Below are 72089 nucleotides of genomic sequence, written 5' to 3' on the forward strand. Positions count from 1 at the left end.
AGCAACAGATTTAAGGCCACTGTATCCTGGTGTACCAGATTCTTGGGAAGGCATAATCTGGTATTGCGGCAAAAGACAAAAATTGCCCAAAAATTACCTGCGGATCTTGATGCCAAAATGCATAGCTTCCATCGCTACGTTATTAGGCTGCGCAATGAACATGGCTATGCGCTAAGTAGCATCGGAAATATGGATGAAACTCCAATGAATTTTGATATGATTGCCAACAAAACTGTCCATCAAAAAGGTGAAAAGACAATTTTAATAAAAACAACAGGACATGAGAAGTCCAGTTTCACAGTGGTACTAGCATGCACAGCTGATGGCGCAAAATTGAGACCAATGGTGATTTTCAAAAGAAAAACAATGCCGAAACTCAAGTTTCCTGTTGGTTGTTTTGTGCATGTGAATGAGAAAGGATGGATGGATGAAGAAGGGGTAAAGCTATGGCTTGATAATGTATGGAGCAGGCGACCAGGTGGACTTCTACAAAGACGTAGTCTACTGGTGTGGGATATGTTCAGGGCTCATTTAACTCCAAGCACCAAGCAAAGGCTGGCAAGACTAAAAACAGATGCTGCAGTTATACCTGGAGGATTGACATCGTTGGTGCAGCCACTGGATGTGTGCCTAAACAAGCCATTTAAAGATCGCATCTGAGAACAGTGGAATGAGTGGATGGTTAGCGGTGAAAAAACATTCACAAAAGGAGGAAACATGCGTGCTCCACAGTTGGATGTTTTGTGCACCTTTGTCATAAAGGCCTGGAACGACATTGATGCAGAAACTGTCATAAAGTCTTTCAAGAAGTGTGGCATATCAAATTCATTGGATGGTATGGAGGACGACTACTTGTGGCAAGATGAAGAGGATGCCGAAGCAGAGACCACATCATCTGATACGGAATTGGTACCAGATCCATACGATGACTGCCTTACAGATGTACCACAAGATCTCATTGACTTACTTATGAGATCAGATGACGAAGAGGAGGATTTTGAAGGCTTTTAAAGGGAACGTTGTAAATCCTGTAGAAATCGCTTGGATTTATGAAAAGTTATGGAAAGTTTAATCCACTTGCACTGTTTCATGCACTAATTTATGTTTACCGTACCGTACATGTTTGATGACAAACAGGTATATTCACAAGTGACAGTTTTTCATATGGTTCTAAATAAAAATATTGCGAGTAAAGCAATATTGTTTATACAACCAATTTGTTTGAGTTCAGTCTTTGAGTTTGTAAAATAAACGCTTAACACTGTCCACTGATAAAGCCTTACTGCTCACCCACAGGGAGGAGGATTAGAATCACTAATACGGTAAGTTCAAAATACATTCTCGGAATGGCTATGCAGGACTGCGTTGGACTGCGCTGGAAGTGGGGGTAGTCTTATACGGCGAGTATAGCACAAAACCTAAATTTTATCAAGCAAAGTAGGGGGTCGTCTTATACGCCGGGTCGTCTTATACGCCGGAAAATACGGTATATAAACAACACCACAGTTCTGTTTAGACAGAGGAGTATCTCAATGAATTATCAAAGGTCGCCCCATGCCTGAATTCTAGTCCAGCTGAACTCCAACACCATTCTGAAGAGGATGGCGGCCTGTTCTACACCAAGGCTGGCTGCCGGATGACACCCTCGTAGGTAAATGTGGAGTTATGTATGCATATAATCTAATGCAAAGGCACAATAGGTGAATCACTGATTCTGTTCACCTATCTGTAATGCTGGTAACATTGTTTTGGTCCATTCTATTATTCATTGCAGTGCACATATTTTACAAAAGGGTACAACTGCTTCAATAATTGTTTGAAATGCTAATTGTTGTACTTTTTGTGTCTCCCTTTGGGTATGCCTGAGTTACTAATGAAAGGGTAGAATCTGTTTCCCCGATTTCCTTGGGTGAATTAGGGTTGTCGTATTCGGAGGTTGCAGTAACCACCCGGTGCCTTGTCAGTTAAGGGGCCCAGATGGCACACTGTAAGCAAGCCAGGATTTAAGTCAACATATTCTGATAGTATGAGTTGTCCCACATAGTTTTGAAGTTTATGTTGCCACAGTCTTACTGAGACAGTAGGAATCGTACGACATGGCGCCTAACGTTCTAGTTCAGGTACTTATTTAATGGGTATCCCGAGTAGTTTTCTTAAGGGTGCCCAAATAATCTACTCACCAATTAACCAGATATGTCTGTGATGTTAGGGATAAATCCTCCTCAGCTAAAAATTGGACCGTTTTTTTTGTGTGTAGTTTGTTCAGGCTTGGACCTTTCAAAGGATCACCCCACTATAGTTACCTTCTCTGAATTCCATGCATTAAAATGGCTAATGGTGCTCCAGTGGTTATACTGGTAAACTGCAGACATGTAGTTGCACAGATGATTCAACAACATGGGCTCACCCTTACAGGTGGGGAAGTTACCTTCATGGTAGAGGAACATGAAGCATATAGAACAGAGGTATCTTATTCTTGGGTAACATTTCCAGCAATAAGTCTTGCAACATTTTCACACTTAGACTGTAGCACCAGTAACTAACATTTATGACACCATATGAGGAACTGGAAATACCATTAACATTCCAGGAACATCAAAATTGGTTCCAATGCACCCTACCACATGCAAGAGATTAAGTTGGACTGGGTCCCCTCAGCAATAAAGGAGCAACATGGCCAGTCTTAGCCAGTTACGCACCTTACCCAGACATAGCAAACCTCACAGCACCAGAGCTATGTACACTATGCACAAGTCTAGTTAGGTTATACAGATGTATGAGACAATACATTATGCAAACAATGACAATAACCCCAGTAAGGAATGCTCAAACTGCACAACCACATTCAGCAATGCTAGCAACTAGTCTAGCGACTATTAATTCAATAATGGGAAAAAATTCCCACCAGACAGGAGGAAATTCCATTCTGGATTGCACTCAAAACAAATAGGCTTGAAGCAGTATTTCCCCATATGTGACCGCTAGATTAACAAAGAAATCTCACAACGTGCCTGCTGTTAGGAATGGTTCTCCCAGTAGATGACAGCACCACTAAGGGAGCACTAAGGTCTATCCCATGACACAAGATACACCATCTATTGCTTTTTTGCCAGAGGTGGTAAAACAGATCCAAAATGAACAAGGTCAGCCTGGTCTTCGGCATGAGACTTATTGGCCATTATGCCACAGTCTCCTCAATAAATTTAAGTAATATTAAATGGGAAGCAGCAGCACTAGGAGTACGCCAAATGACTCTCACAAGTACCACTAGTGGATCAGGAGCAAGAACTACCAAAAATGATTGCTGACACCTACATATCCATAGGTCAAGAGAATTTGGGGGTCATACCAAATAAATCACAACTTAAGGGTAACTCTGAAAAGGATAACTCAAAGCAGGCACCCGAGTTTTCTAAAAAAACTTTAGAATAATACGAAAATAGATAAAAAAGTTAAAACACTGGGTGGATCTCCTACACCGGTGTCCCTTGAAAAGCACTATAATTTGTGCAACGATGATACAATTAAACAATCTGATAAATATGAGTATACTGATACACAACCTTCTCTCTCCATTCAGGAGTATTTCAAAAAAATCTTTGATAGGATGATCAGAGCACAAAATGAAGAAATATGTTAAACCGAAGAAGGACTCACACTGCTCTTCTGACTTCATAATAAAAAAGGAATAAAAACTTCCACTGCAAAATCCTCAATTAAAAAAGTAGAAAGTGGCTGGGATGAAAGCTAAACATGCCACACATATTGAGATCTCTCTGAACTTCCATATTATATCCATAAGGTCCAGCCCACAAGTGCAACCACAATATCCCATCAAACCTGATGCTAAACAACAGGTTAGAGAAAATCTAGCACAACTTAGATATCAAGGTGTAGTTCAAACGTGAACATCACCAATGAACATACCTTTATTTCCAGTAGTGAAACTGGACAATTCATATCGGTTGGTATTAGACTATAGGCAATTAAACAGTTACACATGCGCATTTGCAGTACAAAATGTGAACGGCACAGCACTAATGAACACAGTAGGGTGGAATAAATGCAAAGTCACATTAGACATTTCAAATGGGGTTTCCTGCCAAAACATAGCGCCTGAAAGCAGGTATTTTACTTCATTTACCACCCTCAGGTCACAAAAATAATTCTGTTGATTACCCCAAGTGAATAAGAATAGCCCGTGTTTGTTCTCTGTCCGAGTAACAGAACCGTTACAGTACGTTGACAATGAAGCATTGTCTTATGTTGAAGACATATATCTCACATATGATGATTTAGAAATTCATCTTGCCGCAGGAGAGCGCATAATTCTAGGATTTGCTCTCATTGGCTACAAATTTAATTTAAGAAAATCAAGAATTGCCTGTCTTAGTGTCCTTTTTTTTGGGATGCAAGTTGTCAAATGAAGGCAAGAGCTTAGGGATGCACTTCCTAGAGAAGTGTGCACATTTACAACCACCAAACAAATTTAAAAGATGCCAATCATTAATGGGTTTTATAAATTTTGGTAGACCATACATTATGGTCAAAGGGTACAATCATTTTATGACATAATCCTTCCAGACTTTTCATGCACACATTGGACACCAGAACATACACAGATTATAAGTGCAGTACAAACTGACAAGCTAGCTGCAAAACTCTTACACACACGTGTTAACACAAAAATTTGGCAACATGCGTACTTGCGGGTAGCACTAGATATACAAATGTCACATTCAAGGAAGCTAACACTGTACCAATTGCATGTAAATCGCATTTATATTCCAACGCAGAAATGTCTTTTGCACCGACAGAAAAAAATCTGACAACAGTACAAACCACTGTAGTGAGAGATAGACCACTGGCTCAGGGGAAACGCGTAATTGTTGTGACTCCCATTTCAGCCTTAGAGGCTGACCCAAAGGCCAGCATTCCCAACAGGAAAGCCTTATATCCTAGATGGATACAGTGGGACAACTCGATAACAGCAACAGATGAAGACTACACATTTGACTATGAACACAGGCTTATCTTTAATATGAACAAGAATATCCTCTGCTCAGTAAAATAATGCCTCTAGATCAGTACAACTTTATAGTTTATACTGATGGTTATGCCCAGCCTGCAGTTGGAACAAAACACCAATACCCGACCGCTTACACTGCGATAAAGGGTAAAATGAGTGATGGAGAATTCCAACCTCTAAAAACATTCATACCTTCACTAGATGATTACACTGCATAGCAGGCTCAACTGAAAGCCCTATTTCAGGTACTTGAGAATACGGATCCAGAATTCCCCACACTTATAGTGTGTGATTCTTATTATTGTGTCAAGTCATTTAATGAGTACTAGCACTATTGGACTCAGAATAGATTCAGAGATTCGAAAGGTTATACTATCAAGCACAAATTGCTTCGGGGACAAGCATCAAATTTTAAAGAAAGTTTGCCATGGCCTCATGTTATATACACACTGAGTCACCAGCATGTAGGAACGCACAGTGCATGGAGCTTATTGGCTAATGAACCCACAAAGGCAGCTATGCAAACTGCTGTTGCAGCTGCAGTGACTTGTTCCAGTATGAGGATAGATGGAAACATCATGAAGACTGTCATAGCTTTGTGCTTTGGCATCTCCTTACCTAAATGATTTGCAGCAAAATACTCCACCTACTAAGTGCCCAAAACATTTTGTTTGCTCGTCTTCCTGGAGTGGGGATAAAGTAATACAATATTTTGACCATAGGTCAGAATTAATCATAGCGGCTCATTGAGGGGTTAGCTTCTGCACACATTGGTGTGGTGGCTACAGTTTCACTGCTAGAGCAATGATACGATACTAGTAGCCAGGAGTATACAAACAGACCCAAGGTTAAAAGGTTGATTTAGATCTTGGCTTTAATGGTTCCAATGTAGATTTTCCATTGGATTCCACATCTGCCTACTAAGTAGTCCACCCGCTCCGTTTAGATGCTGGCGGGTCGATGAATCTGGTAGGCAACTCTGCCAGGTATGTTCACTCGTGTCGAAGGCACCATAGGCATTATTTGGATAAACTGAAAGCCTGTTTCCTTTGGTTGGGCATTTTATAATGGTAACACTTACTTCAAGTAATAAAAATATATTTCAAATTTAGAAAAATAATATAGGTATTCAGTACTGAAGCAGCTTATCAATATATCATACCTATGGTGTAGAAGAAATATATCTTATCGTTGAAAGTTACTGATCTAAAGTACTCATTTGTCCATGTGAGTGGTCGACATGTTTCAGGCCCATATAAATGCCCAGCCTGGTCGGGCGGCTTTCTTCGGTACCCATAGTGGTGTGGGGTTGTAAGAAACTGGGTCTATATATACTACACCAAAATGATGTATAGTGTATATAGAGTCCAAGTGTCCGCAGAGGTAGGCAGATGTTAAAGTTAGATAGAACCTTACTCTGTGATTGTGGGGGCTTGGTCAAGCAGTAAGGCAGCATCAGAGGACAGTGTTGAGCATTTGATGTACATACTCAGTCAGCAAATGAATTCACACACTCAAGAACTGAACTCTAGGCCAATTGCTTTTGTAAAAAGGTATACTGTTGTTTATTTTTAGAACCAGGTTACGAAAGAGGGCAAATCCGAGTCACTGGGACCTGGGTGCTAGAGAGTATATGATAAAGTGGCCCCAGTGTGTTAGTAACATACAAAAAAGGGGGAAGGAAAAAACCAAAACAACATCCAATATTTAAATAAACAAAACAGCTATTATCCCAATGTTATTTAATCACAATGGAAAAATGTATCTATGCAAAGAATGAATCTTGAGTCAACCTGAAAGGGTTACAGATTTCAAAGTAATGGTGCCCGGAAGGAGGTAGGGGGTGATATAGAAGTGGTAGTGAAAGATACAGTTTGTGGTGGTGACATAAAATCACAAGCAATTCTGGCATATATTCTTCATATGCCGGATAGTCAGGTACACTTTCATCAAAGTACACAAAATATATACACAATCGCCATGTAACACAGAAATTCACAGTATATTCATTACTGTTGAATGGATTGCCAAAAGTTCAAGTGTTGACGTTTCAACCCCATTTGGTGTATAGGTTTTTTGAACCTTACTTGTGGGTTCTTCCTCAGGACAAGTCAAAAGTGGTAAGGGGTCAGGGCACCTGAAGAGAAAGAGGGATGGTGTTTCATAACCTGACTAAAAACGGTAACAATAAAAACAAAGTCCCAACTGAAAGGGCAAGGTTACTTGTCATTACCATAAGTGCTAAGGCGGGGGGTCTCTCACAAATCAATCGTGGAGGAGGGAGGGGCTCCGTAGCTCTCCATGAGGTACTCTTGGGTAGAAGTGAGGCGACACCTGTGTGGAGAAGGTGTCGGTTAGCCACACTAAATGGCATGTAATAAAATGACGATCTGAATTCAAAGGGACACTGCCAACTTACTGAATGTACATAGGTAGCGCAAAATGTCCCATCAAGAAAACAATGTCATCATTGTCGGGCTGTGTAGTCCCAAAATTAATGTTGAGAGTGTTTGAAATCCTGAGTCACTCAAGGTGACATGTGGAATAAATCTGGGGGAGAGGAGAAACCAGCTAATAGGTATGGCGCAGCTGACATAGTTCAGAGACTTATTTGCCCAGGTAGGTACAGGGCAGGGTCCAATGGGTCCCTTCCCTGGGGTGGGTACACACCCTATTCTGCCACTCTCCAGTGGGAGGGGGCAGGAGCCTGTCCCTGGTTAGCTGGGTTCCCCCATCCTCAAGATGGTGGGGACTTTAGGTTTTGCTTCACCTCGCCTCCCACACCTGAGCGGTGGGGTTGGTAGAGGTGTGCACACCTCTCTTTCTCACTTGTTTTTCCCACTGGTTCTCCTGCCCAAATTGAGGGGTAGAACCAGGGGGGACCAGTTGCTGAAAGCAGCAAATGGTCTGGAGAGGCTCACAAAGGCGGCATGCCTTTCAAGCTTCTCCTTTGTGAACCGTGCTCATCCTGGGGGAGGAGGCTTGGCACTTCGTCCCAGGATGTGCATTGTTTCAAGCCCCCAAGAGCAGCAGCTCTCGACCCAGGGGTCCAGAAACATATCTGGTGCTGGCAGCCTAGGCAGCCACTCAGGCAGGTCACTAGAAGTTGGTCGAGTTTCAGGGGGCATCTCTAAGATGCCCTCTGTTGTGCATTTTACATTAAATCCCACACTGACATCAGTGTGGGTTTAATGTGCAGAGAAGTTTGATACCAAACTTCCCAGTCTTCAATGTAGCCATTATGGTGTTGAGGAGTTCGTAATGGCAAATTCCCAGCACCATATACTCTTAATGGCAGCACTGCACTTGCAGTGCCCAGAAATGGACTTGGGCACTGTAGGGGTACAGGGCTCATACACCTGTACCCTCACTACTGGCATAGGGCACCCAGCTAGAGGGGTAGCTGATGTATCCCAGGGCAGTGGTTTGTGGGCATTGCACACAGGGATGTGTGCCATGTCAACTCTTCACTTTGTTCTGCACCAAGTGTCAGGGTACAGGGCCTCTAAGGTTGGCACAATAAGTGCTGCAGCCCTTAAAGGCCTTCTCTGGTCACAGTGCCCTGGGTACCTGTGGTATCATTTATCAGGGGGTGACATTTGGCCAGAGATGCCCATTGTGTTTAGGCTTTAATGCAGTTTTAGGGAAGGAACATAGGCTCTGGGTACCTGATTAGCAGGAGCACAGGGAACACTCAGTCAAAGAACATCAGCAATTCAGCAAAAAGTCGGGGCATACCATGCAAGAAAGAGGGTACTTTCTCACAGGGGTTGCTAACTTTAGCAGCCTGGATAGGTAGGTCAATGACTTACCAATCTTCTATGTTCGTTATTGGTCAGCTAGTACTTATAACTTCAATTCCCTAATTTCGAGTTCTCTCGATCCTAAGAGAGCTTTCGACTCCCTGGAGTGGAGCTATCTCTTTGCAGTGCTGCCAAAGTTGGGCATAGGTCCCTATTTCCTCATCATGGTGCGGCTATTATATAAGCGCCCAATGATTCACATAAAAATGAGGCCCTTCATATTGGAATCCATCCAAGTGGACATGGGCATCCCTTTTGGTGGCGGCATACATACAATCTCCCTATATGCAGACAACCTATTACTAAGCGCAAGAGATCTTCGCGCTATCCCCCATGCACTAGACTCAGCACTGTCGCAAGAACAGGGCTTAAGGTTAACACAACCAAGTCCACTCTCTTCCCATTCTTGTTGTCCTTTCCAGATCTGGGGTACACACTGGGGGGGACTGGTAGCCTGATGTACAGGTACATTCCGATACTTGGGTATCCACATATATCGAACTAAAACTGACCTATTTGACGGAAACATCACAAGAGCCACTTACTCTATTTATTCACAGATGACATTCTGGAAGACGCTCCCGCTATCTATTTTGGGTAGGGTGGCCCTTGCAAAGATGGTGGTTCTCCTGGGTCTATTTTTCTATTTCGCTATTCTACCTCTCTACATTCTGCCCTCATATTTTAATAAACTCGATGCAAAGGTTAGGGATTTTTTTTGGGGCACATCTAGGCATAGAGTCTCCATTAGGACGTTATAACTTCCGTCGGGTCAAGGTGGATTGGCAATGGCGAACTTTGAGCACTACTTCTTGGTAGCTCAGCTGCAATGGATAGCCAAATGATTAGCATCACAACACATACCAGATACCGCCACTCTGTAACCTCCCATGGCCCTTCATGACTTGCTTCAAACATATCACCTGTGCAATAAGCCCAGGAAAGTGGACTCCTTGTTGCTTTCCATAGCACTCTGTACTCGCCTGCTATCCCTTTACTAGGTTCACCAAAGGGTGGGTCAATTATCACAGCGGCAGAGTTGCATGGTTGGGAGGCTGGGGACATACATGACACAGGAGACCTTTTTCGAGACTGTGCCCTAATCCTCTATGCTGACCTTATCTCAGAAGACGGTCTCCCTCCGGCGCAATTCCTTATGCACCATACACTCATAGCCTCACTTTCAGATAGGTGGGGCAATTTAGCAACAGAACCTCCCACACACCACTTGTTGCAATATCTACATATAATGGGCACAGGGGGACACTTGATATGCTGTTTCGCCTTATCATTCTGCCAATACACTGCGATGTCACTGATCCCCCTGAGGCAACACTGGGATGGAGACCTGGGCCGTGCCCTTTCGGCAAAGGAATGGATAGCTATACTAGAAAGCTCTACAAGTGTCCCTCGCAACCAGCGCTTTCGAGAGATTCAATATTTTATTCTCCATTGCGCGTACCTCTCCCCTACCCAGATAAATACGTTATTCCATCAGGATGATTATGAATGCCCCAGGTGTCGCCTGCCCAAAGCAGACCTCCTGCATATTCTCTGGCATGCCCTGCCCTAGGGGAATACTGGATATACGTGGTGGCCACCTTGTCCCGCTGTACTAAACATGTGGTTCCCTTCCACTGGGAGTCGTATATATTACATCTCTTTAAGAGGAGCAAGAAACAAAGGGCTACCGCATGATTCTTAGACCTGGGCTTCATTATGGCGAAACACCTGATCACTGAAAGATAGAAAGCCCTGCCGGTGCCTCATGCATTGGCCTGGCACGCTCTATGCTCAATTGGGCTAAAGCAGAGAGCATGACTCTGCAGAGGGAGGACTTACTGGGACTTCGCAAATTCCCTCTTGCTAGACATTGGAGAGGTATGGTGTTTGAGTTGCAAATGTCAGCTACATCCACATCAGGCTCGCAGGAGGAGGCAGAGGTCAACCTCAGCGCCAAGAGGGCTCTCCACTCTCGTTAATGCGTCGCCATAATAAGGGCTTCCTCACACAATCCTCACATGCTCCGTCGTAACATGGTATCTTCATGCGCTTCAGAAGCAGTTATTTAGCCATTGCTACATTTCAGGGCATTGGGTCACGGGAGGTTACCCCTTTCCCTTAGGCAAGTTATTTTGTCCTCATTATGTTGTATCCCCCATCCATCATTCAATGCAACTCAACATTACGCATAGTATGGCATCACAATACGCAGCGCTTGATTATACATTCTCTTATACTTCCTCTCAAGTGTTCTGCCATTGTGGATAATCTTACTACACCATGTCTGACACAGTACACTCTCGCTATTGATGCTAATACCATGCCACGTGTCTTGCTGTGGTGTCCTTGCCAGGCATTTGTGGCCATTTGACTATTGTTGTATTGTACTGTTAAAAATAATAAATGTCAATAAAAAAGATTTCAACAAAAAAATAAGAGCTGCTTCTTATCAGTGAATATAACTGTGGAATACAGTAGGCTAAATAACTAATCCATTGTAACCAGACACCCCCAAGCCCAGCTACATTGACTTGAAGCCTAATGTCCATAGACCCTGATAATATGATTTGAAATAAATACTATGACAAAAGGCACTATGAAAGGGATGCCATGTGTGTCAGTGAGAGCATGGTCTTTGAAGATGTATGAAAATGTGTGAGTATGAAGGAAATATATTTGTACGGGTGACTGAGAGCCTGTGTTGTATGTACTTGCAGCACTGGACATACCTTTCACCATATGTGACACCTTTACATGAATGACAGAAGCATACCATTATATGTTCTATTTAATTTGTAGAAATTAAAAGTGCAGATAAATATTCTGCCAAACACTTCATATCATGGAATATTTTTCTGCACTTAAAAATGTAATCATGTAAAAAAGGACTGTTTTTTCATATATACTTATTGCACAGTGTATACTGCCCACTGGGAGTAAGGAGCCTGCTGTTTGTAAATGAAACACTTTGAAATGGGAGAAAATTGAAATGGAGTGTTAACTCAATAATTAAGGCAACTCTCCATTTCATTTATCGTCCATTTGAAAGCATTCAGAAGCATCATTTTGTTCACAACTCCAATTTTGAGTTGACAAGGAATGTTTTCTAGGAGTCAAATACTGTGGTGTAGTTCCTATATAACCTATACAGGATCTGTGTGTTTGGATAACATAAACTGTTGGATTGGTGGCAGACTGATTCTGTGCACCCCCACCAGGTATGTTAGCCTGTCTGTATCAGCTAGCTCACAGTGCCACTAAAATCTCCTCTTATCGGGGAGAGAATAGTTCTTGAAAACCTCAGAACATGACAACCCTGATCCCTCAGAATTGTAAAAACAATATACTACCTTTCGGCCAGTCACTCGTGCTCACTTAGTTTCTCTCAGACATACATGGACCAAACAGGCTGGGCGTTTTCAATAAGAATTAATTGAACAGTTGTTATTCTAGTGTCTAATAGATGAGCTGCAACTAAGAAGGTAAAGGGATGGTACAGTTCTACCATCTTGCAATAATCATGATTACATACAAGTACATAAAATACATGATAAAAAGTGTGTACTCCTACGATGCCTCCCTAACTAGATGTACCTAAATGTACCTAGCATCTGTGTAGGTGTTATGCCAAGAATCCCTCTAGGATCTAGTAATCCCCATTACCTGAGAATAGAGAATATGGAACCCCATCCTGGTTTCGAGTTGGACACGCCACGAGGGATGTTAGACTACTGCGAGTTGGAGTGTCTGCATGCAGGAATCTCAGCGTCTCTGGTCAGTGTGTCAGCCGGGAAGTCTTGGTCTCCTCTGTCCTTCTAAGCAAGATGTAATGTATATATACCCAAAGGTCTCCCCAGGGGTCCTACCTTGCTGTGTTATTGTGTCGGCCTAAAGGATGACGTTGGGCCTGAACTTTATACAGAGATAATATACAGGAGATGGTAGTCCTTAGTGCTTCCAAGAAACCACATGCATAATGTATGAAATCTGAACTTGTGAAAAACCCACGTTGTGAATGCAGTGTCATATCTAGCTAAAAGGTCAGTCCATAAGAACTGTTATGTATGTAATGTAGGGAAGAATATAGGTGAAAGGTTGCAATGTTACCTGCGCCTATATAGTGTACCTATATAGAATACAACACCCACTCCTCTTCCAACTGGACGACATATGTAACTTATTACCGTACTACTAGCCTAACTAGATATAGGTACCCGATTCACAGAACTAACTTAAGACAAAATCCTAAACTTACTACCATTTACTCAATTTGGTATTCACAGAAGGCACTTACTCACTTTGGTATTCACAGAAGGCACTTACTCATTGATGAGGAAGTGCTTTCTGTGAATACCAAAATGAGTAAGTGCACTTGCTCATTTTGGTATTCACAGAAGGCACTTACTCATCAATGAGTAAGTGCCTTCTGTCAATACCAAAATGAATAAGTGCCTTCTGTGAATACCAAAATGGTAGTAAGTTTAGGATTTTGTCTTAAGTTAGTTCTGTGAATCAGGCCCAAATTTCATAAAACATTTGTTTTGCTAAAAAATGTTTAAAACCTAAAACAAAATTCATAAAAATTGTGTTAAAAGAAAATGTTTGCAAGCCATAACTCTAAAGAGTCTGTAGTTATAGTCCAAACCACTATAAGCATTGGAAAGCCATGTCTGCCCAAAAAATGAAAAAAAATTCAATTTTGTTTTTGATCTCCCAAATTGAGCTTGTTTTTAAAAAAGGGTGATTTTCTTCCAACACACGATGAGCCAAATGTTTTGTTACTTGCTTCCGCTGTAGACGGCCCCTGTAGCATCCCGCAGAGTACGTCAATTGAGCACAGATGATGTTCTATGCTTTCCACAGCCGGTGCTGGGGCAGCCTGTGCCACGTCCAAAGCCTGGGTGTCAGAGGAGGAGTCGGTGTCCATACCAACAGGTGCTATAACTACTTGTGGTGGCTCAAGGAATGCTGCCATCAACATCAGAATATGCTGAGGACACTGCAGAACATGGGTCGTTATCGGGTCGAGTAGAGCATTCACGTCCGGTTGCGCACATGGTGGCAGTGTCAAACAAAGGTCTAACACGCATTCTTCTCCGCAAAACAGGCATCTGAGTACAGGTAAGATGCAGTCCATCCAGACTGGTCAAAATGACAAGAACCAAGATGCACTTAGTTCTCTTAGGCGAGGCGTGCCTAGATGTTGTACTATGCGGTCACTGTATTTACACTCCAGGATTGCTTTTTCCATCTCCTTGGTGACTGGGATGTCCATTGCGTAGCAGTTGGAAAACAATCAGGATACCTGCTACTAGAAACAGGATTAGCCGAAGTCCTCCAAAGATGCTTCCGAATACGGAGTGTATGAAGTTTGGTATAATTCCAAGTACAGTCTGAAAGGGCCCCGAAGTCCAGAACCTATGTTCTTAATTAGGTGGACTATGCCTGTCATATCAGACATGTTAAAGATACGATTTACTATTTCTCCTAAATGGAATGGGCAGCTTGTATGGATATCAGACATGTTAAAGATACGATTTACCATTTCTCCTAAATGGAATTGGCAGTTTGTATGGATAAGTGCCTGTATCTCTGCCGAAGACCTTGAGATCTGTAGAGCAAAAGTCTCTCGGGCAGAGGTTAAGGGCACAGACTACTGTAAAAGCATGGCTTTCATTCTGCTTAGAGTATCAAACCATTTTAAAGAAGCATTCAGTGAAGGCCATAACAGTGCCTCCCTGACTGTATGTGTTGGTGGAAATAATACTTGCATACAACCAGTAACCTTGGAGCTCACGGTTACCAGATATGCAATGCCCGGGAGCATTCTGCAGCAGCCTTGACTGTTCAGCATCAAGTAGCTTCCATTTGAAAGTAGCCTGAAGGCTGGAGTAATCGTTGCAGCTGGGGCACCCTTCAAATGACAGGACAAGTTTGCTACAGAACCATTTCAAGCCCCGTGCAGCATTATATCCTGACATATGAGTGATCCACTTACAGTGTTCTCACAGTTCGTACCACTCAAAAACACTTTACGGACCCCACTCCGGCATCAAAATCATCTGTATGGTAATTCTCATGATTCCTTAATGTATTCCTTACCCATTTTTTCATATCTGCCTGCCTGCTTTTGTTCAAGGCAATACTGAAACTGAAAAGTAGTGACCGGTAGAGTTACGTGGCCATGGATTAGCTATGTGGAAGATGAATCTTCCACTGTAAATGCTAATCTATCCAGTTGTTCGATACGCAGCATTGCATATTTCGCAACTTCTATCTGTTTATCTGTTATTATAACACCAGGGCACATAGTCTGCAAGCAAAGATTGCAGCGTCCAGCTTTCCCACATAATAGAATGTAATTGAGATTGCCTGTGTTGTAAAATGGCCAGATCTTGTTCTAGTATGTCTATCCCAGAAGATACAATGTTGCCTAAGGAATATATCTTGGAGGTCAATGTAATTAACCCATTGTCTACCACTGCTAGAGATTTTTCTAGATTTATATGGTCTATTTCACGTAATCTCTCTGCGGCCTCTTGCTGGGATATTTTCCATATTTCATTGTAGACTGCATAAATGAAACATTTCTGATGTGGCTTCCTGGGACCTAGTAAAAATCCCTGAGATCCTCATCCTGTGACAGTAAGGATAAGTGTTGTTTCACCTGTGGGAGTGTTGAGGTTTTTAGCCAATAGAGGCACAACTTCCTAGCACTATAGGATGTTGCTACCCCTGGATGTTCTCTCTGTACATAACGTGGATTTGGCCTATGGATACTAAACCCTTCGGTTTTACCCATGAATCTTGTCGGACTACTATTGGTGTCTGTGGGCCAAATCAACCATTTCTTCCAATCTGAATCTGATCTGTCATATTATATAATGTAATCTACTGTAATCTCTTTCTGTGATGTTATGTTACCCTCAGTGTGTGATGGAGGTGGCATCCAAGGTGTGTTCGAGTCCTTGTTTTTGGCTAGTCCAAGGAAAGACACTGTCTGATTCAAAAACATGATCTGCTGAGGGATAAGCATGCTCTAAATAAAGCTTCAGTTCCCTGAACTTACCATTCCTTAGTACCCTAGACTGATTTTAAGTCTATGGTGTCTTTCCATAAGTCAAAACCTTGTTCAGACAACTGGGCATTAAAGGAAGCAGAGTAAATCGGTTTGGTGTTTGTTAACATATTTTTCTGTGCTGATGTTAGTGCAACCGTATAATAATATGAGGCTGGATCAGACAAATTAAACCCTGAAAAATATGGAAACTTTTGTGTAAATGTTTTTGAACTGCCTTTCCGCGGTGTTGGACAATGTTCCCACTGGTGGCATGTGAACACATTTCTAGGGTAAGCAGATTTATACAGGAAGTAATGACCATAGTCTTGATAACAATACATTGTTTCAAAATCTGATGTACTTTCCAATGTTTCACTATTAGAAAATGCAGCTGATGTTTCCAAATCAGACAACATGTTGTTTACAGTTTCAAAATTCCAATCATCGGAATAAGTACTTGAGGTAATGATATCACTCAATGACATTTTAAATAAATGAGGAATTCTTAAAAGTTCTGTCAGATCAAATATATCGAAATCAACCTTGTCCCAAACTATAGCATCAGGTATAGGAACTGCTGTAATGTTCACTGATGACAAGTCTCTTTGTTCCGGATGAGATGATTGGTGTGGTTTGAAAATTAAATTCACCTTTTGGGCTGCAGAGCTTAGTCAAAGGTATTTTCCATTAACAAGCATGCTAAAAACTATTACTATTACTAAGCCTAACCAGAAAAGAAAGAAAAGTATCCCAGTAATTACCCAAAGTTCATCCCACGTTGATACCAGGTAAGCCTTTTTAAGAAAGTTCAGAACGTTTTTAACTTGCTGCTTGCATGATTGTTAGGCTGGCATCATTTCGGGTTCACTTGGATCCAAAGAAAACGTATCAAAGTTTATGAAGTAGCCAGAAGCAGTTTGATCATTTGTTGGTATTACATCAGGATTTGTGGAAATTGTAGTTTGCTCTTGTTGAGGCATGTTGATGTAGACATCTGTATTTGGTCGAATTGAAATTTGTCTTTCACTTTGACTCTGAATTTGAATTTCAGGTACAAGAGGAACGAGTTCCATAGCATTATTGCATAGACCATCATGTTGTGCAGGGGACTCTTCCTACGTGATGAGTCTTTCCGCTTGAACTTCTTGAACTGTAGCGAGAGGAGGGCGTCTGCTACTTTGGAGTCAACATGGCCTTCTACTCAGTATCGGCCACACAGTGTGGTTTCATTAGGTCGATTGAGACAATTCTTTTCTCCTTTTTTCTGGCAAGAGGCGGTAGAGGTACAGTTCTTGTTCCTTCAACTTCTAGGTCCTGAACAGGCTTTCTGTATGATGCCCCAAATTCTTTCTTATCCTCTATTTTCTCTCTGACCAGATCCCGACTTTTGGTATCCAGACAGGTCTTGCAGTGACTGCTATGACTTCCCCAGTGGCATTCTTTTTCAGATGGACATTACTTTGTTGTGTCCTGGATTCATTTAGAACCTGTAAAACAACCAAACGATCATGGATGTCAAAAGGCATTTAATTTGCCACTGGGCCTTCACAACCAAGATCAAGTACCCACATTCTTGTCCCAAATAGGACCTCATATGAAGTGACCCCCCCTAGAGAACTTCTTGGCATGTTAATCAAGGCTCCATGCACTCCATACATATGTTTTACCCAACTATCACCCGTGCCTAACACTCTAGCTGTTAAAGACTACATTAAGTTTAGTTTTTTCCTCTCCATGACCGAATTTCCCTGGGGATGGTATGGAGAGGAGTACCGCAATGCTACACCCAATTCTTGCATGGCCTTCTTGTAAGCCCGAGAGCTAAACGCAGGGCCCTTGTCAAAATGTAATGGGCCATATGCATCTGTTCCTATGAAGACTTGCAAATCTTTTATAACAGTTCTAGCATCAGCCGAGCGTTGGGGCCACACCCATAGGAATCTTGAGCAGAAACCATGACATACCTGTAAGCCCCATCTCTTTTTTAGGGGCCGCAGTGGTCCAAGTAAACACATGCTAGTGGATTGTCAGATATTAATAATGGAGTCTGCGCTGTACGTGTTACAGTTTAACCTTTCATCTGCTGGCAAATGTCACATTTCAAGACATAGTCTTTAGTCTGCTTTGTTAAACCAGGCCACCAATAGATTTGTTTCGATAAAGAAACAGTTGCCGTAACTTCGGCATGTGCAGAACCTATCCCTTCGTGTGCTGCTAGAATTAAAACTAACCTAAGATCCATGTTTGGAATTACTCTATCCCCCACTCCAGGAATCTGAGCAAATGGAATGTTATTGGCATCTAACTTGTAGGAGTACTTGAGTGGAAATCTTTTTGGTACTGCTTTGCTGTTTTTGTGTGAAGCAATGACAGCCATCATAATCTCACCATCTTTTCTCGTTTTAGAATGAGTGATTGCAGCTACGGAAGCCGTGCATACAGCCCCCTTTGTGGTTTCATCAGCCAATGAATTCCCTTCAACGTAAACACCATCACGCTGATGACTCAGTGTATGTATCACGTGAGCTCTCGGTGGATCGGTTTTCAAATCCACTACCTGTTCCCATAGCATTTTGTGCTTAATTGTGCCACCTTTTGCATCGTTGCACCTGTTTTGAATCCAGTGCTGCAAATATTAATTATATGACTGCACACAGTAAAAGGAATCGCACACAATTAGTGTGAGGAATTCTCGATCCGTATTTAGCAGTGCCAGTATCAAGGCTTTTAACTCTACCAGCTGTGCCATGCAGACTCCTAGAGATTGCGTTTTTGTGCAAGTTGGGTGGAACTTTCCATCCCGCATGCGACCTTTAACAATTGTGCATGCCGCGCTCTATTGTTGCTTACTTTCTATGGCCGGTTGAGCAGATCCGTCAGTGTAAATTATATATTCATACTGATCTAGAGGCATTATTCTGTTTCGTAGAGCATATTCTTGTTTGTATTGCAGAAATGCTTGTGTCTTTAGATTTGGGTCGTACCTGTATTCTACATCTGTTGCAGTGAGAGAATTAGCCCATTGTATCCACCTTGGATGTAAGGCTTTAGCGTTAGGAATGCTTGCCTTTGTTGCAGGCTCTAAGGCTGGAACTGGGGTCACTACTATTATTTGTTTCCCCTTTGTCAGTGCTCTTTCTCTCACTACAGCAGTCTGTACTGCTGTCAGAATTTTTTTAGTAGAAGCGAAATGTGATTTATATGCAATTAGTAGTGTTTCACCTTCATTATATGTCAGATAGATGTACCCCGATTGAACCGCAACTATACGGATCACCAGGTTGCGTACGTTTACGCGTGTCTGTAAGTGTTTGGAACCTATCATGTCAGCTTGTAAGGAGTGAAGTGTATCTGTGCGTTCCTGGGTCCATTGTCTAACTGATATAAAACTAAGGGAGAAGGAGGAATGAGAGACTAGGTTGCCCTCCAAATATTGACTGTGCAAAAAAGGGAATCCAATGTATTGGGTTCAGAGACCTTGCTCATGTCATGGTAACTCCCCTGAGTGATCAGTGGTACCAGTTAAGAAAGAAAAATGTCTTTCTAGTTCCCCTCACTCACCGGGGTCACCCCGCAGTGACATGCTTCATCATTGGGGCCATCCCAGTTCTCTACGAAAAGGGGCGTGCTGCGACTCACGAACTACGCAGGAGCACTTTAAAGTGAACGACTATGTGTGGTGCAAAAAAGAATTAGTGGAGTGGGTGTAGGTGGATTAAAAATACCGTGATTAGTGGGCCTCAACAGATTTATTATGCTCCTAAGCAGGTATGTTAAAAGTGGGGTGGGTATCACTACTAACCAACCTATAATGAGGATTGGTTCAGTGAAAGGTCAACATGTTTCATGCTACCCCTAGCATTTCTTCAGGACCATGCCGGGACCAGCCCTGCATTTGTCACTCCAAAGTACCTAGTTAGGCAGTTATAATTAAAATAACAAATACACACTTAAGTAATAAATCATGCGTTCGTGTTAGAATACATACGATTTTCTCTGATTTCAGATGCTGTAAATCAGGGGCGCAACTAGGTCTTAACTTCGGGGGTGTCTAACATAGCAAATAAGGGGCGTGGCTAAAGTTAATCAAGGGGGGGCGGAGCTAAAATGGCAGACAAGCAGGATCAGGTAATGGTCAGGCCAAGCTGAGAAACAGAAGTGGCGATTCTGCATTACAAAACTGCACCTTGGTATTCATCATGCACAGCATGGAGACGCTTTCCACTGAGGCTCAAAGCAAAGAAAACACTCTACCAACCACACACGCATAAGGTGTAACCTGCTACTCGCATGACAAGTGCTTCAGCATCGCACATAGGGGTAGTAAGTGCTCTACAAATACAATATAATACGCCCTGCATTGTGTCTCTCTCTTGGAACACAATGACTATGTGAGGACTGTGCCTGCCCTCTGCATTAACGTATCCCAACTATTGATGAAAAGTGTCAGAATTGGTAGGACTGAACTGTCCCGTCGAAGGAGAATTCCAAACAGGCTTTGGCTGAAGGATGCACTGGTTGACAGTATAGATTGGGGTTACAAAGATGGAAACACTCATGGCACAGCTTTGGGAGAGCACTGGTTATGGGAGCAGACCCAGGAAGGGAGGAACAGAGATAGAATAGGAGCCGCAGGCCCCTGAGTATTCTCACCTGCGACAGCAGTTGGTGAGTTACCTTCACTCCACGATGCTCTTTCACATGTTTGTGTCACTACAGTTTTATTTTGTTCCGTATGGGGTTGGCTCTGTGGACCTGAATCTGGAGCTTGCAGCTACTTCACTTCTTTCTATGGGGTTGACAGTGTCTTCCACCTCAGCAAAGTATCCTGCCTTTCTTCTCTTAGGTTCTCTGGCTGGATTCAGGCAGTTGGGAGACTGGTCACACTCTTGTTCTGAATGTTAGCAGTAAAATTCTCTGTGCTAATGTGGAGATCTTTTGGTTCACATTTCTTACCTTGTATTTGATCATATTTTCTCTAACCTACTCCAGACTTTCCCTCAGATAGATGGACCATGGCAACGCAATAATTGGCGCGTCCTTGTGGTGATCTTTTGGGGGGTCTCCCTTTTCTCTCTCCCTTATCCCTTTTTCCTCCCAAGGGTCAGTGACAGACCTCACCTCAACCACTGTTGATATTCACCATCATAGGAGACTGAGTGAATTTGACAGCAATTATGCAGTCTCGTCCATACTGAATCTCAATCCTAACACCATGCCCATGATGTCCGAGGTGCCAAGACGCTCATGTACCATTTCTCTTAAAACAACCGTTGACATGTGAGGCCCCTGTGCCCAAAACAACATGCGCCACCTATCTTCAAGCATAGTTCTCCGTCTGGGGCCAATGTTCCCCTCAAAGCAGCTGCTGCCTTGCCTTGTTAAAACAACGGAATACAAATTCAACACACCAAAAGTGCTTAGGTGAAATCCCTGAATTCAGGCAAGGATATCACCTCGGTGGCAGCCCGTCTCAAACAAAACAAGAGGTGTGGGGCAGGGAGGGTTGTTGAAACCTTTCAGAGGCGGGCCGGCAGTGCTTGGTTCTGGGCCTCTCCGAAAGGGTAATTAAAATCACATTCTCGGATGCTAAAGCATCCGATGCTACACGCAGCCTAAATAGAAATTTAACTGGGGAAGAAAGGTTTCCATGCTTTAATTATTTTAATGCGTGTCAGTAAAGTGTCATGCGGTCATGATCATCTTAGCCTGGCAGACATGTACACTCATTGTAGCTGTGTACCTTCATTTTGCACTGCCGTCCCCTGGCCATTCCACCAACAGCTTCACTATTCCCATTTAGCAGAAGACGTACATTCTTTTTATAGTGCAGCTTTGAGAACACCCACTTTTTCACAACTGCTGAAGAACGTGGATTGTCTACAAACAGCCGAAGTTTTGCAGATAAAAGAGTACGCTTCATTTATTCCCTTCTTTGAACCTCAGCAATTTACACAACGTTCAAGCAGGTTTCAGGCCTCCTGTTTCTGTGCGCGAGTAGCTTTTCCAGTTAAGGTTTTTCTGTAAATTCAGGCACTTATAGAAGTGTTCATCCCGTTACAAATTTAGGACTACAAGAACCAGAATGCAGATAAAACGTTAACTGGACATTTCTAGCGCAAGGAATGGGGAAACGTGAGAATACTGCATAATTTCCTTATTCACGTAACGCCTATTGCCTATTTACTACGAGACAGCTTTCAGGACATTCACGATTCTGGGTAGTCAATTTTTTTTTTCCACTGTCACGTTAAAACCTTCACACCTCCCAGCTAATAAAGTCTCGCTTCACGCCATCAGGCTGGGTTCACGATGCACCAGAGAATACCGAATCCCAGCCAATCCCACTGTAAACAATCAGCAGAGGTGTGTGGGTGGAGGCGACTACAGGAGGCAGGCGGGCAACTAGAGTCAAATTTCGGGTGGGGGGGGGCTGAAAAAGATTTAGGGGGGGCTAATTCTTCCAGCTGTAACCAGAGTGGATGTAAGAAGGGCTAAAAACATAACAAAAGCCTCATTTACATTTAAATGGTCTTTTACAGACCTGTTAAGTACTCGTGTGCGGCTGCAATTAAAACATCGCCAGCCGCGAAGCTGTGTCAGCCGGGCTGAGACACACAACGGGGGGGCTGAAGCCCGGTGAGCCCAATGGGTGTTGCGCGCCTGCTGTAAATAGAAAGCTTATCATTAGTAGCATTGGACACCTCCCCAAACGGAAGGCTCACATAGTATACTCTCAAGGCGCACGCAACCTGGACTATGGTGGATGGTTGCACCATAATGGCGCGTGCTGGCTCTCATGTCAGATTTTAGACGATGACAGTGTTAACTGGTTGTGAATTCACACATAAAAACAAGACTGGACTTAATGTGACCAGGACGGTAGACACATATAACACACAATAGATGAAAAGAGGAAAAACACAAGTAGATGGAATTAGGAAAAAACAGAAAGTAAGACTCTCGGTATTTACTTGTTGCTGTGCTCAATGGCACCTCATGGTCTCTCTAGGGATTCGATTTCACCGTGTGGACTCACTGCTGGTTGTCCGTTACGAGGTAAAAAAGAAGAAGGAGAGAGATCGGTAAAAACATGCCCGCCAAATTGCTGACGGCAAGTGCACTGGCTTTCAGATCCCGTTTGTCTGAAAACGCGGGTTTCTATAAGTATTACTTACTTCCTTGCTGGTGAAACCGATCGGTAATACCTAGTGTCAACTTCCCCGGGACCGCATCTTACTCGGGAGTCGCGCTGGTTCTGTTTTAGTGAAACCTGAGCTTCCGGGTACTCCCCCTAGCCACTAGACCGAGAGCGGGCAGCGGCCATCTTGGGAGGATGTGATTCAGTGGTGCAATAAACAATATTGACAGAGCATGGCGCTACTGCACAAAATGAGTTGCACGAGCATGACTGGAGTTTTGAAAATGCAATATTATTATCAAGTCAGAGCTTGTATTTCGCAATGAAGGCTTGGGTGTTACATATTTGAAGTGAACAAAATAAAATAAAAAAACTCCAAATACGGGTTCTGCAATGAATGAGGACATATGGCAGAGGTATCGCCAATAGTAGTAGTAGGGCCAATTGGGAGATTTGTACAGCATCACCCCATTCAAAAAGCGACAGCTATTGTTTAAAGTGACGAAGTGATACCGCTTGATGTCACAAGAAGAATAAAAAATAAAAAATTAAAGTATGAAACTACACTGCTCATTATTGATTAAGCCTAATCAATGCATACCTCATAGTAAGGGGTTAGTGAGCACCAAAGGGGGTGGTATAACAGGATTTCCTAATTCAAATAAGAGGTTAAAGTTTCTACAGTCATACTAACCATCTTATTATTAGTGGCCAATGTTTCAAAGGTAGTTCTGGTGCTCAAGGCAACCGGTACCTTGTGTGATTGAACCAAACATATAGAAGGATACCTGTGAGGGATGAAAAAAGTTAGAAGAGGTTAATTCCTGAAAGCACCCCAAGGAATATCATCATTGAGTCCACAGGTGTCCGTGTGTAATTTGAACACCCATCGTTGTTCACGCTCATGGAGTATTCTTTCTTGGTTTTCCCGTGTTTTAACAATTTATAGGACAACCCATGTCATATCGTTGGGTGTATGGTTCATCTCTATGAAATGACTCATCAATCGTCATGCGTGTTGTTGCCTGTTTGCATCGGATATTACTCCTATGTTCAACTATTCGGGTACTGATCTTCCGTGTGGTCATTCCGATGTAGTGCAGGTTACAAACACATGTGATCAGGTACACAACTCCACTTGTATTGCAATTGGACATTTGTTTTAGGTGCCATGCAGTGTTGTTATAGAAGGTGACCATCTTCGTAGTAGTTGTTAAATGACACACGCTACAATTGTTACAAGGGTAGTGGCCCATTGGTAAAGGTTGGAGTCTGTTGGTGGTGTTTGTGGGTTTCAGACGGGTGTGGACCAAGTGGTCTCTCAGATTCATCCCACGTCGATGGCTGAACATTGGCATAGGTATGTTCAGGCCTCCACTGTTGATAATCGGCCAATGTTTTTTGACTATTTTTGTCACTTGATCTGATACTTTGTTGAAAGTTGTGATACAAATTTGCCTCGTGTTCTCAGCCACATTTTTTATTTTTGGTTCCAAAAGTGCATCTGTATAGTTATTGCTAGCCCTCTTTTTGGCATTTCTTATTAGTTTAGTTGGGTAATGTCTTTCTTTCAGTTTTATGCTTAGGTCTTCAGCTTGCATGAGGAAGTCCTTTTTATCTGTGCAGTTTCTTCTGAGCCTTAAGAACTGACCAAAAGGGAGGTTCTGTTTGAGATGTCTCGGATGGAAACTCTCATAGGTCAGTAAACAATTTCTTGCAGTGGGCTTAAAATGTGTAGTTGTTCTCAGAGCTCCACCATCTGCCCAGATGTTTAGGTCCAAGAAAACCAGGTGTGACCTACTCATGGTACTGGTAAACTTCAGGAACCTGTCCTGCTGGTTAAGCCATTCAAAAAACAAGAGGGCCTCGCTCTCACTTCCTTCCCATATAACTAGAATATTGTCGATATAACGTTTCCATAGTGTTATATGTTGTCTGTAGGGATTGTCATCATTCAGGATTTTTGTTTTCTCAAGGTGGTGTACAAACAATCCAGCTATACTCGGCGCGAAAGTACTTCCCATGCTGGTCGCGTGTTGTTGGCGGTACAGCGTTTCTTCAAAACGAAAAAAATTCTCGGTGAGGGCCAGACGGCAGCATTCTAATACCACATGTCTGGGTGTTTTGTAATTCCACTGTGAATCAAAAAGCGCCTCTTCCAAGATTTCGAGGGTGTCTTTATGTGGGAGACTCGTATAAAGACTCTCCACGTCTAGACTGATGAGAATACTGGACGTGCGGTCAAAGCTTTGTTCTTTAAGTCGACACAGGACATCCTTCGTATCTTACAGGTAGGTGTCTGTTTTCTGCACCAAAGGTCTTAGGAAGGCGTCAGCGTATTGAGAAAGAGGTTCAAGAATAGAACCTATACCCGAGACTATAGGTCTGCCCGGTGGTTTTTCCAGATGTTTATGAATTTTTGGAATCGTATAGAAATAGGGGATGACTGGTTTGTTGTTGACTATAAATTCTGTTTCTTTCTTGCTCATCCAGTAATTAGCCAATGACTCTTCAATGAGGTATGCAATTGATATCCTCAAACGTTCTGTGGGGTCCTCTTTAATGATGATGTAGTTTCTAGTATCTGCTAGAAGTCGTAGGCATTCTTGTCTATAATCAGATGTATCTTGTAGGGCTATAGCCCCTCCTTTGTCTGCTGGCTTTATAGTTAGGATACTATTTTTGGAAAGTTCCTGTATCGCTTGTAGTTCCACGTTGCTTGTATTTTGGAACGTTTGCACTGTTCGAGGATCAAGTTCTTTCACCTCCTTCATGATGGCTTTTTCAAATGCCAGGATTTCTACTGGTAAATTGCCGGGTGGTGGGACAAAGGTTGATTTCTTTCTTAGGCCTGTATCTGATTCATTTTTGTCATTGTTCTGCTTATCCTGAAAGAAGACTCGGAGCTTCAAATTCCTCAGGAACTCTTTTAGCTCATAGCAGAGTTTAAATTTGTCAGTGTAAGGGGTAGGTACAAAGCCAAGCCCTTTGTTGAGTACTTGTGTTTGCAAGGGTGTCAATTCCATACTGGATAGATTGACTACTAGGTCTGGAGGCCGCTCGTTGTTGCCTCTGGTGGCCCTTTTCTGCGTGTGTGGCGTCCCTCCATTACTAGGGGTTGAGCCCATTGTAATTGCTGTCCTGCTTTGGTTTTGGCCCGCTGGTGGGATTTGCCCCCACCTAAAAAAGGGTGGCCATGATTGCCTTGATTTCCTCCCCAGTTTGGAAAGGCTGTTGTGGATACATAGGTGGACCATAGTAGAAGGGTGTTTGCAAAGGAGGACCATAAGGGGGACCGTATGGCTGCGGACCTTGATGTGGTGGCCACTGGGGAGGTTGATTACCACGATAGCCTCTTGAGTTGCCTCTACCTCTTCTAGGTCTTCTACTCATCGGTTGATTGTAGTTAAAGGAATGGCCCGAACTGTCAGACCCTGAGTCTGAACCATCACTGTCTGTATTATATCCCGGATTCCTATTGCTTAACCTGTAGTCATCTCTTATGTACGGATAGACTTTGTCATGTGAAAAAACTTTTTGGTCCTTTGAAAGTTTTACATACTTGGTATCTTTCAAGCTTATTTCGAAATCCGTCATGCTTTTATTCAATTCATCTAGTCTTTTTTTCAGCTCACTAGGGGTCTGAAATGACTACAAACGTACCTCCAAAGTATGTATTTCCTCTAGTAGTGTCTCAGAGAGGCGAGCTGCTGTTTTAACTATGAGCACCAACCAGTCGCTGGTACAGTGCCACGAAATAAGCTACCAATCTTTTTTAAATTGTTTGTCCTGCTGGAATATAAAGGGCTCATTTCTTTTTTTTTTTTTTTTTTTTTTTTAAATATTTTTATTGTAAAACAAAAGGGTTTTTTTGGCACACACATAACACAGAATACATAGTACGGAAAACAACAAATGCATATAATAAATCAAATAAATCAAAAATTACTATCGAGAAAAACAATATAATACTAAACATACACTTCAAGTCATAAAGAAGAAAAAAGGTGGATAAAAGACCATTAATCACATTAATAATACATCAAGCTACATTGGCATTTAACCTTTCCTTCCATCTATGTACCGGTTCCCAGATTTTCCTTCCCCATCTTTTAATCCTTTTACCTTTTTTCCCGAATATACCTTTTTCGAGGTTAAAAGTCCCTAATAGTAAAGCAATCCACTGCTGTAATCCCGGGGGAAGGGGGTCCAGCCAGACTCTAGCGATCAGCAACCTGAAAACTGCCATCGCTACAAATATGAATTCGCTATGTTCACCTTCACAGTCCCGAACTCCCAACATAATTACTGTCGGCGTTAAATTCACATTTAAGGCAAGTGTACGGGCCAAAAAAACCTCAATGCCCTTTAATAGGGGCCTTAATTTGGGACAAGTCGCAAAAATATGTATACTATCTGCGGCAGTAGCGTTGCATCGCCAACAATTAATCCCTGTAGTTGCGCCCCACTGCGCTATGCGATCTAGAGTATGGTAAAGTTGATACAGCGTTTTGTAGTGCTGCGATTGTAATGGGGCAGAATAAAATGCTGAGCCTCCTAACTCCAAAGACTTCAAGAAAGACTCGCTCGAAGTCCCTAATTTCCCCTCCCATTTATTACTGAATCTGTCAGTATCGTCCTTCTTCGTCTCAGCCAACTGGGGATAGAAATACCTAATGGAGCAGACCCCGCTTTGCGCTATTGCTTCCATGATGTTATTTGTATTAAATCCACCTGCCCCACCCTTTTTCTTAGAGAGAAAACTCCTAGTCTGTAGATACTTGAAGAAGCTATGCCTTGCTATATTAAATTTAGCCATCAGATCTGAAAATTGAAGTATGTTACCATCTGAGTTTAACATATCTCCTATATTTTTAATACCTTTGCTGTTCCAATCTGCCATAATGGTATCCGCAAAAATTAAAGGTGGTAAAGACTTATTCATATATAAATTAGTATACCTGTTAAATCTCCCTAGTCCGAGATTTTTTGCAACAGCAGACCATACATTATAGGCTGCGGCCACAGTCTTAAATCGTGTACGTTTATATTACGATGAATCTGTACAATTTAGAAAGGCATTTGCGGAATCTTTACCCAGAACAATTGAATAGATCATAGTTGAGGTAGCTTTGACTTTCGGATCCCCTTCGTTTGCTCCGATTAAACCTTGAATATATTGTAATACCGATGCCCAGTAGTAGAACCTGAAATCGGGAACCCCCCAGCCTCCCCTGTCCCTTGGCAGAGTCATGTACTTATATGCCTGTCTTGTCTTCCCATATGACCAAATAAATCTGTTAAGAATCGACTCTAACTTGTTAAACCAAATAGAATCAAAAAAAAGAGGGATTGTACGAAAAAAATAAAGAAATTTAGGAAGAATGAGCATTTTAATAATATTAGTGCGACCCACTAACGTAAGCCTAAGATTATTTATCCTCAGCAAGTCTGAATTAACTTTCTTTAATAAAGGGGAGATGTTCTGTTCAACTATTGTTCCTAAGTTAGAAGAAATTTCAACCCCAAGGTAGACTGCTGCAGGGACTACTCGTGGGTCAACACATTGGGTTGCTGTATTTTTAATAATCTGTGTTTTGGCACTATTAAGCTTATAACCAGAAATATTGCCAAAATTTAAAGCTTCTTGTTCTATTTCACCTATTGCCAATTCAGGATCAGGAGTAATTATCGCGACATCGTCAGCATATGCCAGTACTTTAAGTACTAACTCGTTTACGCACATGGGAGGAATACGTGGATTAAAATCAAGATTGCGTAGATATGGATCCATATACAGTGCAAACAAGAGAGGAGAGCTGGGACAACCTTGCCTTGTTCCTCTCTTAATCTGCACTGCTGATGTTAATTCCCGATTGATTTTAATTCTAGCTATTGGGTCCCTATAGAGCACCTGAATTGCTTTTATAAAATTGTCACCAAACCCCATAGTTCTCATTAACACCCACAAATATTCCCAGTCAACCCTATCGAAAGCCTTCTCGGCATCTAAAAATAAAGCCGAGACCGGGCCGCCAGAAACCTCCATGGCGTCAAAACAGGTAATCACCGTTCTGACATGTTCTGTAGTCCCTTTCCCCGGGATGAATCCATGTTGGACTGGTGCAACTAATTTTTCTATGACAGCCGACAGCCTTGTAGCCAGAATTTTCGAATAGAGCTTTACGTCAGTATTCATTAAGGCTATAGGTCTATATGACCCCGGATTTGTGGCGGGTTTACCTTTTTTCAAGATGACTATAATTTCAGTCTCGCCCCATGATTTTGGAATTGAAATATCTCTCTGGGCTTGAATAAGTGTATCCAGTAGCTCTACTCTAAAAACTGATATAAAGGTTTTATAAAATTCGATCGGTATCAGATCAGGACCTGCAGCCTTAGAGGATGGGAGATCTGATAAAGCAAGAGACATTTCTTCTAGCGTTATAGGGGCATCAAGTGTACTATTTTCCTCCGTGTCTAATTTCCCAAGTTGAATGTCTCCTAAATATTCCCTGATTTTATCTATATCAACCTTGACCTCTCTGTCATATAGACCAGTATAAAATTTCCAAAATTCATTCCTTATACCGACAGAGTCAGAGATCAAATTGCCTGAATCATCAACTATACTTTTAATGTCCCCTGCGTTGGCTTTTTGTCTAGATCTAACAGCAAGAATGTGCCCAACCCGCTCGCTAAGCTCACAGGCCTGCTCCTTCTTTGCTAAATAACTAACTACTGTCCTGTTAGTGATTCTTTCCGCTATCTCCGCTTTTAAGACCGTGATTTCCAACAGTTGTTGATCCAGTGGGAGCCCCCTCATGATAAACCTGCTTAGCTCAGCCTCAGCATCCAGAAGGGAGTTAACTTGCTGATCGAACATTTCTCTTTCTTTTTTCCGTCTATGTGCTGAAAAACTAATTGTCTCTCCCCTGACGCCCGCTTTAAAAGCATCCCAAATGTAAGCACTACTAGTGCTCCCCAAATTATTGAGCCAAAACTCGCTAATCCATTTTTCCATGTGAGTACAATAGCCCTCGTCGAGTAACAAAGCTCGCTCGAATGTCCAACTATGTGGTTTCCTACCTAACCCATTTATACTTAATGTCAATAACAGTGGGTTATGGTCCGAAACCAACCGGGGTAACTTCTTAATCTGCGTGTTAGATAACAACACATTGGAGATTAAAAAATAATCCAGCCTTACTGTTATATTGTGAGGAGCAGAAAAGAATGTATCACCATCTATCTGTGGGTGTAAATTAGCCCAAACATCTGAAAGAGCATTATGGCGTGCCATATCTACTATCGCCCTATGCACCTTTTTCTTCCTCCCCATATAAGACTCGCTCAATTGTAGCTCCATATTTGCTGGCCGGCTGATATTAAAATCTCCGCAGCAAACAATTGGCTCCACCCAAGTTGAGAGCTCATGATCCAAGAATTGAAATATATCTGGGTCATCACATGTTGAACCATAGACTGAAACTAGTGTGAACCTAGCACCTCTAAAACCTATTTCTATAATTGCCCATCTACCCCAGGTATCCTCTTTGCTCCTAAATACTGTGCAATCTGCTCCTCTCCCAAGAATCGCTACCCCACGGGTTTTGGAGGCTTGTTTAGTGTAAGCTAAGACTTTAAAGCCAGCCTGTTCTAGCAGAAAACCTTTTCCACCCTCCACATGAGTTTCCTGTAGACAAATGAGGTCAGGAGACATTGATTTGCAAAAAGCAGAAACTCGCAGCCTTTTTTGGAGATCATTGAGGCCACAGACATTAAATGACAAAATACGACAAGTCATCAGAAAACATCAAATATTAGCACCAACTTCGGATTCCAACTCTTAACAAACCCCGCCGCTTCCTTTTTCCTCCATTTGAACAAAAGCTGCAGCTGCCTCAAACTGTAATTCACTGTGTATGCTGTGTGCCATTTTTTCCCCCCCCACTTCCCCCTCGTCCCACCCGCCTCCCTGAGCCCCCCCAGACATCCCCTCCCCCCTCCCCCCCCTACAGGCAAATAGGTCACAAATGACCTATATGTGGGCGCCAAGGAAGCAGCAGCCGCTACTCCTCCCCACCGCCAACCAACGAGTCAGGCATATACAAAAATTAAGTCCACTATTTGTTCTCCTTATATCCCAAAACTTCCACCATGTAGGCCTTCGCCTTAATCTCTGAATAGAAAAATTTGAATTGGCCCTTGGTCACAATTTTCAATTTTGCCGGGTATAGCAAATAAGCTTCGGAGCCCAGAGCCTGGATAAGTGGTATCAATTGTCTCAACCTCCATTTACGTTCGACTGTGGCGTGACAAAAGTCTGGTCTTGCAAAAAACGAAACATTGTTATAGGTACGTCTTGACTCTGGCTTCGCCTTGTCCAAGATCAGCTGCCTGAGAAGAAAATTCCCAACAAATATTAGCAAAGCCCTTGGTCGACTAGCCTGAGCTCCAGTGTGAGGCAGTCCCCTTTTGAGAAAAAATGGAAAGCGATGGGCCCTTTGAATTTCAGTTTCCCACTGCCAACTAGATAGCTCCGGAAAAGCCCCTTTTAGCAAATTCACCACAAACAATCTGGGGTCCTCCCCTTCAAGACCTTCCTCCACGCCTAGCAATCTGATGTTATTGCGACGCTGCCTGTTCTCAAAATCTTCCAGCTTCCAATTAACGTCCTCAGCCACCTTTTGATGCTCTTCCTTATATGTTTTCAAGTCTCTCAGATCGTCTTCCACTTTACTAGTCCTTTCCTCGACATGTACAACTCTCTCAACCATCTCATCTTGCCTCTTACTTATAGTTCTGAGTTTATTCTGTATCTTCCTTGATTCCTGTCTTGCCCTCCTACTCTCCCCTCTAGCCTCAGATTGCATTAATTTCAGGGTGTTGAAGAGAAGATCGAGCGTAACGGGGGGCTGCGAGGATTGAGTGGGACCAAATTCCCCAATCAGTGTTGCAGGACTGTCTTGCTCCACAAACGAAAAAGTAGTGGTAGAGTAATCCCACGCTAGTTTTTTAGTAGGATCAGTAGTGCTACTTGCAGTGGAAGGTTTCCTTTTAGAGAGGCGCTTTTTCTGTGAGGTTTTCCTAGCGGGGGAGCTGCTGACTGAGTCAGCCCCCGTGGATACATCTGAACTAAAGCCCTCAGATGGATGTGACTGTGACTGTGATTGTGTATCTTCATCGACAGAGTAAAATCTTTCCACAGAAGCTGAACCAGTAGTGATGCCGATCTCGGCAGAAGTGGATGATTCACCTGCTGATCTAACCCCACCACTCTCCATGCCTAAGTCCATAGTTTCTGCCCAAGTTAAAGGGTTAGTCAGTGAAGTACCTCCATAGGCTCCATCAGTTGTAGCAGCCTCCAATCCAACCTTTAAATTTTGACCAAATAGCTCAGTCTCCAGCTCTGCTGCTGGCGTCAACACAGAGGGCCTTCGAATTTCAAGTGATAACTCATCTGGGAGCTGTGTGTGCAAAGCTCGATTTTCCAAATGCCCTGATTCAATCATCACTGCCCCCGGCCTCGTCCCAGACCCAGCGCAGCCACTTGACTCACCCCCGGCATCCACCAAGCCTGCATCACTGCTCAGTCCCGGTATGACTGCAGGCACTACAGCGGGCGCCTTCCCTGCTGCTGCTGCTGTGCTTGCTGGTTGCCTAGCAACCCCGGCGCCGACCACGAGCCCTGCACCGAGAACGCCAGCTCCGCTGAATCCAACGCCGTTAGCTCTCTCTGAAACTGCTCCCGCTCCTACGGTGAGATCCGCGGAGACATCAGGTTTGGCTGCGGGGGGGCTGCTACTGGCAGGAGAATTGGCAAAGCTTTCCGTTACTGTGGGCTGCCGTAGCGCATTTTCCTTGGCTTTCGGCTTAGTAATGGGTGCTGTATTGTCTGCTCCGTTTCCGTTTCTTTTTGCTGCAGTTTTCTTCAGAGTCGAGGCATTCTTCTGTGTAGTAGATATGGCGGGACCAGGGCCAGTAGTTTTTAAATCTACTTTATTGATTTTCTCCTTTTCTTTAGCTATCGTCGTTTGGCCTTTAGTGATATCCGCATCAGTGGGCTTCCCTCCTTTGCCGTCCTTGGACTCGAGTCCGCGCTGCGGGCGAGGAGGCATCCTGAGCCAGGGTTTTAAGACAAGTCTGACAGCCTCTGAAATTCTCCTCTTCAAATGCAGGGCGAATCGTACAAAAGTATTTCCTCGTTGTTCCCAGGAGAGGAATAACGCAGTACTACTCAGAGAAGGCATACAATGTTCTCAGGCCAGACACCTTGATCGCTCTATTTCGCCATTGAGAAAGCCTGGCAGTGGAGAAGAGAAGAGTGCAGCTTACTCACTGCTTCCCACGGCGGCCATCTTGCCCCCTCATGGAGCTGCACTGATTTTGAGGTACTCGGCCATCATAACACCGTGAATCAGTGTTTTGATTTGTGTTCTTTTGAGTTCCGTCAATTCGTCCCAACGTGGTTTGCGTCCCCGTTGTCTCTATTGGGGGCCCCTGTGTGTGGTAAAATCGAGGCAATAATCCTGTCTACCTCATCCTCAGAAAAAGACAGGCCTGTAATTTCTGCCATTATTAGTATTAAATAGTTGTGTGATTATGTGTAGCACGCGCCATTATGGTGCAACCATCCACCATAGTCCAGGTTGCGTGCGCCTTGAGAGTATACTATGTGAGCCTTCCGTTTGGGGAGGTGTCAAATGCTACTAATGATATGCTTTCTATTTACAGCATCTGAAATCAGAGAAAATTGTATGTATTCTAACACGAACGCATGCTTTATTACTTAAGTGTATATTTGTTATTTTAATTATAACTGCCTAACTAGGTACTTTGGACTGACAAATGCAGGGCTGGTCCCGGCATGGTCCTGAAGAAGTGCTAGGGGTAGCATGAAACATGTTGACCTTTCACTGAACCAATCCTCATTATAGGTTGGTTAGTAGTGATACCCACCCCACTTTTAACATACCTGCCTAGGAGCATAATAAATCTGTTGAGGCCCACTAAGCACGGTATTTTTAATCCACCTACATCCACTCCACTAATTCTTTTTTGCACCACACATAGTCTTTCACTTTAAAGCGCTCCTGCGTAGTTCGTGAGTCGCAGCACGCCCCTTTTCGTAGAGAACTGGGATGGCCCCAATGATGAAGCATGTCACCGCGGGGCGACCCCGCTGAGTGAGGGGACACTAGAAAGAAATTTTACTTTCTTAACTGGTACCACTGATCACTCAGGGGAGTTACCATGACATGAGCTAGGTCTCGGAACCCAATACATTGGATTCCCTTTTTTGCATTGTCTAACTGAAACATCAGGTTTTATGAAATCGTAAAAAGGTTTTACTCTTTCTGTGTAATCCAAAATGTATGTTCTACAAAAATGTAAGAATCCCAGTATTGATTGTAAATTTTTCAATGATTTTGGAGGTTGGAGTAGCGCGCATTTTTCCCAAAAACTTTGCTGCCAGGCTTTTCCCTTCACTTGAAAGCTCATATCCTAAAAAGAGGACACTGAGGTAGGCAATTTTAGATTTTTTAAAGTTGAATTCGTAGACTTCAGATGCGATTCCAAAAATGATGGTATTTACTCTATTCAAGTGCTCCTCTAGGTCATCGTCCATCAGATAAATGTCATCCACATAGGGCAATGTCTCTTCATCTAAATTTTGAAGTAACTCAGTTCCTCTGGCCGAAAACAACCAAGGGCTGTTCTTATGCCCTTGGGGGAGTCAACAACATTTCCGCTGGGACCCTAGCGCTGACAATGCTGTTAGGTACCTGCTTTCAGGTGCTATATTTTGTCCAAAAAATCCAATTGAGGTATTGTGTTGTTTTATATTTTTTCCGCACAATGTTATTCATTAATGTGGCACTGTGTGCATTTTGGACCGCAAATGTATTAGTGTAAGTGTTCAGATGTCTATTATCTAAAATTAAACGATATGAACTGTCAGGTTTCATAACCGGAAACAAAGGATTATTCATCGATGAGGTGCAATTTTCGATCACCCCTTAGTATATGGCCGGGATGCCTATCACCCCCTCCCAACACAATCCCCAAGGATGGGAAGACGGACACCGATCTGAACTTTTGGAAGGCGGGAGGGAGTTACCCTCCCGGCCGTATTTATTAAAATATGAAACAAAATTAAAACATTAAAATAACAGTTTCATATCATGTACAATTTTTCATTTATACATTTCACTGCAGTCACGTTTATTGGCTAACCTTAACAAATCTCTAATACAAAGGTTCTCCTAGCCGAGTCTAAACATCCTGCAAATGCATACTTTCTAAAATAAAAATTGTACATCCTAACATTACGGGCCAACGGCAAGGTCGTAACCGGTGTCAGATCCCTACTACCAGAACTCCCCACTCACGGTGTGAGGGGCGGTCGCACAGAGGACTGTACCTCTGTGCCAACTTCCAATTTCCCTTGTCTTAGCGGGGGCCCCTTATTTAACTCGACGCCATCTTAGTGGTCGTCCGAGGACTCGTGTGAGGTGTCTAGAAGGTAGCGTGGACCCCCCTCCCACCCCACAATGTTCACCACATCCGCCGTCGCGGATATCCTGGCCCCGGGAAATTCTTAGGAGGGGCATCGAGCCGCCTCCTCCCCTGGGAGGGGCCTATGACCGCCTTCCCTTCGGCGACCCCATACTTAGTGGGTGCCGCCTCCCCATGTGAGGGGCCAATGGCCGCCTCCCCCCAGGCACTCCCATCCATAATGGGTGGCGCCCCCTCTAGGGATCTTGAAAATTACTGCTCACCGATCATGACCTTACCGCCGGACCAAAATAAATACGACGTTTTTGACCTAATGAAGAGAGCGATAAACGGTTAACTGGACATTGTCCTATTCCTCCACTTATCAACACATGCCACACATCTAATTCGACTGTGAAACCTCGCTCAACTGGATAAGAGAATTGTTATGAAGAAAATAACTTTATTGCAGTTCAACATTGACACCTTTATTACATACTAAAATAAAACCTGGAAAAAAGATACTGTCAACGCAAATCAACTTTATTGCATTTACTAACGTTGCCCTAAGGGGTTGGTGGGTGGGTCAAAATTGCTCCTTGTTCCGTCTAGGGCTCACGTGCAATGAGGGGTGCAGCTTCCAAGCACAGGAACAAGAGGATGCTTCTCTGGATTGTTGCTCCTTTTATTCCTCTTCGGGAGGGCATGTACCCTCCTCTGGTACGCCTACGGGGCGTGACCAACGGTGTAGGTGTCTAGGACAACCCCTTCCTGGGCGGGAAAAGGCGCGCCCCGGCTACGCCGCTTCGGGCATACCAGCCGAGACACGCCCCCCGCCCAAAATGGTTTCCCGGGGGGATCCGGGCACCCTGCCATACGTTCGGGGGGACCGAGTGGTCGCCCCTTTCCATATGGCCGGGATGCCTATCACCCCCTCCCAACACAATCCCCAAGGATGGGAAGACGGACACCGATCTGAACTTTTGGAAGGCGGGAGGGAGTTACCCTCCCGGCCGTATTTATTAAAATATGAAACAAAATTAAAACATTAAAATAACAGTCTCATATCATGTACAATTTTTCATTTATACATTTCACTGCAGTCACGTTTATTGGCTAACCTTAACAAATCTCTAATACAAAGATTCTCCTAGCCGAGTCTAAACATCCTACAAATGCATACTTTCTAAAATAAAAATTGTACATCCTAACATTACGGGCCAACGGCAAGGTCGTAACCAGTGTCAGATCCCTACTACCAGAACTCCCCCCTCACGGTGTGAGGGGCGGTCGCACAGAGGACTGTACCTCTGTGCCAACTTCCAATTTCCCTTGTCTTAGCGGGGCCCCTTATTTAACTCGACGCCATCTTAGTGGTCGTCCGAGGACTCGTGTGAGGTGTCTAGAAGGTAGCGTGGACCCCCCTCCCACCCCACACTGTTCACCACATCCGCCATCGCGGATATCCTGGCCCCGGGAAATTCTTAGGAGGGGCATCGAGCCGCCTCCTCCCCTGGGAGGGGCCTATGACCGCCTTCCCTTCGGTGACCCCATACTTAGTGGGTGCCGCCTCCCCATGTGAGGGGCCAATGGCCGCCTCCCCCCGGGCGCTCCCATCCATAATGGGTGGCGCCCCCTCTAGGGATCTTGAAAATTACTGCTCACCGATCATGACCTTACCGCCACAGGCCGGATAGTTGACCGGCTTTCCGGACCCCCCACAAACTCCTCCTAAAGGTCATGGATTTACAAACCCCTTAACCAAGCTAGGAAGTCTCCTATGAGTAAGACATTCCCCTCCCGGGACAAATGAACCCCATCTTCGAGATACATATTATCACCCCGGATACAACCATGCGGAATACAGTGCAACTGTCCTGAATGAAACAATCTAGCCAGTTTGTTATTAACCTTCTTCACTGAATGATTCAAAGCTGACGCAGAGAGGGCCCCCGACACACCTTCCTTGGAATCATGTGTGACCATGCTATCGTGCACCCGGTATCCTCTTTGCCAGCCAGCTAACAGTGGATAGAACCCGCTCGATGAGTACTCTACGACCGAGCACCACCAAGTCATTGCCCCCCAGATGCACTATGAGTATAGACGGCGGTGACCTTGTCCGCCCTAACAATTCCTCGATAACATACTGAAAGTGGTCAATACAGAGCCCGCCCCTTCCATGGAAGGTCACCCTGTACCCGTATTCCCCAGCTGCGTGAATCATGTCACCTGCTTTGAATACGTCCGCGGCTCGCCTCACGTATGAGTGGCCAACGACCCACACCACTCTTTCCTCAGACGGTGATCTTTGACCGCTGGTTCCCAGGTGTCGGGTCGACTGCACAGTCCGCCCCGCCTCGCAAGCTCACGAAACTGTAAACCAAACAAAAGACAAGAATCGTGAGTGCATGACATTAGCTTCACAACATGTGCAACCGCACATACCTTTTATAACAGTTCGAGCACCATCGTCCCAATCGTTTTACTGTTTCCACACTTTGACCCCTGGCTGTAGCTTCTGTAGCAGCCCCTATCCTGAAGGAATGGGTCCCAAAATCGCTCGGGTCCAAGCCCGCTGCCGCGATTGCCAGTGTTAACACCCGCTGAAACTGAAACTTCGTCAGTGGTGTGGCGTCGGTGTGTCTCAGCAAGCTTCCCCCCCATGCTGCCACCCGTTGCGCCAGGTATTCCTCAACACACTGTACCGGGCACATGGGGGTCCCTCGCATGCGCTGGACCACAATACTATCCCCCATCGCACTCTGGTCAGTCTTAGACCTACCTATTGTGATTACCATTGAATCACCCTTGATCTGAACGTGTTCCCGACATAGACCTCCCCCCACATCCTTCTTATTTCTTGCCACCAGCTCGCTCACCCGCATAGCCCCATGGAATGCTAATGCGAAAGCGGCCCGGAACAGCACTGCTTCGGACTGGGAGGAACAGGTCGCGGGGAGCACTGACATCAACAGGGACAGTCTTTCTAAGCCAATCGGGCGCCTCTCATCTACTTTATGACCCTCGAGGCGTTGCCACCCTCGTAATGCCTTCTTAACCAGAAAGGACGATGTAGGGTCCCTAATGCCGTAAGCCTGCGCCATGAATGCAATGGCGGCCCGGTGCCTATTGGCCGTCGCTGCAGATCGGCCAGCCTTGTGAAGTGCTACCAAAAATTTCAGCACATACTCCTCCTCTCCCCACTTATCCCATCCTGCCGGACCCAAAAATGCACAATAGGAACGAAACGCTCCTTCGTATGCCTTCCATGTCCTGGGGGCTAAGCTGGCTCCCACGAGGTCCTGTAATCCGGGGCACCGAGTGACCAGAGAGTTTCGGGAAATGGTGCCGCCACTAGATCCGCAGAAGGTAGATAACCCCTGAAGGCCTGCATGTGGGAACGAGAGAGTGCATCAGCAGCCTGGTTCAATACACCCGGCACATGCCTTGCCCTAAACTGAACGTTCAGTCTCATGCACAGTAGGACAATTTCTTTCAGCAATCTCAAAATCAACTTGCAGCGTGCTGCCTGGTTATTTATGCATTCAACAACGGTCATGTTATCGGACCAAAATACCACTGAGCAATCACGGAAATTGTCCGGCCATGTTTTCAGGGCCACAAAAATGGGGAACAGCTCAAGAAACCCAATGTTACCTGTTAACCCATTGGTGTGCCACCACGTCGGCCATGTTTGCGCCGACCATCGATTACCAAAGATGGCGCCAAATCCCATGCTCCCTGCCGAGTCGGTCCACAAACCCAGCTCTTCCGAGGATGCTGGCGGTTTGCTCCATACCACTCGACCGTTGAAATCCGCCAGAAATGCCAGCCATATGCGCATATCCTGGCGAACCTCTGCCGACAGTCTCGTATGGTGGTGTCCTTCTTTGAGACCGACCATGGCTTGTGCAATAGAGCGGGAAAAGGGGCGGGCCATTGGTATCACTCTGAGGGCAAAGTTAAGTTGTCCCACTGCTTGCTGCAACTGATGGAGAGTTACCTTTTCTCTGCTAATGCACCAATCTAGCGATGCCCTAAATTTCATTACCTTGTCCCTGGGCAAACGGAAGCATCCCTCCACTGAATCAAGCTCAATTCCAAGAAACTCGAGTGAAGTAGATGGCCCCACTGTTTTCCCCGGTGCCAATGGCACGCCGAATCGTTTCATGAGATTGCAAAATTCAAATAAAGCCTGTGCACATTCCGTGTCCCCGGCTGGCCCCAAGAACAAGAAATCATCTAGATAATGCATAACCTGCGTATAGCCCGTGGCTCTGGTGAACGCCCATTGCAGAAAACAGCTGAATTTCTCAAAATAAGCACAAGAGATGGAACAACCCATTGGCATACATCTGTCCATGTAATAGCGTCCCTGGAACACAAAACCCAACAGACGCTGATCCTGAGGATGTACCGGGAGCTACCGGAACGCTGACTCAATATCTGATTTAGCCATCAACGCTCCAGGCCCCAGGCGATTCAACATGGCGACGGCCTCATCAAAGGATGCATACCGTACCGAACAGACTCCTGGATCGATGGCATCGTTTACCGAAAGACCCTTAGGAGCCGACAAGTTATGAATTAACCTAAATTCACCAGGGTCCTTCTTGGGGACCACTCCCAGCGGTGAACAAATGAAATTAGGAACCGGCGGGTGCCTATATGGGCCGGTGACCCGGCCCCGGGCAACTTCCTTCGCAATCTTACCTTCCACCACCCTTGGGTGCTGCTGAACGGACAGTTGGTTTCTGCACAGTGAGTCCCCCCAAAAATCATGGAAACCATTCGAAAAACCGTCCCGTAACACCCCAGCGGAGACATGATCAGGGTATTCGTTTAGCCAGGGGATCATTGCCATGATATCTACGGGGGTAGGTAGTGGTACCCCTTGGCCGACATCAGACCTGTTTGGTACCTCCTCTACCCCCGGTATCCCCATTCTTGGCTCTGCACGAACTTTCCGGGTGTGAAGAATGTCCGCAACCTGCACACTCATGCCTGAACTTACATGTCCCTTGTGGCCTGGTGCACTTGCCTCTGTTAAAATTCCAGCAAACTCCTTTTCTGCCCCCACTCCCACTACTCCTGGGTTGGTGATCACCTGCGGGGTTTGCTCGAAAGGGCGCCGCCGATTGATGGCGGGAAGGCGCCGATCCATACTCACCAAGCGAGGACGACTTCGTCGTGCCCGGCATCACCTGCTTCTGCCAAGAGACGGAGTCGAGACAGTCCCACGTCAGAGACGAATCGTGCTCCTTGGCCTTACGAAATTTACTATCATAACCCCTCCATTCATCGCCCTCATATGTTTCGTAGAAATCCAGTATACGTGTCCTATAACAGGCTAATTCAGTCATAATCTCTGGCTTACGTTCACCCATAATAGCAGTAAACATCCCAAAGGCCTTGGCCCAATTAGAGATCGTCTCATCCACCCTGAAGCCCGCCATTTTGGCGCGCCACACGGTCGGATGCAACAAATCTTTCTGAGCCTTAACGTACTCAATCTCGTGATGATCCGTCAGGAGCGAAAACATATTTACATATTTATCTTCCCAAATCATCTCTTTCGTGGCCAGAGGAATATGCTGAACTACTTTCTCCCTCCTTGAGGGCAAAGACCCCCCGTTCGCCATTGGCAAAGGCTGCTTACCAGACTCCACAGCTGGTCCTGCTGATTTTCCACCGCCAGCCGCTGGTTCTCCCGTGGGAATCTGTGAGGGGACAAAAGGAACATTCGCCTTCGCAGCATCTCGCGATTGCCGCAACTGCTTCATTAATAACCTAGCCTCTCTGGCCGTGTCTCCAGGCGCTGCTGCCCCCTCGGTATTTTTTCCGAGCCACGCGGCCAACTGGGCGGCCAACTCAGGAGGCATTTCCTCGTCGCTGGTGGGCGTAACTACAACCGGGATTGGCTGACCTGCATCCGGGATCGGTACAGGTACCGGGGCTTCGACTGGACTAACTGGGCTTACCGGGGGTGACTCGGGAACTGGAGACTCCCCCCCTGCCGCCCTATTCCTGGCCCTTTTACCTCTCCCTGCAGGAACTACTCCCGGCAATGCTGGTCCGATCACCTTCTTCGGCCTGCCCGTATTATCCATTGCCGCCATTTTCTTTTTCATAGTCGCCATGTCCTTCACCAACATGCGGAGCATCTGCTCCATCCCAGCCTTCTTTCCGACCTTCTTGCCAGGCATCGTTGTCAGAGCCTTGACCCTTGCTGCTCCGCTGCTCGACGAGGTCCTGGCTTCAGAGGTCCACAGATACCGGAAGAGAAGGATCCTGGAAGAGAAACACAAAAATCAAAATTGCTCCTTGTTCCGTCTAGGGCTCACGTGCAACGAGGGGTGCAGCTTCCAAGCACAGGAACAAGAGGATGCTTCTCTGGATTGTTGCTCCTTTTATTCCTCTTCGGGAGGGCGTGTACCCTCCTCTGGTACGCCTACGGGGCGTGACCAACGGTGTAGGTGTCTAGGACAACCCCTTCCTGGGCGGGAAAAGGCGCGCCCCGGCTACGCCGCTTCGGGCATACCAGCCGAGACACGCCCCCCGCCCAAAATGGTTTCCCGGGGGGATCCGGGCACCCTGCCATACATTCGGGGGGACCGAGTGGTCGCCCCTTTCCATTCAGGTTGCTCTGATGATCTCCCTGACCTGTTTTTTTTAGCTTCTTGCTTTATTGGATACTGCCTTTGTGCAGTTCGAGTATTTTTTAAAGAAATGATGTGGTGGGTTGAATCCTCATCCCATCCAACATGGTTTTTGTATAATGGTGGCGCTTTGGCTACTGCCCACTCCTGCGCATATGTGTGTTTTAAGTGCCTGGGAATATGGTCTGAGAATGCCAGAAAAATGACAGTTTCCCCTTGAAGGCAGTGCATGACGAATGCCGGCGCCCAATCTAATTTTATACTTTATGTGGGACACTTACCCTAGTATTGGGTGTTCCTACCGTGATGTAATCATTCAAGTCCGCTATCACCAGAAATTCAATCAGGTTCTGGCAAGCTATTGTTACCTCTGCCTCACTGTCTAGCATCAGAGCCCATTCTCTGTTCAGTAGTCGAGTCCTCAGAATTCTGGGCATGTCTGATCTTTAGACCAGATGCATTCTTCTTTTTGAACTGTGGCTTTTGCTTTGGTTTCTCTTCTTTTTTAGAAGTGTTATCTTGAGCGTGCTGCATGTCTCTGGACTTTGTACGCTGTTCTTGTCTGTCTGAACGTCTTTCCTCTCTGAGTTTTTCGATGAACCCTGAAAGGAACGAGAGGAACATGTATCAGTATCCTGATACCTGTCAGGTTTCCTAATATTATCCCAATTCCTAATGTTATACCTCTTCTTGGAGGGCTCCTGTGGAGGAGATCTACCTTTGGATTGAGATCTGTTTCCTTTAAGGTTTTGTTGTTTCTTATTGTCCCACTTCTTTTCAGGACTGCCCATCAGTTGTGGTTATAAAGCTTTCCCACCCAAACTGTCTCTGCCTAATCCTGCATATGCAGTTTCAATTATTTTCGGTAGTTTGTGTTCCTGTTCTAAGGGACTAAACTCCCTTAGACGTTGGTGGATAGCCATCGAAGCTGCTTCCCCTTTAATATTAGCTAATATCATCCCTAAGTTCAGAGCAGGCTCTCATCTGTACTCGTTTTGTATTTGTCTCAATACTTCTGTATTACTGCTAATGACGGGATACCATGAGTTCTGGTATAAATGGCAGCAAAGACTGTACCCCAAGTGGTACAATCTTCTATTTGTGGTGTTATCCCCATGGGCAAGCAGATTGTTAGCATTCTGTGTTTTTCATATGAGGTAGTATTCGGGAATATTTCCTCTAGCTGTGTCATTTCCTGAACTACCCAGAATGGCATTTGTTCACGTTTTGTGGGCATTTTACCCATCACTGCGTGTAATGTTTGTGGTGTGATTTTAGTTGCTGTACTCTGAGCTTGAGTTCCATTTGTTGCAACCATTGCTGGTTGGACTGTTAGTGTCCTCATGACAAATTGCATCAAGTTTCTGTAGATTTTTTATCATTCTTTGTGTTGTCTGAGTATGTCTCCTGGTGGCATTGTTTCAATGGATGTGGTATGTAGGCCACTAATATTGGCCATGTTGGCCCTTCTCTTCCGATCAGCCAAGTCTCACTCCTCTTCTTATGTGGGGTTGGGTACCTTTAAACCAGTATAAGTGTTCCTGTACATGAGCGGAACCTCAATGTCCTTAAACGGACAGTATTCCGCTGGTGCATCTCCTTCTGTGTTGGAGTGAAATGTTTTTGTTCTTGCATTTGCTGCTGGGAATGTAACCAACAAATAAAATACCTCTGTTCTGTATGATTTGTGCACCACAATCACAAACACTACTCTACCACCCCTAGGTGTTAAACCATGCTCTAGCAGTTTCAGGGTGACTGTATTTCTAAAATTTTCTGCAATGTGTTTGGCGTCTGCATCTTCTTCTCTAGCTGAGAGGTGTAGATCTTGTATTACATTATCCATGTCCTCGATCATTGTTATAAAGAAGAGCTTTCCAAGGGAACTAAGATAAGGTGTTATGCACAATTTAGGAACAATGTGTCCTTCAAGCTTGATTAACCAATAGCCAATAAATAGGATTTTTCTTTGCCTACTCAGCTGTGGCAGAGTTTGTGCCCACCCACTCCAGACGTCTCTGGTTTTGTGAGTAGGGGTCTCTGAGAATAGCACGACTGAACTCCTCAAAGATTACTGTTAAATAAGTACCCAACCAATGTTGGGAGTGCAATGTTGTGTAGTTCCTATGTAACCTATACAGGATCTGTGCATTTGGATAATATAAACTGTGGGATTGGTGGCAGACTGATTCTGTGCACCCCCACCGGGTATGTTAGCCTGTCTGTATCAGCTACCTCAAAGTGCCACTAGAATCTCTTCTTAACGGGGAGAGAATATTTCTTGGCAACTTAAGAACATGACAAACCTGATCCCTCAGAATCGTGGAAACAATATACTACCTTTCGTTCAATCACTTGTGCTCACTTAGTTTCTCCCAGAGATACACTGTCAAGAACCAGGGTTTCCACCCAAGAATTCAAGGTCAGTTTGTGGGGGCTACAGGTATTGGCCATACCTGGTCCGCTTTGGTTTAAACACGGTCCACTAAGATGGCTGTCAGCGCGGAGGTTAGCACTGCAGCCTTTTCATCCTGAGAGTGCGATCTCTAACCCAGCTGAGGCTCGCGCTCTCCCTCAGCTGTGCGCACTTCACCGAACCCGTCAGGGGAGTAACAGTGCTTCGTGTTTTATCCGTGACAATTTTTAGAGTAGTTAGCTAGTTTCCATCTCGTTCCCTCGGTGGTAGTTAATTTCCCTGCTACGCGTCAGTCTTCAAGGATTCCAAGGAAGCAGTTATTTTCAAGATTATCAGAACTGGTGTTCTTTCCTGTCGAACTCCAGCGCTCACTTCAGCTGACAGGAAAAACATTTGTCACGCAAGTACCTGACCTCACGGTCGCTTTGTGTATTTTGGCAACAGTGTCTCAGAGCTCATTGTTTCTCAGAAAGCCATAGTTATTATGTAATAGTTGTCAAAAGAAAACAGAATTCCAAGACACATTCATTTCCGGGCTAGAGGAGATACTTACCAGTCATCAGCTTCAGTTGCCCACATCGTTATTTCCAAGTACTCTTCAGCTTCTAAAAAGAAAGAGAAAAGTGTTAATAGTTCTATAGTAATGACTTATAATTAAATATACAAAGAGAGTTTGTAACAGTGTAATGATCTTGAAATTTCTTTCATAGAATTACAACATAAGAAAAAGAAAGGCACAGAAAGACATAAAGAAATTAAGCGCTACAATAAGATAATAGAAGAGGAGCCATAGCTTAGTCTCTAAAGGGTATGTCTAGAGAAGGTGAAAAGAATAGAATTAGGAAATAGGGAATGTGTTGACCCTAGTAATTATTGTTTAATTTTAAAGTGTCCATTCAGAAAAGAACTGCACTAGAGGAAAACAAGAAAGAAAATCAGTTTTAGAAGACACCAGAAAAAGAAGACAAAGCTGTGTCTTCTCTATCCCCTACCCCTTTCTCCCCTTCGAATTTCCTCAGGCTTCCTTGAAATATACTTTGGGAGCTTGGGGGAAGACTTGGAGAGGCATTGGGAATATTCATTCTTCTCCGGTGAAGATTCTGGGAAAACTATTTTATAAATGATGGTTTGAGTCAATACATAGACAAGTGTGCCATGGTCTATATTGATGACATCCTAATTTACTCACCATCTGAAGAAGAACATCTAGAGCATGTGACAGGAATTCTGGAAAAGGGAGCACCGCCTGTATGTCAAACTTGAAAAATGTGCCTTCCATGTCCGCTCAGTGGACTTCCTTGGATTTGTTCTATCTCCAGAAGGAGTTACCATGGATATGCAGAAGATTAAGGCAGTATTGCATTGGCCATCTCCTACGACTGTTAAGGAAATAAAGTGATTTATGGGATTCGCAAATTTTCACAGGAGATTTAGCCAGGATTTTTCTCGAAAAGTGATCCCAATAACTCGACTATTAAGTAAAGACGTTCCTTTTTTTGGTCAGAAGAAGCAGAGGGTGCCTTTCAATTCCTCTAAAGGAGTTTTACTACAGCACCCATCTCCTTCATGCGGATCTTACTGAACCCTTTTACATGGAGATTGATGCTTCCGACCAAGCTATTGAAGGTGTTCTATCGCAGAGACACAAGGAAACAGGGCAACTGCATCCAGTTGCATGCCACTCTCAAAAACTTCTCCCTGCTGAGATTAACTATGCAATTACTAAAAAGGAGCTTTTGGCTATAAAAGATGTTTTCAAGTAGTGGAGACACCTACTTATGGGAGCTCGACATATAGTAACGGTTTATACAGACCATAAGAATCTGCAATTCTTGAAATCGGCAAGAACTCTAACGCCGCGTCAACTCAGATGGTCCTTATATTTTGCGGATTACAACTTTGTGATTACCTACCATCCAGGCAGTAAGAATGGAAAGGTGGACGCCTTATCCAGATTAGATACGGAGGAACAAAAAATGAATAATGATGATCAAATGATCATTAATGAATCTAAGATTGCTGGAGCCATTACCAGGGAGACTAAAACTCTGGACAAAAAAGTGAAGGAGTGATTTACTCCAGAAGAGCTTCAACAATGGGTTTTGGCAGAGGCATCTCGAGAAATCTGAAATGGGTTGCCTTATCATGATGGAGCCTTGTTTATTCCTACCTTAGAACTGCAGGAACAAATTTTGCATGATTTGCATGATCATCCCATGGCAGGTCATAAGGGAATAAATAAGACTGAAGAACTGGTTAAAATGCAATTTTGGTGGCCACAAATGACTAAGGACATCAAGCAATATGTGTTAGGCTGCGGGATCTGTGCTCAGGGAAAAGCGACACGACAATCCCCTCAGGGTTTACTGCAACCAATGACAACACCCCCACACCTGTGGCACACGGTTACCATGGATCTTATTGTAGACCTACCCTCCAGTCAGGGCTACAGTACCATCCTGGATTTTGTGGATGCTTTCACTAAGATGGCCCACTTTATTCCACTCAGAGATACTCCTAGTGCTAAAGAATTGGCTACACAGTTTGGTTTGCATGTGGTGAGGTTAAACGGAATTCCTAAGGGGCTAATCTCTGACCGGGTAACTCAGTTCCTGTATCATTTCTGGAAGGCTTTTACACAGAGATTAAATATTATAACTAGATTCTCCACTAGCTATCACCAAGAGACAGATGGACAAACGGAGAGGGACAATCAAGAGTTAGAACAGTACCTTAGGTTATTTCTGCTAGATCAGGAAATGGGATTGATTGGCCAGACCTCCTCTGGGCAGCAGAATTCGCACACAACAACTCAAAGAATAATTCTACCGGTCACTCTCCATTCTATTTTAAACTATGGTCAACACCCAAACATGGCAATCATTTCTGAAGAGATTTCAGTCCCTGCAGTTACAGATTTGGTCAAACATTTTAGTGAAACTCTCGAAAGAGCTAGAGAAAAACTAGAGAAGTCTAAAGAGCAGTACAAATGTTATGCAGACAAAAAGAGAAGATTAGGAGACAAATATTCATTAGGGAGCAAGGTCTGGCTTAGTACCAAAAATGTAAAACTAAAGGGAAATCGGAAATTCTAATCTCGCTTTATGGGTCAATTTGAACTAGAGAGGCAGTTAAATGCAGTGACTTTTAGGTTGAAGTTACCTGCACAATTAAAGATTCACCAGTCTTTTATGTCTCCTTGTTGAAGAAAACGTCACCGTATCTCAGGCCCAGAACTGTTCCCAAGCCAATTTCAACTGTTGATGGAGAAGAGTTTGAGGTAAAGAGAATCCTAGATTCTAAGTGGAAGAATAAAAAGCTGTACTATCTGGTTGATTGGAAAGGTTACCGACCTGAGGAGAGATCCTGGAAGCCACAATCTAATGTGCATGCCCTAAGACTAGTAAGAGCCTTCCATGATCAATATCCTTTTAAGGCAAAACCTGGGGAAACCCCCTTACGGAGGGATACTGTCAGGAACCAGCGTTTCAGCCCAAGAATTTAAGGTCAGTTTGTAGGTGCTACAGTTTTTGGCCAGTACTGGTCCGCTTTAGTTATAAAGCGGTCCACTAAGACGGCTGTCAGCGAGGAGGTTAGCACTGCAGCCTTTTCATCCTGAGCGTGCGATCTGTAACACAGCTGAGGCTCGCGCTCTCCCTCAGCTGTGCGTACTTCACCGGACCCATCAGGAGAGTAACAGTGCTTCGTGTTTTGTCCGTGACAATTTTGAGAGTAGTTAGCTAGTTTTCCGTCTCGTTCCCTCGGCGGTAATTAATTTCCCTGCTACGCGTCGGTCTTCAAGGATTCCAAGGAAACAGTTATCTTCAAGATTATCAGAACTGGTGTTCTTTCCTGTCGAACTCCAGCCCTCAATTCAGCTGACAGGAATAACATTTGTCATGCAAGTACATGACCTCACGGTCGCTTTGTGTATTTTGGCAACAGTGTTTCAGAGCTCATTGCATCTTAGAAAGCCATAGTTATTACATAATAGTTATCAAAAGAAAACAGAATTCTAAGACACAGTCGTTTCTGAGCTAGAGGAGATAGTTACCAGTTATCAGCTTCAGTTGCCCACATCATTATTTCCACATACTCTTCAGCTTCTAAAAAGAAAAAGAAAAAGGTTAATAGTTCTATAGTAATGACTCATAATTAAATATACAAAGAGAGTTTGTAACAGTGTAATGATCTTGAAATTTCTCTCATAGAATTACAACATAAGAATAAGAAAGGCACAGAAAGACATAAAGAAATTAAGCGCTACAATAAGATAATAGAAGAGGAGCCATAGCTTAGTCTCTAAAGGGTATGTCTAGAGAAGAATAGAATTAGGAAATAGGGAATGTGTTGACCCTAGTAATTATTGTTTAATTTTAAAGTGTCCATTCAGAAAAGAACTGCACTAGAGGAAAACAAGAAAGAAAATCAGTTTTAGAAGACACCAGAAAAAGAAGACAAAGCTGTCCCTTCTCTATCCCCTACCCCGTTCTCCCCTTGGAATTTCCTCAGGCTTCCTAGAAATATACTTTCGGAGTTTGGGGGAAGACTTGGAGAGGCATTGGGAATATTCATTCTGCTCCTCTGAAGATTCTGAGATACTTTAAGTATCCCAGTGGTGAGGCTCACTGGTTAGAGGCGGCAGACCCGGAAGCAGAGAACGGCCCGGGACCAGGGTTCAATTCCCGACGTGGCAGGGTCGTGGACCAGGGTCAGCGGACTCGATAATTCTCGCCTCGGTGCCTACTCTAACCAGGGATCACACTCTGAAACTCTGGGAATTAGCTTGCCTCATCTCTACAACGGCCCCACGTTCGCCGGGGATACCTGGTTTCACCTTGGAGATACCCAGTAGGGACCATCTCACAGGGATAGCCAGGACGGGTTCCCCAGAGGTCTACAGTGCCACGACACCTCAGGGCAGCAGTGCGCTTTACAAGACTACATACATTACATTACAAGTAAGAGTCATGACATACACGGAATAAACAGGCTGGGCGTTAACAATAAAAATGTATTGAACAGTTGTTATTCTAGTGTAGAATAGATGATCTACAACAGCCATTAGACAGTAGCAGAGATATATGATTAGAAGTACTACGAAAGTAAAGGGATGATACAGTTCTACCATCTTGCAATAATCATGATTACATACAAGTACATAAAATACAGGATAAAAAGTACATACTCTTACGATACCTCCCTAACAAGATGTACCTAAATGTACCTAGCATCTTTGTAGTTGTTATGCCAAGAATTCCTCTAGGATCTAGTCAACCCCATTACCTGAGAATGAGAGAATATGGGACCCCCTCCTGGGTTTATGTTGGACACCCCGCAAGGGGTGTTAGACCACCGCGAGCTGGAGTGTCTGCATGCAGGAACCTCAGCGTCTCTGGTCAGTGTTTCAGCCCGGGATGTCTCGGTCTCCTCTGTCCTTCTAAGCAAGATGTGATGTATATATACCCATAGGTCTCCCCAGGGGTCCTACCTTGCTGTGTTACTGTGTCCGCCTAAACGATTACATCAGGCCTGAACTTTATACAGGAGATGGTAGTCCTGCTGTGCTTCCAAGAAACATCATGCATTATGTATGAGATTTGAACTAGGGAAATACCCGCGTTCTGAATGCAGTGTTGTATCTAGGTAAAAGGTCAGTCCCTAAGAACTGTTATGTATGTAATGTAGAGAAGAATATAAGTGAAAGGTTGGAATGTTACCTGTGCCTATATAGGGTACCTATATGGAATATAACACTACCACAGTGCTTCAGTTGTTCACTCTGTGACTCAGACCCAGCCTGGCTCACGAATCCGACTGAGCACTGCTCATTGTCAGGCCCTGCTATCTGCATCCTGATGATCCTGATGTCAAATACACTCAGGTTTCCTTTAACTTTGTAATGAAAATATTAACTTGTGCTCATTTGAAAATGAACTCAAGGCTGTGAGCTACTCTGAAGGTTTCTGGGAGCTACTGGTAGCTCCCAATCGACTGGTTGGAGATGCCTGATCTAGGCTGAGTGATTTGTAGGATTATGCACATAGCAAACATCATTTTCATTTAGTATTCAAAAAATTATATATATGTACAGTTGTAAATAACATATAATGTGCTTTCTATTTTTATACAATGAGAAATGTCTACATTGCACAAGCAAAACATACATATACATAGATATATCTAAGAAAACACACCAAATAAAATATAGGGCTCAAAACACACAACACATACTAATGTAGTTTTCTTCAATCATAAACTGCTTTCAAATTCACACCATCATTGTTTAATGTAACGTAAAAAATAAATGACACTTCACTTCAGTCACTACACTTCACTCAGGAACTTAAAGGGACATTCTAGCGTGTGTATTAAAACACAGTTTTACAAATACATTTTAAACATGTACCTGCTTCTCTGGTGAGCCATAGAGCTGGCTGTACAGGGACAGAACCTCTGTTGCCAGCCACACCAGGTCCTGTGGTGAGAAAGCTGGGGTCCTGTCACCTGCTCTTCCTGGCATTGTGGCTCCCAGAAGTCAGACACAGCAGCAAACATTGAGAAGGTCTTGTTGTCTACAGTGCTAGGAGGCAACTGAGTTTTTTTTCTAAATCCTGCGTGCATGTGCACAACACACGCAATCATCAATGGAGACAGGTGCAGCCATTGGTTTTTGTACGTTGCTTTCACACATGTTAACCTATGGATGTGTCCATCATGGAGTCCCCCCACCACCCGGTCAACTGCTGCTACAGCCATCTAATTCCAAATGTCCCGATGGAGATGGTCAAATAGTGTGTTTGTTAATGTTTAGTGCATCACCACCACACAAAATTGTGGCTAGTTCGTTTACATATAAAAAAAGGCTAATGTCACTCATGAATTTATGAATGAACATTTAGATGTACTCCGTTACTGTGGTTAAATGTGATAGTTGTACGTTGTTGTTTACACTTCTGGTGACTGTGTTTTGGTTGAAAAAAAAACAATTGTGTAAATGATACATTTCAAATGTATTATTTACACAATCTTATTTTTAAAACAATTGACAGGTAAAAAAACAACTGCTATTTGTACAGAAAAAAAGTGCAATATTACAGGTTGTGTTAAATTATGTTTAATGATCAAGGTTGCTGTGGGATGAAACCGGGAGTGCCTTATGTGGTGACGGTTTCCAGGGTTGTGACCTGTTGTACAAATGTGTTTTTTTCAACTGTCCGTACGGTTAGGGAAGTGATGATTTGGCCTTCAATTACTATCTTAAATGTAGATTTGGGTGGTCTGAGCAGACTGAAAACCTAAATGTTTAAAAAGTAAGTTTCTTTAACAGCTGCAAAGGAAACATTTGATCTTCAAGTTGCAAGGTTTCTGATTGCTAGGATGTTGGTTCTATTTTTGATGCTCTGCAATGGAGGTTCCAGCATGCGCCAAATGGGATAAGCTCTACCATATTTGCTACTGGGTCGTGAACGCGTGATGCAGTAATTTGGAGCACCCCTCTTTCAGGAACTGAACAGTAATTGTTTTTTGTTCTTTTGACCTATTTGGTTACATTGCATATAGCCCGTGTTCCACTGTCTGCAGTGCACTTTCGAGTGTGATGGATATTTGTAACGACCGGATTCTCGAACCAGATGGGATCAGCTCCTCAGAGCACCTCCAACCCAGTCGGAACGTAATCACCTCCCTCCTTAGAACGTATTTACAATGGATATGTACATATATATATTTATATCTCGTACCTAAGGATGGGGAAATAGCAATATACACGCATAGGTGTTCTACAATGTCTCACTCATACCAGTTAGTCTCACGGCAACTTAGGCCCAGACTAATCTACCCTGGGGCAGTTCTGATTATTTACCATTACACACTGATCACCATCAGTGCTCACTCGACACGCAATCCGGCGTGCCTACACACTAGGCTGCAGCCCTAGTGCTCTCTTCCTCACAATCCGGTCCACAATCTGGCGGACCTACACACTGGTATCCCCCCCAGTGTTCTCTCCTTCACAGCCCGATCCGCAATCCGGCGGATCTAAGCACCAGTGTCCCACCTGGTGTTCTCATTAATGCCGCTTACCAACGATGATCACTCTCCTATAAATACCTTTTGGAAGGAATCTCTCATTGGCTATTCAGGATGATACTACAATAACAGGAATTAGCACAACTTGCCGAATTGAATTATGTACCCTCTGTTCTCGACATCAAATGGTCCCTCCCATCCTCATTGCTCAGTCACCTCTTACATGAAAACGATGTCTGACTAGAAGACCAGGTTACCCTGATTGAACAAGAATACAAGGCACATGTTGGTTCACTAAGAACTGGGGTATTTTATTACAATGATTATAAAAACACAATACTATACTATAACATATATCCTACAAAGAAAAGTAAAAGGTTAGAAGGTGCACATTAGAAAACATGGGCTGACGTCACCTTATGAACACGAAGTCGGGGTTCAGCAGTCATCTAGGTTCTCTTCTCGTCTGTGCCTTGGCTCGTCTTAGAATCACACCTCAGCAGTCACGAGTACACGTCTGCACCGCTATGCTCGGTCTCCTCTGCCTTCCTCCAAGTCACTGGAACCTTTCTCTTTTATTAGCTACTGTCTCTCTCTGTCTCGGGCCGTTCTGTGCTACTCCTCGTTCCCCTTCAATCTTTCTCAGAGAGTATCAGCTTTAAGATCTTTCTCAGACTTCAAAATGGCGACTGTCTGCCTGGAAATGATTAATGCCAAAAAAGGGGATTTACCTATGCCTCTGTGTGCATAATTACAACATTTAATGTTCATCAAAGAGAAAACCACACTGTTAGTTAACTCAGACACTTGATTTATGTCAATTATTTTTGAAATTCATAAATTGTCCGTTACTTACGACAAGAAAGAATACATAGTCAACTTCACATTGAACACAACAAAAAAATTTTTGCAAGGGCAAAAAGCACGAAAAACAGACATGTGAACAGTTATTGTGTAAATTATAGTGAACATATCAACATAATGTGCATATACATTGTACACAGTGATGAGCAATTATCTCAAAAACAGTAAGAAGCAAACTTTCATCAAGTCCAATCAGAAAATAGCAGTTTGGGGGGTACGTCTTATTCATTACCAGCCCAACTTCCTGTAACACTATTTATTATGGTATTGTAGTTGTGTGAATACAGGAAAAAGAGAAACCCAACATCAATTAGTACATGCCAATAATTTTGGGCAAAACATTGATGCTAAATGCCAACGCGTTTCGAATGCCAATGTACAAATCATCGGATTCTCATCAGGGCATGGAGTTTATCCGCAGATACTGTTTGGGGAGAGAGAGAAGGGAATTGGATTTAGAAAGATGAACATTTAAAATAAGGGAGCTTTTTCCAGTTAAATGCATCGTCCGATGCAGCATACCTTGTGCGACCAATGAATTACGGTCGTTTTAGTCTTTTAGGAAATGGTCATCATATGCCGTGGGAGTCAACCTGCAATGGAGTGACATTGGCATGGTGAGTATTTGTGTTGTGATATATAGGCTGGCGCTACTACGAGCATACAGTTATGTAGCCGAGGAAATTACCTCTGTGTCTGAAGCAGCCGCTCTGAGGTCGAGGCCGGAAAGGATACAGTTCTCAGTTCAGTATTATATCCCTTTGTAAAAAATCTACAAACACAAGAAGATTGTGTGGTTATAGCGAGGACGGGTGATATAATTTTTGGAACCCCAAGAATGTAGAATGTCATGAGTCGCTTACTTTTATCCATGAATTAGGCGAAGAATTGTATCTTCAACGTATCCTGTGAAAGAAAAGACAGGCGGGAGGCTAATAAATGCCCTGTTTATATTGTTGCCAAACAAGAGAAAACAAAATCGGTTTTACGCCGTGGGGCGTCTTACCGTGAATTGTGACCCTCGGGACGTCGAGTCACCCGTGTGCTTGAGGGGCAGAGGTCTTGATCAAAAATGAATCCTAAGAGGGAGGGGGAACCAAGCAGGTTATTACCCGGTTGCGCCCGAGTGTAAGCGCGTGTGTGTGCGCTAGCCAAGAAGCGGGTCTTACCTTAGGTCATTGAATAACCGCGTTGTCTTTTCAAAATCGGGATGAACACAACAGCTCGCCGCCGCGAGTGAAATTGACTAAGTTGTGTATGCTGGTCACATGGCGCAGGGAGCCAATCAGCGTGTGGGGCCCTCTCGCTAAGGGTTGTGGGATTTGTAGTTTGTGGGGACACCGATTTATAACAAAGGGAGGGAAGCCAATTATATTCTGGTGACTTCGCTGAGCACATTTAGCCCATTGTTCACAGTATTAAATTTCATAATGAGATAAGCCTCCTTGCGTAGTAATGCCGCCTCAATGTCATGTACATACTGTTTAGGATCCGCCCATGTAAGGACAATCCATTTGAAATCATTTTCACCATGGTTATGACTTGTAAAATGCTCAACCATGGGTGCAGGACACACTTTTTTCTTGATTCGGGATCGATGTTGTGTGATGCGTGAATTAACAGATTGACAAGTTTTCCCCCGCGGCGTAAAACCGATTTTGTTTTCTCTTGTTTGGCAACAATATAGACAGGGCATTTATTAGCCTCCCGCCTGTCTTTTCTTTCACAGGATACGTTGAAGATACAATTCTTCGCCTAATTCATGGATAAAAGTAAGCGACTCATGACATTCTACTTTCTTGGGGTTCCAAAAATGATATCACCCGTCCTCGCTATAACCACACAATCTTCTTGTGTTTGTAGATTTTTTACAAAGGGATATAATACTGAACTGAGAACTGTATCCTTTCCGGCCTCGACCTCTGAGCGGCTGCTTCAGACACAGAGGTAATTTCCTCGGCTACATAACTGTATGCTCGTAGTAGCGCCAGCCTATATATCACAACACAAATACTCACCATGCCAATGTCAATCCATTGCAGGTTGACTCCCACGGCATATGATGACCATTTCCTAAAAGACTAAAACGACCGTAATTCATTGGTCGCACAAGGTATGCTGCATCGGACGATGCATTTAACTGGAAAAAGCTCCCTTATTTTAAATGTTCATCTTTCTAAATCCAATTCCCTTCTCTCTCGCCCCGAACAGTATCTGCGGATAAACTCCACGCCCTGATGAGAATCCGATGATTTGTACATTGGCATTCGAAACGCGTTGGCATTTAGCATCAATGTTTTGCCCAAAATTATTGGCATGTCCTAATTGATGTTGGGTTTCCCTTTTTCCTGTATTCACACAACTACAATACCATAATAAATAGTGTTACAGGAAGTTGGGCTGGTAATGAATAAGACGTACCCCCCAAACTGCTATTTTCTGATTGGACTTGATGAAAGTTTGCTTCTTACTGTTTTTGAGATAATTGCTCATCACTGTGTACAATGTATATGCACATTATGTTGATATGTTCACTATAATTTACACAATAACTGTTCACATGTCTGTTTTTCGTGCTTTTTGCCCTTGCAAAAAATTTTTTGTTGTGTTCAATGTGAAGTTGACTATGTATTCTTTCTTGTCGTAAGTAACGGACAATTTATGAATTTCAAAAATAATTGACATAAATCAAGTGTCTGAGTTAACTAACAGTGTGGTTTTCTCTTTGATGAACATTAAATGTTGTAATTATGCACACAGAGGCATAGGTAAATCCCCTTTTTTGGCATTAATAGGCCCTACCTACCCTCTTCCCTACAGGGCCAAACCCCTCCTTTTTCTCTACTGGAAATGATTAATGGCATTGATGCTAACGGCTAGCTGCCGCCTACAGACTGACTAACTCGCTGCCTCATACCTTCGCTAATATGGAAGCTTGTCCTTTCATGGAAAGTTACGGCCAGTAACCTGCCGCCCACCAAATTCTTGTACCTCCCCGTACCAAGGACATGTTACCAGCTGGCCAGCCTGATGTTGTGTCTTCGGAATGGAGAAAAATACAGTCTTTCGATAAGGGCCAGCCTGAGCCGGTTCTCTCCAAGTGAACAACACTTCGAAACTAAAACATTACACTTGACCTAGAAGCCTCTCAAGCTGCCGGGGCAGAAAGCAAGATGGAGTCTCTCCCGTTTGAGGCCTACAAGGCCCGAAATAAGCATAACTCCATAGAAGGTATACTAACACTCTTGCAAAAGGACGGATTATCACTAATACTAATGAATCTATCCCCTAACTTAAGTTTACAAGCCCTGATCTAAGGAAAAGGGTACTAAAGTGCATTACTATGCCTTATGAATAGAGCCTGTTTGTAGTTCTAATCCCTGCACTAGAATGATAACAGACTGGAGTCATCTCCAATCATCCTCCCTCAAAGGAGGGCCGAAAAAGTCGGTCAGAACACTTCACCCTTGACTCCAGTCTATTAATCATTCGCTATATGGAGCTAACATCTGTGGAAGAATAATAGGAAACAAAACTAACTGATCTATACCTCCTGCCAAATCTACAGTATTGAAGTAGAGAAGGAATGCACTGAATAAAGCAGCAAATAGCTACTAAAATACTAATAGAAATCATAATACCCCCTAATATTTGTCGTAGGAAATGTAGGTCAGGTAACCAATTGAAGAGCCAGTCAAACCAACCCTGATCAATATTTTAATTTAATAACTTTATTTCGGCCGTTTTGGCCATAAAAGTCATGTACATACATAAAAGATCATCATTAATATAACAATATTTTAAAAAAAAGGGAGAAAGTGTTATACGGGCATGGAATAGTTTTCACAGTTCATTCATTTTTACAAGGACAATCACACATTATATTTCATTTCGAAGATTTAAAAGAAAATTAGTTAAGAGATATCACAAATGCAGGGGTTGGGTAAACATATACACTTTTCCAACTCAGAGACAGTATCCTTGTTTTTTTCGGATTATGTAAACAGAGTGTAGAAATTTACTTATGCTAAATACGATAAACTGGGTTGTGTTACTTTTCATGATCCTAAAAGCTATTGAACAGGACCTAGTCCCCAGGAGGTTACACATTGGTTTCAACCATTTCTTTCTCGGTTTCGCGTATGCGCTACAAACAAAGAGCATGTGAACCTCATTCTCGGAACAGTCAGTTGAGCACATAGGGCAGCTATTGATTATAACAGCCAAGGCCCCCAGTCTTTTTTGTGCCCATCTTTCAGTATTGTAATTCAGCATAAGTGTCCCATATCTGAACTTTAGGAAAAGAGTTTTTGCAATAGGTGGCTCTATCTCGTCCAGGAATGGTTCGAAATAAAGTTCATCTTTAAATAATAAAAAAGCCTGGACTGCGGAACCAACACTAACTCCATCCACTAGCTTCCCACTTATATGATTCCAGAATGCTCGCTTAACTATCAGTTTAGAAAAGGTAGGCATTTTATCTGGAGTCTCCCACATTGAATGTAGGTCCAAGAGTATAAGCCATTTTTTAATGTGCACTAGCCAGTGCAGGGAGTTGTAGGAATCAAGCATCATCAGTTCTTGCAGGCCATATCTATAATCTATCAGTTCGGGTGTAGTCCAAAGCCTAACCCAAAATAGTAGTGGCCTTAACATAGTTAGATGATCTGTTCTCCTAAAGTTTAAATCAAGTTGGAGTGGTAAAAGGGGTGTACTAGTAGGAACCCTAACGGAGGCCCGCATAAATTTGTTGTCCATAACATGGAAACTATTCTTTGCCCATGGGCCCCATATTTCTGCTCCATATAGTACAGCAGATTGTATTTTAAATTTAAAAAGTTCTAAAATCGGGGTAACACTCTTGCTTGTACTGGAATTCATTTTGCTTAAGATTGGTTTGACATTTTGGGCATACGTTATTTTACTTTTCTCAATTTGGGGTTTCCAGCTTTGTTTGGAATCGAGTACAACACCCAAATAAGAAAAGTTATCCACAGTATCTAGTTTTTGGCTGTTTAGGGTCAAAAACCCTCTATTTGGCATACTGGGATTTAGTGACATGCATTTCGTTTTATTTGCATTGATTTCCAAGCCCTTTGTCTGGCAGTAGCAGTTGAATGAGTTAAGGAGTGCCTGGAGACCCTTTTTTGTTTGGGATATGAGTATAGTATCATCTGCAAAGAGCAGCGCAGGCACCCTTACACCATTGAGCTGCGGTGAATCATTGACACAAGCATTTAAATAGTCAGGGACATCGTTAATAAACAAGGAAAATAAAGTAGGGGCCAGGACACACCCCTGGCGAACCCCGCGTTCAATGGGAATATTGCGAGTCAGCTCACCATTAGGGCCCCACCTGATATTTGCAAAATTATCTGCATGTAGCTCAACTATTTGAGCTAGGAGGCATCCCGGCAACCCAAGCTCTTGCAGTGTTTTCCAAAGTAAGCTGCGTGGGACTAAGTCAAATGCAGCCCTCAGGTCAACGAAGGCTACATACAGATGACCTTTTTTTAGCTGGACATATTTCCAAATCAAACAGCAGAAACGAAAGATTTGGTCTGTTGTGCTGGTCTTACTCCGGAAGCCAGCCTGGAATTTGGAAATTATGTTCGTAGCTTCAAGCCAGTCGTTGATTCTGAATAGGAGATGTTTGGCATATAGTTTTTGAAGTGTGTCCATCAGACTAATTGGTCTGTAGTTTGAGGGTGTCATTCTATCCCCCTTTTTAAATATTAGCACAACCTCCGCTGCCCGCCAGCTATCAGGAAAGTTACAATTTGAAGATAGGGCGTTAAACAGACGATTCAGGTAGGGGGCCCAGACGTCAACTTCATGTTTGTAAAGATCCCCCGGTATTCTGTCCGGACCAGGGGCTTTGGAGTTTTTAAGATCATTGATCGCCCTTACTGTCTCCTCCAGAGTAAAGTTGAGCGGTTCAATAGGCGGCGGGGACCTTAGGCTCCATTGGCTATCGCTGTCGTATTGTTTGTAAAGGTTTGTAAAATGAGATACCCAGGTCATCTCATCCAGGAATACATCTTTCACGGCTCTCCCAGCATGACCCCCATTGGCCACTAATCTCCAGAAGCCAACATTGTCGTTGGTTTTTGCGGCAGATAACATTTCGGCCCAAATCGATTCCTCCCAAAGTTTTTTAGATGTTTCCAACGTACGTTTATATTCCACCCTTGCAGCTTTTACTTCTTCTTTGGACTTGTTTTTAATGGCAAACAGTAGATTTGATTTGGCAGTTCTACACGCGTGGCCATACCATAACTTTCCGTGGTTGGCCACTCTTTGGTTTTGCTGCTTCTTTTTCGGCATTTTTGATAAGAGCATTTTTAGTTCCGAAAAGAAGATTTTGTGTAGATCAATAAAATGTTCAAAGTGTTCCGGTAGGAAGGCATAGTCAGCTACATGTGCAAATGTTTGTTCAAAAAGAGAGTAAACCAGTGCTAAGGCTTTACCATCTGCCAGAACACGTGGCCATCTCACTGCACGCCTGTTATTGCTTATGTGGACATCCTCACATAGGGTGACTTCGGTGGATTCAGTTGTGGTTAAAGTGATATCACTAACCATGCTCTTGTTGATGTAAAGTTCCAAAGGGTAGTGATCACTTTCCCCCCTACTTACTACTTTCAGATCTATCATAAAATGCCATATACTAAGAGAAACAAGTACAAAGTCTAAGTTGCTTTTAGCTTTAGAGAAGGTTGGTTGTTTTTGCAGGTCAGATGGGAGTCGGCCATTGCCTGCTCTGAGACCATGATCTGCGGAAAGTCTTAAAAGTTGGCTGGCCAGTGTCGAATATTTAACAAATTTGGTGGTCTCGAGCTGGGGGATGTTATAGGCTGAGTCCTCATCTTCGAACACTTCAGAAATGCCCAGAACAGGTTCAAAGTTGCAATTTAGGTCTCCTCCTAAGATGACCGGGGTGTCTTCGATTACGTTTTTAAGCAGGAGCTCCAGGGCCTCAATTGTTGTTGATACCTTCGAGTGACTAGTTGGTCTATTATAGACGTTGACAATGTACCATTCATTGCCACACGATGGGGTTGCCCTTAGGGCTAGAATATCCGGGGAACCTGTATCCACAATTTCAACCTGCATGGCTAAGGTGATTTTTAGCCAGATTAATAGACCCCCTGATGGTCTTCCTCGGTCAGACTGAACTGCCTTAGTGCCAAAAGTTTTGTAACCTACCCGGTGAGGAACTTCTAAGGCCCAAGTTTCTTGTAGTAGACAAATATCACAGGTGTCAATGTAATTTGCCCACTCAGGGTCTTTTAGGTTCTTATAAACACCTGCAATGTTCCATGATAGGATAAGTAAGCAAGGGTCAGTACTCTGAGTGGCAGGGGGGGGAATGACTACGCACTGATCGCGCCGAGTGCCTACTTGCAGTGTTGTTATGTCGTCCTCTGCAACCTTTACCTTTTCTCCAGCTGCAGGAGTTGCCCTCCCATCCCGACCACCCTCAGCTGTGCAACAGCGTATATTTCCAGCTCTATAAAGTGGTCCTTTTTTCTGTGGAGCTGGGTTAAACTTGTGCATCATATTACTATTGGGCTGTTTTTCATCATGGAAGTGTGCGACATTTTTAGGTTTGGGATAGCCTTTGCCCAATCTGCAAAAACCATCGTATAATTCGTGAATGCAGTCAGGCATAGTGGCAAGTCAATCCACAGCATCTAAGCAACTGAATCTGTTGAAGGTAGAAATGCCAGACCACATATTGTAATCACCATGTCTAGCCAAGTTTGAAGCACCAGACCACATATTATGATCTCCATACCTAACCAAGTTTGGGGCACTATCTGAATACTGGTTGACAGGATTCCAATTGGGGCCGTGATGGATAGGTCTTGGTGGAGGATAGAAGAATGATAGGGGTCTGGCTTCAATAGGGGGATTCATACCGTACGATTTCCAATTGCAGATTTGTTCAGCACTCTGGGGTTCCTCAAAGGATATGACAATACAATCGCCCGTGATTGATTTTGCAGTTGGCCCTACCCATGGTACCCTCCTAACCATGAGGATCTTACTTTTCAGGTGGTTAGGAATAGGTTTGTATTTATTTAGCCAAAAAATCACTTTATTTTTTAGCGATTGAAAATTTTCTTCGTATTGACTATCCAGTTCTGGCACCCCAGTGAGAACAGCTACAAATGTACTAGCGTCTGGTGGCAAATCTATGTACCCTCCTCTAAAATTATTGCGAGTATGGTTGGACTGGTAGTTTGGCTTATGGGAGGCATTAGCAAAGATTTTGTCAGGCATGGATTGAATGCCTGCAGCACTAATGTAGGGATAGGTAGGAATATTAGGTTGAGGTTTATTTAAAATTAATGTGCTCTGATTGGACGAGTGGGAAGAAGGGGGAATTTGTGGTAAGGGAGAATTGGTATGTGCTTGGTTTTTCTGCATTGATTTGTTAGTAGCGGTTACAGCCGTAGCTGTGGAAGTTGAGGGGGTTGGGATTGGTTGGGTTTTAGTGCTACTTGATTGAGTAGTATTTGTGTTATTAGCTATCCCTAACTTTTTTTGCTGCACATCTAATGGCTTAGTATATGGTTCTTTTGATGTGGTCGGGACAAGGACCGGAACTTGCTGGGTGACTCTAGGCGCTTCAGTACAATTAAGACTTATACTGGAAAGAGTGATAACACTTTTCTCAACTTCGAGAAGCTGGTTCTCAATTCCAGTTAACCTGATTTCTAGTGGTTTAAGTAATCTCTTGAGCGTCTCCCATACTATTTTTAAAAATTCCTCTCTTCCACCATCTGGTTCTACCATGACACAGGAGACTCTCTGTCCTTCGCTACCTAAGTGATCAGACATATCTAGGGAAATGTGTTCATCTATGCTAATGTTAGTGTTGTCAGTATTTACTAGTGCTAGGTCATGTATAGGGCTCTCGGATATTACAGCAGGCATGTTAGGAGTCCCACACTTGATGTTATGACTAAGGGTAACTTTTGCTTTTTTCCTAGCAAAAGCGGTGAGATGTTTACGCTTTCTTTTGTGCTTAGATGGAACTTTGGCTGGTGATTTGTTTTTAGAAGACTCTGTTTCAACTATCAACTGACTAGTAGGTGTTGGGCATGTGTTTGATGTCGTCTCTGCTAGTGATTTACAGGGCGCCCCATCTGGGAGGACTTCGACATTCTCCTTTGAGAGTGTCAACTGAAATGAGCTTCCTGACTCGGCCCTAGCTGGAGGCCCATGGGGTTCCTGGTTGGTAGGAGGAATTAGTTCCTCTACTACCGAGTTCACCTCGGCTACGACTATGATTGGTTTAGGACCAGAAATGCGCTCAGGAGTTTTAGATGTAGCAATGCTGCCTAGGGAAGATTTTTTTCTAAGCGCAAGTTCAGTTGAAAGCCTCCTAGCGCATTCAAGTTCAGTTGATACTCTATGCTGAAGTTTGGTAATTTCATTGTCAATGGAGAGGCTGGTCCTGGTAATAAAGTCATCTAGGGTGCCTGTGGCTTTTTTGGGGATCTTTGTAGCCTTGCTCCTAGTTTCACGTGAGGACATTGTGGGGAAGGAAAGTTACAATAAATATGTAAAATAGTCCAAGTATGCTACTGAGACTCAAGAGGATAAAACCAAGGGGAGTGGCCCGGTCCGGTCTCAATCGGTCTCTAACGGCCTAGAACGGCCCTGTCTTTGCCCAGTCTTAGCCCGGGCTGCGTCCCGCGCTGCGGGAGTGGGCTGATGTTATGAGGCCTCAGGAGGGCGGGGGGCGGGCCAGCAGGGAGAGCGGACCGGAAGCTCTCCGTCGGTCTAGCAGGGACTTCTGGGAGTTGAAGTCCCTGCACGCTCGCAGCCCCGCTGCAGCCACACGCCCAGAGCCGCTTGCCTCCTTACTGCCTCTACGCTCCTCGCTCGCAGCAGCTGGTGTGTCTCCCTCCTCAGGCAGGCGAAGGGGCACCCGCGAAGCGGGTGCGCCGAGAGGTGGATTGGTGCCGGATTAGTGCCGGGTGGAGACAAGATGAGACAAGGTGAGCCGCTCTGACTCGTTGCTGGCGCTAATTTCCTCCGTTTACCGTTTGACGTGGCAAAATGTTCCAAACAGTGTCCCACTCGCTTTTGCTGCAGGCAGGCGTTATGAGGCCTCAGGAGGGCGGGGGGCGGGCCAGCAGGGAGAGCGGACCGGAAGCTCTCCGTCGGTCTAGCAGGGACTTCTGGGAGTTGAAGTCCCTGCACGCTCGCAGCCCCGCTGCAGCCACACGCCCAGAGCCGCTTGCCTCCTTACTGCCTCTACGCTCCTCGCTCGCAGCAGCTGGTGTGTCTCCCTCCTCAGGCAGGCGAAGGGGCACCCGCGAAGCGGGTGCGCCGAGAGGTGGATTGGTGCCGGATTAGTGCCGGGTGGAGACAAGATGAGACAAGGTGAGCCGCTCTGACTCGTTGCTGGCGCTAATTTCCTCCGTTTACCGTTTGACGTGGCAAAATGTTCCAAACAGTGTCCCTGATCAATATGTTTTCTAACCTCTGCAGTCAAATCATGAAGTTTGTCGATATGAGCCTGAATAGATTTAGAATGGTCAGAAAGGTTGAAGCAACAAAGGCCTTCAAAATCAGAACAGTCGTGTCCATGTTTTAACAAAAGATAGTCGATGGCTGCACGATTTTGCAGAATTGCTCTGCGTTCACCCTGGGCGTCTAATAACATATCAAATAAAATGGTAGAGGTTTGATTAATTGACTTGACCATCCAACAGGCCATTTTCCCGATTGATTTGGCGTTATAAACAGCCAATGCTGGGACACCAATAATGGAAATAGCTAAACTAAGGTATTCCGATTTAGAATAAAAATGTAGAGAAGAGTCACAGTCCTCATGTAACATCATGGAATCACGAACAATACGGGAATAAGTATTAGGATGTGAGGAAAACATTAATAAACTCAGTCCAGTAATGGCACACGGGCCTCCGGAAATATTTGCAGGAATATAGGGCCAAGAGGTGTTGCCACAGGAGAATAGCCAACCAGAAGGTAACAGCATTGTACGGTAATGGCTAGGGGCAACTACTATACTTCTGCAGGTCATATTATTTTTAACAGAAACACATGATTTTGGGGGTCTTCGTGAGCACAACAATCGTTCATGAATTGAAAAAGAAGTGGCTGCCTTGAGTTTTAGTTTTACACATTCAGTAATTGCATTAGGATCACAAGTTAAGAAAAAGCACAAGTCACCCTGAGTGATATTATAAGTAGTAATCTGAGAATGAATCGGGGGAATGGAATCTGAGAGAATAGTACATAAAGAACAAAATTCATGGGCAGCAAAATCGCCAAGAATCACATTGGGTCGGGCATTTGATATATTATAAATATGCTTCAGAGTTTCAATTGAGGCGGGGACAGCAACCAAACAGGTCGCTAGAATATCAGTTACTGAACGCATGGGTGTCAGTTACTAATACGGAGTATTAGTAACTCGTTTAGCCAGAGTTGTCCAAAAGTTCGATGATGAATCCCACACAGCGAAGGAACACAGTACTCGGGTTCTCGAATCAACCAAAGTCTGTGGGTTCCCTCCTCTCCCGACGTAGCAGACCAAAAGGAGTCCAACGCCGGCACATCCTGCAGCAGCAGTCCAGAGAATGATCTGAAAGAAAATCAAATACAGGCATTATTCATTCTCGTAGGTAACATTTATCAGCCGGGACAGCTTCCCAGCTATCTTTCCCTGGTCTCATCACCAAAATGGTGTTATCATGACCGGTTGCAATGACTTCAGCTTGTTCAGGGGGATTTTTAGGCGATTGCACCCATATTCTCGCTCCAGGATTGTCTGTAGAGCCAAAGCCTTTCTGGCCTCGCACAGTTAATAATGTTGGGGCAGTGCCTTTTTGAATCTCACCACTGAAAACAGGCATAATTAACAATTGGGCAACTCGGTCAGTCTTGTGAATTGATAAATCAACCTCACTGCTGTTCAGCAGGAGGACCTTAATCTCTCCCTGATAATCACTGTCAATCACTCCTCCGAGTACTTGAACACCTGTTAAAGCAAGGCCCGATCTAGGGGCAATCAGTCCAAAACTTCCAGCCGGTATACAGACACCAACGCCTGTCTCAACAATGATTCGATCCTTACTCTTAAGTACAGTGTCATTCATGGCATGCAGGTCCAAGCCTGCGGAACCTGGGGTTGCTCTGCAAGGAGCCAGGGCTCCGGGGGAAATTTCCCAGTACATTACAGTATTGCCAATAGTGTTGGGTTTCGCATCAACATTTGGGGGAAACAAACGCATCAAAGGAGATTCAGCATTCAAAAAGGGACGAGTATTCAGAATTAACAATGCTTGGAACAAATAATCTCTCCAATTTTTATACTTATTGTCAGTTAACTTTCGCAACTGTTCTTTAAGTAATCCATTCATTCTTTCAATGAGGCCTGATGCCTGTGGATAATATGGAATATGAAACACCCATTCTATATTGTTTCCCGCACAAAATTCCTGTACCAATTTTCCACGAAAGTGGGATGCATTGTCAGATTGAATTTGAAATGGAGTGCCATAATACAATATAATTAATTCCAATGTTTTAATGGTATTCACTTGGGTAGCTTGTTTGCAGGGAAAGGCCACCAAAAGGCCACTGTAGGTGTCGATAATTGTACAAACATATTGACAATTTTTGCTCATAGGGAGCGGGCCAATATAATCAATCTGCCAAATTTGAGTGGGCAATTTTCCTCGATGTAAATGACCTTTAACAATTTGTGGTACTTTTCGTTGTCTGGAATGTTGACAGATGGGACAATGCAGAATAGTATCTTTAATGTAATTTAAAGGAATATAAATTCCTCGATCGGCGGCCCACCTGCTAGTGGCTCTCTCTCCAAAATGTCCTGCTTTCTGGTGGGCCCATTTCGCCAATCCTGCCAAATCAGAATCTTGCATATCCACCACTGCCTCAGCAATTTTAGATTTCTCATCTGCAATGTTATGAAAGAATTTGTCAAGGGAATCTATCGGGGTATGAGCATCCACATGAAAGATTGTCACAGTACTCTGTGGGAGCATTTCCCAAATTTCTTGCCATAATTCTTTTCTCCACAGTTCTTTTGAATGCAGTTCCCAATTATGAGAATGCCAAGTTGGTAACCACACCGCCAGTCCATTAGCTGTGGATCAGGAATCAGTAAAAATATGACATGTGCCAGGTAATTCCTGTTTCAAAACTTGGTAAACTGCATATAGTTCTGCAAATTGACTACTCTTTCCTTCCCCAGTTGTACTCAACAATCTCTGTGTAATTGGGTTATAGGACACTGCCTTCCAATGCCGCTTCTCTCCAATGAACCTCGCTGAACCATCCGTAAACCACACATGTTTTCTGTCCTCCGCGGACAAATCATCAAATGGCTTACCCCACTTGACAGGAGATTCCTGTACCACAGGTACGGAGCAATTACTTCCAGTCTCATTCGATGGCGCCTGCGCCACTTGCTCATGTAATGCCGCCACACCTTTCGGACCCACACGTGCCCTGTCCTGAATGTACCATTTCCACTTAATCACACTTGCCTCTAAAGCATGTCCAATTCGATGAGTTTTCGGCGAACTCAAAACCCACTGCATGATAGGAATTTCAGGTCTCAAAATCACATCATGACCTAAAGTCAATTGCTCGGTATCCACCAGAGCCCAATAACACGCAAGCAACTGTTTCTCAAAAGGTGTATAACGCTCACCAGCCTCAGGTAACTTTTTAGTCCAAAAACCTAATGGCACTTTTTGTCTGCCTTGCTTTTGCCACAAACTCCAATTTGCATACAGACCTTGCACGGACACATTCAAATCCACGTCACCCTCGCCCACAGGCCACAGATCCAAAGCATACTGAATCGCTTCTTTTGCCAAATCAAACGCATTCTGTTGTTGTTCACCCCATCCAAACGCATTCTTTTTGCGAGTGACTCGATATAAAGGAGCCAATATCTGACTCAAATGGGGAATATGTTGACGCCAAAAGCCAAACAAGCCAATGAAGCTCTGAGCTTACTTCCGATTCCTCGGAACTGCAAAGTCTAAAACTTTTTGTTTAACCTGCGGGATCACCTCTCTGTGACCATCATGCCAATTGATACCTAAAAACTTGACATTTTGGGACGGACCTTGTAACTTATCAGGATTAATTTCCCAACCTTTTTCACGTAAGCAGTCAAGGATTTGATCTAATTGGGTCTGAACTTGATCTTGCGTTTCACCTTGAATTAAAATGTCGTCAATATAATGACACACCTGAATTTGCGGGTGTACAGTTACTTCGGACAAATGTTCCGCCACCAGCCGGTGGCAGATCGCAGGACTATGTACATAACCTTGAGGAAGACTTCTAAACGTCATTTGACGCCCATTCCATGTAAAACTAAATTGTTCCTGACACTCTGGGGCAATCGGGATTGAAAAGAAAGCATTAGCAATATCAATGGACGCATACCATGTGCCTGGATGCTTTTGGATTCTTTCAATTAAGGTAATAATGTCTGGTACTGCAACAGTCAAAGGGGGTGTATGTTTGTTCAATTCGCGGTAATCAACAGTCATGCGCTAAGAATTATCACTCTTGCGCACGGGCCAAACGGGATTATTCCAAGCAGAAGTAACCGGAGTTATAACTCTACACTAATCTCTTCATGGCCACCTGGAATACGATATTGCTTCTGAGAAACAACTTTTGTAGCTTGGGGAATTTTTATAGGGGGCATTCGTAAACGGCCAACCCGTACGGGTCTGGACGATATGTAATGTGTAATTCCAAATTGATAACAACCGTCATCCAAATGCAAAGTCATTCCTTTTAAAATGTCAATTCCAATTATGTATTCCAAGAGTGGTACAACTAATACAGAATATTCTCTTTGGGAAATTCTACCTATTTTCATTTCAAGTGTAGTTTGCACTGCAGGAGTTTCCTTTCCACCTAAACCAGTAATTGTGAAAAATTGACCTTTGAATTTCTTTGATTTACCATGAATTAGAGTGGCCTCCGCTCCTGTATCTACCAATGCTCGGGCCCTTTGGATATTACGATGTTTCCAAAAAATTTCAATATCTACATAGGGTCTATTGTCTTTGTGAGCCCACCTGCGTACTGGAGCTTGACCTATTTCCTAGTCATTTTTACTGCGTTCTGTCAACCAGGACAAATTAGGGTAAATGCTCTCATGTTTCTTGGGTATCAAAACATCCTGTTCATATCCATCTCCATTGCGAAATGGATTCTTGTAATCTACATAGTACTGTGAATTACGATCGGAAAGCCTGTGTCGATCCTCCTTTCTTCTCAACTCAGGGGACTGATCCCTTTCATCTCTATATCTATTATAGACACGATCATCTCTCCCCCTTTCTTTTTCCCCCTCTCTCCTCCTCATTTTTTCACGACGAGGGGACACATCACGCTCATAGCGCCGTTCATCGCGGCGGTCAAAATCAACTCGACGCCTGTCGTCACCACTGTCATCAGAACAACCGCAATCACAATCATTCTTACGCACACGCTGGGCACCCTCCTTCCGATCCAAACCACGCTTGCGAAACATGTCCCACAAGCGATTATTAGGCTCACCATCAATGTCCTCCTTTTTCACACCATCATCCAACAGTGCAAGAAACATATCTCGTCTAGAGAATTTATAATCTCCAGCAGTACGACCCTCAGGTCTGGACTGTCTCTCAGGTTTGAACCAGTCACCCAACTCACCAAGCTGACGGACAGATTCAAGCACCATAGACAAAGCATTGCCAGTTTGATTGATCAACAAAGTCATCATAACCTGCTTGTAAGCAACAGGAGAAGAACGGATAATGCGATTCCGCACAGAAGATGTCAATAAGCCATCCAGCAGCCTGTCAGTAGTACTGAGAAAAATTGCAGTTTTCATCACCTCCTCTTTCAATCGCTGCGCCGCATCACGCAAAGTGTACCACGGCTTATCATTGACAGGCCAGTCAGATTCAGTAGGGTATTTATGGTTACCGCCATCAGTCGCTAACTGGAGCAGACTAATCTGGCCAGCACCATTAAAATTTCGAAAATGATCTTGTACAGTAGAATCGGAACTCAAAGAGCAAAATTTCAAGGCATCTCCTGCATCTAACATGATACCAGCAGCGCCCAATTCATAAAGGCGCACCATCCACGTAAGCAAGGCCTCACCAGGCCGTTGTCGAAATCGTTGTAAAATGTCACTAACTTCCTGTTGAGTAAAGTCTTCCAAGCTATCCAAAGCAATCCCATTCGGGTTACTAGGAGCCTGTTGTAATTTGCGTCGAAAAACCGGGTGCGCAGAAACCTCCGGACGAGCATCCGAAGAAGCCCGGTCCATAGATTTAGAGGACCAATCAGGATGAGAAACGTCATCAGAACGGGAAGAGCGACCACGGCCGCTACAATCATCGTCTTTGTCACAAGAAGCAGATTTACAATCACGTCCGGAGCGAGAAGACTCGCGCTTGTCAATCTCCTCAGCCGAGGAGCCAGAATCATTTGAATCCCAGATATTACCATCCCACTCGTCGGGGTTCCAATCCAGTCCGGCTTTCGCCACGACCAGACGCACCTTCCGTTTACAAACGCGCCCACGACGGTGCTTATATTTGTATTTAGCAATACGAACAGCAGCCCTTTCGGCAATAGTTTGACAAGTCTCCAGTTTGTCGGCAAGCAATTTATTTTGACATCGCAAAAGAGTATGCGCATTCTGCACTTCAACAAACTTTTCCTCCATATCCACAAATCGTTTCTGCAACTTCACAAATTTCTCAGGAAGAATTCTGTATGCAGTCAAAACAATCCAACCTCTGCGTCCTAAAATAGGAAGCTCATCACCCTTCGCTACTGGTGCCTTTTGCAAGCAAGAAACCACATCAGCAGGCTCCGCCTGCTCCAAACAAGAAGTCCAATTCTCACTCAAACCAGTAGAATCGGCCCACTCACGGGCCAAGGCTTCGTAAGGCGTTGATTCCCAGCCGTGAATTTCAACAGGCAGCTTGAAAATAGATTTCGACTTTCGTGAAAACATTTTGACACACAAAAATTATATACACAATTATTAACAAAGAAAACACGTACGAGCCGAGCGCAAACCAACAAGATCAAAACAATACAGCGCACACAGGCTTCGTAAACAGTTCGTGACGCCAGATGTAACGACCGGATTCTCGAACCAGATGGGATCAGCTCCTCAGAGCACCTCCAACCCAGTCGGAACGTAATCACCTCCCTCCTTAGAACGTATTTACAATGGATATGTACATATATATATTTATATCTCGTAACTGAGGATGGGGAAATAGCAATATACACGCATAGGTGTTCTACAATATCTCACTAATACCAGTTAGTCTCACGGCAACTTAGGCCCAGACTAATCTACCCTGGGGCAGTTCTGATTATTTACCATTACACACTGATCACCATCAGTGCTCACTCGACACGCAATCCAGCGTGCCTACACACTAGGCCGCAGCCCTAGTGCTCTCTTCCTCACAATCCGGTCCACAATCTGGCGGACCTACACACTGGTATCCCCCCCAGTTTTCTCTCACTCACAGCCCGATCCGCAATCCAGCGGATCTAAGCACCAGTGTCCCACCTGGTGTTCTCATTAACGCCGCTTACCAACGACGATCACTCTCCTATAAATACCTTTTGGAAGGAATCTCTCATTGGCTATTCAGGATGATACTACAATAACAGGAATTAGCACAACTTGCCGAATTGAATTATGTACCCTCTGTTCTCGACATCAAATGGTCCCTCCCTTCCTCATTGCTCAGTCACCTCTTACCTGACCGGGATTTACATCCGTTCATGAAAACGATGTCTGACTAGAAGACCAGGTTACCCTGATTGAACAAGAATACAAGGCACATGTTGGTCACTAAGAACTGGGGTATTTTATTACAATGACTATAAAAACACAATACTATACTATAACATATATCCTACAAAGAAAAGTAAGAGGTTAGAAGGTGCACATTAGAAAACATGGGCTGACGTCACCTTATGAACACGAAGTCGGGGTTCAGCAGTCATCTAGGTTCCCTTCTCGTCTGTGCCTTGGCTCGTCTTAGAATCACACCTCAGCAGTCACGAGTACACGTCTGCACCGCTATGCTCGGTCTCCTCTGCCTTCCTCCAAGTCACTGGAACCTTCCTCTTTTATTAGCTGCTGTCTCTCTCTGTCTCGGGCCGTTCTGTTCTACTGGTCGTTCCCATTCAATCTTTCTCAGAGAGTATCAGCTTTAAGATCTTTCTCAGACTTCAAAATGGCGACTGTCTGCCTGGAAATGATTAATGGCATTGATGCTAACGGCTAGCTGCCGCCTACAGACTGACTAACTCGCTGCCTCATACCTTCGCTAATATGGAAGCTTTTCCTTTCATGGAAAGTTACGGCCAGTAACCTGCCGCCCACCAAATTCTTGTACCTCCCTGTACCAAGGCCAGCCTGATGTTTTGTCTTCGGAATGGAGAAAAATACAGTCTTTCGATAAGGGCCAGCCTGAGCCGGTTCTCTCCAAGCGAACAACA

This window comes from Lissotriton vulgaris, chromosome 3_1 (assembly GCF_964263255.1).
Source record: "Lissotriton vulgaris chromosome 3_1, aLisVul1.2, whole genome shotgun sequence".
Taxonomy (NCBI): Eukaryota; Metazoa; Chordata; class Amphibia; order Caudata; family Salamandridae; genus Lissotriton; species Lissotriton vulgaris.